Source organism: Lactuca saligna, chromosome 4 (assembly GCF_052625555.1).
Source record: "Lactuca saligna cultivar CGN05327 chromosome 4, ASM5262555v1, whole genome shotgun sequence".
NCBI classification, from domain to species: domain Eukaryota; kingdom Viridiplantae; phylum Streptophyta; class Magnoliopsida; order Asterales; family Asteraceae; genus Lactuca; species Lactuca saligna.
This window is the reverse complement of record NC_136420.1, coordinates 334076712-334148800: the sequence shown is the minus strand read 5'-3', so window position 1 is coordinate 334148800 and position 72089 is coordinate 334076712. Positions and strand designations below refer to the sequence as shown.

The 72089-nt window shown below is 38.9% G+C and overlaps 4 protein-coding genes and 1 long non-coding RNA gene across 6 annotated transcripts; 2 read left to right on the top strand and 3 right to left on the bottom strand.

The window, feature by feature from the left end:
* Nucleotides 1-21500: 21500 nt before the first annotated feature.
* On the top strand, nt 21501-22217 carry LOC145040153 (uncharacterized). Its single transcript, XR_013679867.1, has 2 exons — nt 21501-21558; nt 21788-22217. It is a non-coding gene; the product is annotated as an uncharacterized LOC145040153 (long non-coding RNA).
* A 1307-nt stretch (nt 22218-23524) lies between these two features.
* On the top strand, nt 23525-26823 carry LOC145044166 (carbonic anhydrase-like). Its single transcript, XM_078993002.1, has 9 exons — nt 23525-23764; nt 24059-24120; nt 24432-24575; nt 24657-24705; nt 25462-25578; nt 25690-25743; nt 26119-26204; nt 26309-26414; nt 26508-26823. The coding sequence occupies exons 1-9, from the start codon at nt 23570-23572 to the stop codon at nt 26670-26672; spliced, it is 978 nt and encodes a 325-aa protein (XP_078849128.1). The 5' UTR covers nt 23525-23569; the 3' UTR covers nt 26673-26823.
* Nucleotides 26824-28257: 1434 nt separating this feature from the next.
* LOC145044165 (protease Do-like 1, chloroplastic) lies at nt 28258-31275 on the bottom strand. Its single transcript, XM_078993001.1, has 8 exons — nt 30819-31275; nt 30410-30532; nt 29789-29960; nt 29469-29506; nt 29198-29396; nt 28948-29100; nt 28607-28741; nt 28258-28524 (listed from the first exon to the last, which is right to left on the bottom strand). Exons 1-8 carry the CDS (start codon nt 31226-31228, stop codon nt 28447-28449), a joined length of 1308 nt encoding a protein of 435 aa, XP_078849127.1. The 5' UTR covers nt 31229-31275; the 3' UTR covers nt 28258-28446.
* A 1961-nt stretch (nt 31276-33236) lies between these two features.
* Nucleotides 33237-37705, bottom strand: LOC145044164 (beta-galactosidase). The gene is made up of 13 exons (XM_078993000.1): nt 37455-37705; nt 36528-36672; nt 36310-36377; nt 36132-36185; nt 35960-36043; nt 35799-35884; nt 35621-35701; nt 35378-35508; nt 35009-35050; nt 34486-34562; nt 34319-34400; nt 34165-34246; nt 33237-33686 (listed from the first exon to the last, which is right to left on the bottom strand). Exons 1-13 carry the CDS (start codon nt 37547-37549, stop codon nt 33445-33447), a joined length of 1269 nt encoding a protein of 422 aa, XP_078849126.1. The 5' UTR covers nt 37550-37705; the 3' UTR covers nt 33237-33444.
* A 6405-nt stretch (nt 37706-44110) lies between these two features.
* Nucleotides 44111-47598, bottom strand: LOC145044163 (protein KINESIN LIGHT CHAIN-RELATED 2-like). 2 transcript variants are annotated; one of them, XM_078992998.1, is made up of 3 exons: nt 47205-47598; nt 44683-46520; nt 44111-44583 (listed from the first exon to the last, which is right to left on the bottom strand). In XM_078992998.1, exons 2-3 carry the CDS (start codon nt 46503-46505, stop codon nt 44409-44411), a joined length of 1998 nt encoding a protein of 665 aa, XP_078849124.1. In that variant the 5' UTR covers nt 46506-46520; nt 47205-47598; the 3' UTR covers nt 44111-44408. The 2 variants fall into 2 exon arrangements, with proteins under 2 accessions (XP_078849124.1, XP_078849125.1); XM_078992999.1 differs by lacking the exon at nt 47205-47598 and adding an exon at nt 46614-46712.
* Nucleotides 47599-72089: the final 24491 nt, after the last annotated feature.

Here is a 72089-nt window from a genome sequence, read left to right as displayed (position 1 = left end):
CACATATTTTCCCACACACCGCTCCTCCTCAATTCCTATAATCAACATGTGATTCACTTGTCATAATCCCAATAAATATCCTCAAAGTCAATCCTGGTCCACCCTGGTCAAAGTCAAGGTCAACAGTCCATGTTTACCTTAACTCGCCGAGTTCATCCAAGAACTCATTGAGTTCCTCCCGAGTTCATTCCACTGAATCCCGACTAACTCGCCGAATCACCTTTGTGACTCGCCGAGTTCATCAAATTTCCAGGAAGCCTAAAGTTCATTTAGACCAAAACCCTAATCCTTCACTACACTCAATCAGAAACTTAAAGCGGGCAAACCCCGCCCCGACTCGTCAAGTCAACCAAGGGTCTCAATGAGTTCCTTCACTCCCTTTCATGTTCATCCCTTTCCATTGGGATCTAAGGTCCCAAACTTCCAATCCAACCTTCTTTAGTGCAGATACCACGTAAAGTTGCCAACTTTACATGCATGTAAGGCCCTCCAAGGCTATATCATCAAAACTAAGCTTCCTACAAGGTTTTGGTGCATAGAAATGGGCTAAGCTAGATAAAGTGAACAACTTTATGTCATTGGGTACCTAGAGAGGTCCAGGCCTGGAACCATACCCTTGTGATAAGTCCAGATCTGAGTTTGACTCCAACTTACACCAAAAATGGCCAGTTACTTCCAAGAAAAGGGATTTAAGCAACTAGAGATCAAGGTCAAAACTTTATACCTTAAGATGATGGCTAATATGAAGTAGATGTTGGATCTACTGTTCCTCTCCTTGGTCCTTCCTCTTCAATCTCTAAAATCCATCACAAAGGCACAAGTTTCACTCTCTAAGGCTCACACACTCTCAAGGAAGCTCAACTATGAAGCTAGGGTTTCTTTATGGGTTGCACAGACGATGAAGGAGGCTACAAATGAGCCATAAGCCCTTTAAATAGGGTGGCAACTCCTAAAAATTAGGCTTTCTTTCTACAGCACCTACTCGACGAGTCGGGCCTTCCGACTCGTCGAGTAGCATCCAAGTTTCGTGTCCTTATAATAGTCTCTACGCGAAAAATTAGAGCACCCAACTCGCCGAGTCCATGCACAAAAGCCAAAAAAATTAGATAAATTGATTAATACCTAGAAAAAGTGTTACAGTACAGCAACCCCCATAGAAGTAATGTCTCCAAATCTTGAGAGCGAATACCACCGCCCCATCCTCTTTGCATAAGGACCGCTACCAATCCGGTGATTTATGCATCACAAAGCACCACAAATCCTCAGCTCCCTCGGGGAGTGTCAACATTGGTGCCTCAAAAAGTCACTGTCTCAGCATCTCGAATGTTTTCTGTTGCTTAGGGCTCTATCAGAAACCACCCCTTCCTCGTTAGATGAGTGAGAGGTAACTCAATCTTGGAGAAATCATGTATGAATCCCTAGTAGTACCCTGCCAAACCCAAAAATCTCCTGATATCCGAGGGAGATTTCGAAACCCCCCAATGCATAACTGCCTCGATCTTGGCTGGATCGACCAAAATCCCTTCCTGGTTAATGAGATGCCCAAGGAACGGAACCTCTCGTAACAAAAAATTACACTTCGAGAAATTGGCATACATCCGCTCTCGTCTCAGAACTCCTAATAACTCACGGAGATACTCCTCGTGCTGCTCTTTGGGTTTAGAATACACCAAGATATCATCTATGAACACAATGACCGAGCGATTGAGCATCAGACTGCAGACCCGACTCATCAGGTCCATAAATATAGTTGGTGCGTTGGTGAGCCCAAACGGCATCACCATGAACTCATAATGTCCATAACAAGTCCAGAACGAAGTCTTCTACACGTCCTCCTCCCGTACCCTGACCTGATGGTACCCGGACCTAAGGTCTATCTTGGAAAACAAAGATGCTCCCTGTAACTGATCAAAAATATCATCAATCCTCGGGAGTGGATAACGGCTCTTCACCATCAACTTGTTCAACTCCTACTAGTCAATACACATCTGGTATGAACCAACCTTCTTCTTCATGAAGAGAATCGATGCTCCCCACAGAAAACTGCTCGGACGGATGAACTGCTTACCCAGCAGTTCCTGCAGCTATGATGACAACTCCTACATCTCTCGTGGTGCCAATTGGTACGTAGCCTTAGTGATAGGGGCCGCACCTGGTACTAAGTCGATCCTAAACTCGAGCTGCCTCTCCGGATCCACTCTAGATAACTCCTCCGGAAACACATCAACGAACTCTTTGACAACCAGTACGTCCAAAACCGAAACTTGATCCCTGACTCGTGTATCCACCACATACACTAAATAACCTGCACAACCGTGCCGAATGTACTGCCAAGCCCTGGCAGCTGAGCACAACCCTGATCCCAATCTGGAGCCCTCACTATAGATAGTCAGTTCTCCGCCACTTGGGGTTCGAACTACCACCCGCTGACCCTCGTATTCGATCATGGCACCGAAGCAACTAAGCCAGTCCATACTCACAATCACGCACACATTCCCCATAAGAATCAGAATCAAGTCTGTCAGGAAAGATACCCTAAAGATCTGCAATACGCAGCCCCGATAGACTGACGAAGAAGAAATCCTGTGTTCATCGACGACAAAGACTCGCAATGGACACTCTAGCTCTCCTACTGGCAAACCAATCTCCCTACTGAATGATCGAGAGACAAACGACCAATTCACCGCCGTGTCAAATAATACCAAAGCAAGTAAGGATTTCACTAAAAACGTACCTAATAATAGGTACAACACACATATAAGCATAAAACAAATATAATCAACAAGATAAGGGATAAAAACATACCAGCAACCATATCTGGTGTTATCCTGGCCTCCTTGACTGTAAGCTGAAAGGAGCATACCCGGGCCTTTGGAGGCTCTGATCTATCCTAACTACCATCAATAATCCTCAATGTAGTCGGTGCTGGAGCCTGCACCGGCCTGACAACAAGCTGTGGACAGTTGGTCTTCACGTGACCAACCTGATCGTAGTGATAGCAGATCCTCATATCCTGAACCGGGGATGGCTGGTGATAATCCCTCGCGAAGTGTCCCTTCTTGCAGCATTTATGGCACACATTACTCTATCTACAAACTCCCGAATGGCCCTTCGCGCACTTCCCACAAGTGCAGACACACTATCCCCCAGACCTAGAATCAACGGTCTTGGGCCGCTTCGGCGCAGGATGTGACTGTGTCGGGGTCTGCCTCTACTCCCGCAACTGTAACTCAATCTCCAGCTCACGCCGCCTAATGGCCTTCTGTAACTCCAACAATATATCACAACACTGGGTAGCAACAAACTAATGGATGTCAGTCTTGAGCATACTCAGATAACGTGTCATCTGAGCCTACTCAGAAGCAAACTTTGGGCAAAACATCCCCTTCTCAGTGAACATACGGGTGATCTCCGTCACTGTCTCCATACCCTGCCTCAAATCCAGAAACTCTTGTGCCAGTCGCTCACGCTCAACCTGTGGAATGTACCAAGCGTCGAACATGTCCCTGAACTGCTCCCAAGTAACTGCAGCTCTCTGATCATCAATAAACGACCCTTTCATCAACCTCCACCAGTCCTTGGCCTCGGACCTCAGCAGTACTTGACCTTCTGGTCAGCAGGACATAAGCATGTGAAGAAACATCCCTCAACATCATATAGCCCCCTCATGGCTATGATCGTGTCCTGAACCCCATTAAAAGTCGGGGGCTTCGTGTTATCGAATTCTCGGTACTGAACAGCCCGACTGGTCCCACTACCAGCAACTGCTATAGCTGCGGAGGCTGTAGCGGCGACCGTCTTAGTAAGAGTTGCATAGCGCTAATCAAAGTACTCCACCATCACGTTCTTGATAGACCTAAACATCTCCGGCAACTATACCTAGAACAGAGTAGCAACCTCGTCATGCAAGATCTCTCGAATCCTGGCGTTGACCTCATCCGACCAATGACCTCGAGCGCTACTGGTCCCTCCTGACCGCCATCTTCTTATCCTGATCTGGATCCAGTCACAAATCGTCTACTAACCACCATGTTGAAAATATACCAGGAAAATATCAGATATTCTATGTAGTAATCCGGGAACCAACTCCCAACAAAGCCCTAGGGGTTGTGACTTCCTTGCTATGCATATGGGTCATGTGCTTTCAGTGGTATGGGCCCATACTACCTTCCACACCTACCTATATTTGTCTCAAGTATCATCACAACACCCTAACAATATATGTAAGCATGACGTGCGCTCAATCCTCACTCTTATAGGAAGGCTAAATATCTCATAACTGGCTAACTAACCTTGCATAACTCATCCAAGAAACATCCACCAACCCGGAAACTATACCTAGAACAGAGTAGCAACTCATCATGCAGGATCTCTCGAATTCTGGCGTCGACCTCATCCGACCAATGACCTCGAGCGCTACTGGTCCCTCCTCACCGCCATCTCCTGATCCTGATCTGGATCCAGTCACAAATCGTTTACTAACCACCATGTTGAAAATATACCAGGAAAATATCAGATATTCTATGTAGTAATCTAGGAACCAACTCCCAACAAAGCCCTAGGGGTTGTGACTTCCTTGCTATGCATATGGGTCATGTGATTTCAGTATTATGGGCCCATACTACCTTCCACACCTACCTATATTTGTCTCAAGTATCATCACAACACCCTAACAATATATGTAAGCATGACGTGCGCTCAATCCTCACTCCTATAGGAAGGCTAAATATCTCATAACTGGCTAACTAACCCTGCACAACTCACCCAAGAAACTTCCACCAACCCTGCAACACTCGTGTATGCTAGTCATATATATGTTAGTCCCTATAGACATTCGAATATCTGATCCTACCCTAAGCCCTTAATTAGATAAGAACAGGAAATAAGGCCAAACCAAACATTCTCAGGCTATAAGATCTTAATTACGTACAACTATGATGAATACATTAACAAACTACAGTAATGATGTCAATTTCATATAAGGAAAAAGCCTAGGCAATCAGGCAACATATAATCACGAAATTCTATCATGAAATTCCTGAAGATCCCTAGCCTAGAACTAGCATGATGTTCTAACATATCATAATATAAAATATATGTATGGTATTTTGGGGTCTACTTACTGGCTACGACTGATCGTAAACTCTGCGTCCTCCTTTACTATTTCGAATATCATTTGAAAATCATTTTCAAAACCTTTTCCTAAGTTTCAGACTGGATTCACATGAGTGTTCCTTCAATTCACTCAAACTAAGGCTCTGATACCAACTTGTAACATCCATAAATTTTAAGCCAATTTAAAACTTTTCAGACATTAAAAAACCATTATTTATTACAAAATGTTTTCAAAATAGTTTCATGTTAGAGTGCCCTAGAAATCAAATCATAAAAATGGGAGGAGGTGCACGATCACACCTTTGCCTTCCCGCGATCATCTGAAGTACCTGAAAAAAAATCCAAAACTGTAAGCCCAAAGCTTAGTGAGTTCCCCCAAAATACCAACATCATACAATCATAATCATATCATAGCAAATAAACAACATGCATATAGAGTCTACAGAATGATTGGATTTCCCTTTTTGGGCCTGCATTCTATCTGGTCCACTCTCAGAACCTTTAGAATGTCTTGTCCAGCAACCTGGGCCTTCAGTCTTTCTGGATCGTTCTTCGGGCCTTCAGCCTGACTTATGTGCCCTATCGAGCCTGCAGTCTATCCGGGCGGCCCAGGGTATGTTGGCCTACAGCACAAAGTAGGTCCGCCTCAACCCACCCCCAAACACAATCAACACATAGAAAACAATGCTAGCATATACAAAAGTAAAACCGATCTAACACATCACTAATCATAGCATCATCCTATATATCGGGATACCGACCTAACATGTCACTAACATAGCATCATCCTATATACCAGGATACCGACCTAACAGGTCACTAAGCATATCATCATGAAATAAACCCGGATACAAATCCGAAAAGGACCGGTATTGGTGCCTTCAACCCTGTTAGTATAGTGATGACAACTCACCTCACATTGTCGATCAGAACTGAAATATCAAACTCCTGAAACATGACTCCAAATACCAACACCTACACCCACCAATGATCCACTTCCATAAATACCCAAATTATCATAGTACCCTTAAAAGTTAAATTGGTCAACCCTTGGTCAAAGTTAAAGTTAACGGTCAACGTCAACAGTCCATGTTGGCCTAACTCGTCGAGTGCAGTCTACAGACTCACCGACGTAAAGTTGCAAACTTTACGTGCATGCAAGGCCTTAAATGCCAAAACCAAGCTAAGGAAGAGGTTTAAGCCAAAGAGAAAGGACAAAGCATGATAAATTTGATAACTTTATGACTATGAGGGCTTAGAGGAGTCCAAATCTGTTGTTACAACTTCAGATCATGCTCAATACCAGAAATGACCCACAAATATACTAAAAATGGCCTTAAACCCTTGAATGAGGAGATCTAACACTAGAATGATCAAGGTAACAACTTGTTACCTTCAAATAGAAGCCAAGACCAAGTAGGTACTGGATATACAAGCTTCTCCTTGATCCAAGCTCTTGAGTCTTCAAGTTTCTTTCACTAAAACCACCATCTAAGCTTTTACACACACACAAAAATAAGGAATAATAGACGATTAGGGTTTTCTGAGGTTGAGGGGGATGATAAGAGAGGTAGAGGGTGGCTAATGAGCCTTTAAATCGGGTCCAAAACCCTGGAAATTAGGGTTTCATATTCCAGCTCCAACTCGTCGAGTAGGTTCTAGAATCCATGCGACTTTAACCTTCTCTACATGACGAGTTAGGGCATCCAACTCGTCGAATTGGTTTAAAAAAATAAATATAAAACTTTAAAATTTATACCTTGGAGTCAGGGTGTTACACAAAGTCTTTTTTCATCCCATGTGGTTGCATGCTCATTTCCCAGTTCGTGTACTTTCAACCTATGTGCATGCAAATTAAACATAAAATTAGACATATTCACTTCTTTATTTATGTGCAAGTAAACATATCACTTAACAGTGATTCATCATTGTTCTTATAAGTGCTTTTACTACCTATCACCTCTTATTTACCTTTATGATCAGCTGAAAGGTAATATCTAGAATGTAATCGATATCCATTTCATTTGCAGTTCATTCATGCGTATTATACCTATTATGTTCAATATGTCCATAGATTATATCCCAATTTTGACTACAGTAGCCTAGAAAATCCATATAACAACATAATACATCATAATTATAAGCCTATTAGATAATGGCATGCTTAGAACACAATAATAAAACGTTATTACCTAACACCCTCAATTTGAGCATGAAGTTTTTGCCATTTTTTTAATAAAAATAAAATGTTTTCGGTTGCACATGTCGAACGTCATTAATGTGACAGGTTCGATTTACCCATTTGGAGGCACGACTATCGACATCAACCTCCCCCATCACATGCCAATGAGATTCTTGGGCTCTGTTGTTGTTGTATGGAATGAGAATTAGTAATTCCATAACTGCAATGTAAAACCTACACTCACTTGGAATGGATTACGAGTTTGAAATATGTATTTTCACTACTAGAAAAACAGCCTTTTACGAGGCTCATTGCGCGTCGTAAATGGCTTAGACGACGCGCAAATGCGCGTCAAGGAAGGCCTTGTCATAAAGAGAGACGACGTGCATTTACGACGCTCGTTAACAGCACGCAATGCGTATCAAGGAAGACCCTATCATAAAGGAAGACGACACGCATTCGCGTGTCGTAACCTTACGACGCGCATGTTAATGACACACATTGCGTATCAAGAAAGCCCCTGTCAAGAAAGGCCATGTCATAAATGAAGACGACACACATTTTTGCGTATCGTAATTTTAAATGTTTAAAAAAAATATTATTTATAGATTTACTTATTTTCAAATTAAATATGTATTTAATGTTTCATAATAGAAAATAAAATATCAAATACAAAAAAATAGAATCCATTGCATAAATTTAATGTCATACAAATAATCGTTCAATGGAAAGATAAAACAAATCAATAGAAGTTGTAACAAAAAATTAATTTACAAACGAATTAGATACAAAAAATACAACCCATTGCCCCTTTGCTTATTCAAGATCAACCTGCAAGTAACTAACTAATCTGTACAAATTCACTCTTGTTTCTAATCATTTTCTTACATACTTTACCAACATAATTCATCCATAGTACCTGAACTATAGTTGCAGCCTTGTTTCTTCTTCTTCTGAACTCATCTCTTGCAACCATTGCTCTAAGCCTAGTCTGAATAAATACAACAGCTCCTTGTCAATTATGTGAAAAAGAGAATTGGTTTGTAGAGGAAAGGGATGCATGATTAACAGCAACACATAAAGGTCTAGGAGCATAGATTAAAAAAAAAGAGGCAACAATCTCTCCAAAAGTGCCTTTAACAGATGAAGAAGTGAGTTCTAATATTTTGTCAACAACAAATGAACATTATGCATCCTAATTACAATATTCTTTGACAGTAATCCGGGTGAATAATCTTATAATCAAAATCATGCAAATCATATTTATATAATATATTTCATCATTTTCATGAAAAATTTATAAAAATGTATGTTAGACTAAGTTACATTAAAACCTGAAGAATTATCAGTCAAAACCTTATAAAAATCAGATTTACTTTCCTGGCACATAAGCACTGGTTGAAAATGAAAATCTTTTTGTCCAACACATTCGTACGCATTGATTATTAGTCATTGGATACTTGTTGATAAGAATAAGAGGGTAAAAGTTTTACTTGCCTCTTCACATGCATACTGATCTGCCCAAGAGGTAGAGGAAGGGCCTGCATTATATTGATGTTGATATTCATTTGCCCAGTCCCCACCTGCAGGCCTGACCTGGTTATCCTCAATAGTCAATTCCCCATGACTCATCTTTGAAACAAACTGAAGGAACTTGCAGTTCTACATATTATTTGCCAAACCAAATAAATAATATACTGATTATAAAATAAAATAAAATAAACATTTTAATTCAAAGTAAGTAAAGTAACCTGAAACTTTGGATTGGTGTTCTGAGCTAAAGTGTGTGCTAGCATTCGGGTCTGCTCCATAGCAGCCAAAGATGGAATGTTTGCACCTGCCATTTGGTCCATAGACATCATCTGCATTTGCTCCTGAAATCAATAACATCATAATTAATAGTAAGTCAACATTTAACTATTATTTTAATTATTGATGTGAAAGAGCTCACTGACATGCTTAAATTTAAAAGCCCAACCCACAGTACCATTTTGTCACTCAAAGGATAAAGCCCAAGCATTCGGGTCCCCACCGTGTTTTTGGGAAAAAATCAACCCAGCAATACTGATCCAACTCTGCGTATCTACCATGCATGTGCTCCCTAACCAACCCCCCATGATTATCGATCTATAAAGAAGATAACAGAGCATTCACCTGAACAAGTATTAATGTATGTATTCAGTTCATCTATCAAGATTGTATCTTAGGTAGGTCAATAGAGTAGCTGTAGCTACTCTAATTTTCATGGTTTATAGAACACGTTGTAATTTCATCTTTAATAGTCCTGCCAAATATCTTGATTTGAATACTTAATTACCAAGCGACCTTTCACATTACAGAAAATGATAAGAACACGAAGCATGGCCATGTCACTAAATGAGGCCTTAGCTTATTACAATAGAATTGGTTGTTGTTGTTGGAAAGAAGAATATTTTATTTTTAGCTAACTTTCCTAATTCCTAGTTTAATTCTCTTGTTTATATGTAAAATCTTCATCAACTTCTTTCTGCTCACATTTCTTACATCAGATCTGATTCCCTTGACCTTGAGCAGAATATCCAACTTCATCCCTTATCAATGAGACAATTGTAGTAGCTACAAGTTTTAAAATTTTATCAAATACTTTTATCCCTTTATCTATTCATTTCTTCATGTACCAAAACTTGATTCTAATTATAAAGACTACAAGGACATTTATGATGAAGAAAACACATACCTGACACAAGATAAACCTTCGACAGAACAAGCCTTTTTTAAATAAGCTAATTCATTTGGGGCATGCAATTGGTTCTATTCATATTAAGTAATAAGATTTAAGAAACAAATAAACGATAGACTAGGGCATCCTACTTTTGCTTATCTAATAAGGTCGTTCCCTCCCTGAATCATAACATGGAACGTAAAAATTAGGTTACTCCTCTTCAATATAGTTAATGGGTAAAGCACTTAATCTACACAACTTTATGGGGCTGTTTCTTTTTCATGTTTCTACCATCAAAATTAGGTTACTCCTCTTCAATTCAATTAGTTTCTTATAGGCAAAAAGAATGGTATTAATTTGTTTGTTTAGTTTTAATAGCAAAAGGTGAAATATGGAAGAGTTTGGGAGGTTGAAAAGGGATTATTTGATAAAGGGTCCCCTGAACAAAATTCATGGCAGGCATTTCCTGAGGAGAATCCCATAAACAGCTCCAAATATGTTAGAACAAGAAACAATGGGCACTAGAACAAGAAAGCGGATGAAGGCAGCACCACCAGTTGGGGTTTTGGAGCGAAAAGCTTCACAACGGTTCTTACCTCTGCTAACTCTCACTCTCAGGCAAACACAACACCTAATATACCACCAAATTACAATAATATCCTTCAAACTTCAAACTATAAAGTAGGAAGCAATATTATAATGTGTTGAACCTGGCACCTAATTAATTAAATAATCACAAAAATAGTAACTACTAAATAATTCTAATCTATACATGTTTATATAATATATAATATATAATTAATTACCTGAAAGTTAATAACAATGAAGAATTCTGGGATACCATCAGCTGCATATTTGTGGACAATGCTCCCAGGGCAAATAGCCAGATGATCTTCATGCTTGTCACATTTAAGCCAGTCAGCACCAACAGTTTTTAGCAATGTACATTCCACTGTAATCCGGTAAAATATAGACAATGATTTTTACTGTTTTATAAATGGTAAACAAAAATCATTTTTTTTACGTTCTTCCACAAAAGTTTCTCCACGGTCTAGAAATAAAAAGGTTTTGGTGACGACCAACTGTGGGCCAGATTACCAGTTTGATCTTCTGGAAGAGTGATTATGTAGTCACATTCCGATTCATCATCAAAATCAAAAAATTCATCTGAATAATGATCATCCATTTCTACAAGGTCTGAATCATTTGAAGCTTCATTATGATGCTGCATCAAACTGTTTTTCTTCAATTCTTGTGGACGGAACTCGGTGAATAAGTAATGTGATAAGTTTGTTTTAACAAGTTCTCTTAATGCTACATATACATAGACTGATTCGGTGTAAAATAAAATTTTTAAAAAATAATAATAAATAAATAAAGTGTGAAGAAGCAACCTGCAAGTCTCCCAAGCATTTGAATTGTGACACATTGGCCTAAAGATTTTTACAAATAAGATCTTCAGAATTTCCAATCAATGGAAAGCATGTGTCTTACAACTAATTGTTTATATTGAATTCGTCACTGCCTCCACCTTTAAAATGAAAAAGTTGGGACAAATTACAATAATATCCTTCAAACTTCAAACTATAACTACCACCGATTCTGGGCGTTCTGGTTATAGGGAGGAGTTAAAAAACAAAGAAAGTAAGTCGTCTTCCTGACCTGCTAGATGGGTTGGTTTCTAGTCTTGCTGATGTTATTATTATATAATCACGTGTTAAAAAGATACTTGTCGACATTTTAAGAAAACTGGTTGGACTTGGGGTATTATATTAATATCAGGGGTCAAGAACATCTGAAACAAATGATTGCTGATTTGTTGGGCATGAGCTACTTTTTTCTCTTTTGGATTACAGATTCCAACTCCATTCCATGCATCTTATTAATTAATTAATTGTTGACTATCAGCTTACCTTTTGTTGTGTTATACCTATACATATTACTCTGTTAAAAATCTAATAAAAATCAAATAACACATATGATAAGAAAGAAGGAGCCATTGGATCATTGATCATTCAGTTTAAGGTGGCTTCATCATGTCATACCGTTATGGTTTCTAAATACCAAAGGATGTCAACACCAACTTCGTACACATCATCGTTTTTTAGTAATCTAGTTAGGATATATTTAAGAAATGGTAGTTAAGGTTATAATAAGGTAATGAGCTATTTGAAATGCTTAGTATCTATCATCTTACCATAACATAAAAATTCAGTTTTTTTTAGAATAATGTTTTCCATAATGGAACCAAAATGTAACATCCGGACTTTTGCCAGGTATCATGTAAATTGAATTTTGTTAAATTGTGAGGGGGACTCGGCGAGTTAAAGCTCAGACTCGCCGAGTAGAGACGCGGATTGGACGATGGATCGCGCCCGGACTCGGCGAGTCCAGGATATGGACTCGGCGAGTCTGCGCTGTGTAGTGAAACCTTAAATTTCCGGGTTTGAGACCTATTTAAAGGGCCTTATGGCCGTCATTTGTGCTCACCCAACCCTTAGAGAGAAACCCTTGAGTGCTTGGACGATTTGAGAGAGAAAGGAGCATATCTTGACCTTGTGGGTGCCATTTAGCAAAGAAGGAGGTGATCCTAGGCAGGAGGAAGCAAAGGAGGTTGCTATTTCGTGGATTTGGAGCCTAGATCATCAATCTAGAGGTATGATTTCGGTTTATATTCTGTTTGGTGAAGTATTATGCGATTTAGGGCTTATTATGGACATTTATGGGATGATTTGATGCCCAATGGTTCCCTCCTTGTGCTGAGGTTTTGGATCTGGATCCATAGAGGTCCAGAGAGCCTCACTCATCAAGCTTTTTGTATGGCAATGGAGTTCATGACCTTGTGTTGTAGTATTTGAGTCAAAAACATCATATATGGTCATATAGAGGTTGTATGTGCATCAAGATTGTAACTTTACGTGCTAAATGAGCTTGGAAGGACTGGATCTATGGGTTAATGGACTGGATCTGACCTTATGAGCAAGTTTGAGTCATTGCATGGCACGGACTCGCCGAGTCCGAAGAATAGACTCGGCGAGTAGCATGAATGTTGCCCGACCACACAGTGAGTGGTCTTGCCGAGTTGGGAAGGGTGGACTCAGCGAGTCAGGGGGGAGTCAGAGTGGACAGGTGGACTGAGTCAAACTGGACTCGCCGAGTTGTTCTTGAGACTCGGCGAGTTGAGTCGTGGTGGCCCCACAACTCATGCCAGGTGGAACTCGTCGAGTTGGGAGAATGCTCGACGTGTCAAGGGAGGATCCCAGGGAAATTGGTGTATACGCTCAGACTCGCCGAGTCGCTATAGCGTACTCGCCGAGTCCGGTCAAAGTTGACCATTGACCGTTGACCAGCGTTGACCTAAGTTGACTTGTTATAGTATGGTCAACCCTAGTTGGGAAAGTGTTAATTAGAGATGTATTGTGCTATAGGAGGACTATAGCTCGGCAGATCGAGTGATTAGCGATTTCAGATTTACGACTTACCGAGACACACGAGGTGAGTCTTCTCATTATACTTTACCTTGAGTAGGTAACCAGAGTTATGTGATAGAGTATTGGTATGCTATGTATGTTACGTGTTGTACTGCATTATTTCTATGTGATTTATGTGGTGCATATTTATCAGAGCTAGAACCTGAGGGTTCACAGAGTTTGGGTGCACGGACCCACAGAGTTATAGCCTCGAGTGGCTAATATGTGTTATATGTGGTATTTTGGGGAACTCACTAAGCCTTGTGCTTACAGTGTTTGATGTTATTGTTTCAGGTACTAGTGACGATCGCGAGAAGGCGCCAGCTTGATCCGTACACACACACGCTCGGAGTTTGATATTATGATCTTGGGATTTTGTACTGTCTTGTTTGGATAATTAAATGGTTGTTTTTATGAATATCGATGGAATTATGTTTTATAAAAATTGAAAATTTTGTTTTGAAATTTACGGTGTTACACAAAACCTCTGGAAAAAAACAAACAATCTTTTTAAGTTTTATGAACAATAACAGACCTGATTTGGCAAGAGGGGGACAACGGAAAAAAGACAAACTTACCCATGAACAAACTTTCTGCCAGGCTTTGAAAGTTCTGAACAAATTGACCCAAGCACTTTAATGTTTGATAGAGGAATAGAATGTGAAAAGTGAGTGTACATTCACATAAATGGAAAGTTTGACTTATAAGTTAAAAATTATAAAATAAAGTTGAGTGGTCAGGAAAAATTAGCATTAATTTTTTTTTATCATTTTTTAGCTTAGTAAGCTTATTTATAGTTTAATGAATAGATTGAAAATGAATTTGTTACTTTCTTTCATATTGATCAAAAACTACCTCAATAGATCTGAAATTAAATTACTTTGCAATAGAGGAATTTGACTAATGCCTTCTTTCATATTCATTAGCTAGGCAGGTAAAAAGCTGAAAAAGAGTAAGTTTTTAGTGAGGGCTCATGAATTCACGGTCATGTGTACATCAGGTGATGTTATAAGGCATGATTTAGGTGAGATAGCTCTTTCAAGCATTTTGTCAAATAGTTGGAGTGCATAGCTCCTCTCCTTCCTTTTGTGATCTACTTATTGGAATTATCACCACTTTGAGAGCATACAACTCCATAGTTGGTTCTTGATTTTAAGAAGTTATTCTTATAACCTAGTTGTATATATTAATAATTGGATACCTGTTACATGTGCTTGACAGATAGCTTCCCAAACAGCAGCTAGTTCTATGCCAATAGCTACAAGCTGAAATGTGAAATAAACTTGTTTTCAAAGATGAGAAGTAGATGCAGAAAAAAAATCAGAGGCATAAAGGAGAAATCGATAATACTAAATGAAATCGCACATGAAGGGAAAACTCATAAGCCTTTTTCTTGATTGAGAAGATGAAGTCGAGATATGAATGAGAAATTGCGTGCCCCCTTATTTGGTTACCGACTGAAGAAATAGGGCAGGGTACAAGCGTCCTTTTCATACCTTAGTGCAATCAGACCTTGGGCTTGTAAACCTGAGGAGTCTTAGTAGATGCGGTAGGGTAGGGAAGAGGTGGAACGGTGAGCCTGAGGAGTTGATATCTTGTGTACCAATGGTGATATATTACTTGTCATTCTTCTATGTCGAGTATGAGAGAGAATGATTGATAGGTGTGTAGTTGCCGATGTTGTAGCCTGAGGAGTCGTAGTTGCTGAACGACGTTGCAAACGAGAGTGAAGCGAATAGGGCGTAAGTCTCCGATAAAAAAAATCCCTAGCTTACGTTGTGTAGGCTTGAAGAGTCGGTGTGGTTTGGAGGTAGTGGAGGTGGGTGACGGGCGGAGATGAAGGAGAGGAGATGTTACAGAACAGATTGATACGAATATAGGAGAAGAAAGCGGGGTTTAAAATTTTTTGGGATTTCATTTTCCCTCTAAGAAGAGAAACGCAGGTTCTTAAAAAAAATATATAAAATGACATTCACAGAGGATGCAAGTGCCCTCCATGTTTTTGATTTTTTTTTACATGAGACACTAATTTAAGGGCACGCAATAATGCGTGACCTAGATCCTTAAATTTTTTGAATAGATGACACTTTTTCAATGTCTCTCTCTTTTGAGTAACATAAATTAATAAGTGTCATGGTTTGCGTGTCGTAAAAGGGTCTTTTTCTTGTAGTGTTTAAATAGTCTATATGATCATTCGATGAAATGTAGTTGATTATTTGGATCACACATGGATAAGTTTGCAAAAAAGTATTCATAACCTCCTATATGGAGTTGTGTGACTTAATGTAACATCCCAAAAATCAAGGTAAAATTATTTAAAACCATAAGTGGTTACAAAACATAGTTTCCAAAAGTCATAAACATGAATCAGAGTATCTCAAAACGATAATCTCATAAAATTCAGGATGATGTGCACAATCAAGCATTCGCCTTGCCATTTTCCTCTGAAATACCTGAAACCACAAGTTCAAAATGTAAGTCAAAGCTTAGTGAGCCCCCCCCCCCCCCCTTCGGAAGTACCAGACACAACTAAAAAGATAACAACATGCATATATGATCCAACATGAGTGGACCACCTCGCAGGGCCTCAGCCAATTTGGACCACTCTTCGAGCCTTCGATCTGACTGAACTGCTTCGTAGGGCCTATATTCTATCTATACCACCCCATACATCTTGGTCTCCAGCACACAAAGCAGAATAGCCTCAACCCAAAAAACCATAACATGTCGACATATACAATAACACTCAATAACCAACAAGTACAAGTAATCATACAGATCTACCAGTCTAACACATAACCAATAAAAAACATGTAATTATACATATCTACTAGTCTATCATATAACCCACATAACATCATCAAATATATTAGGATACATAATCAAGTGGGTTGACATTGGTGCCTTTGACCCATAAGTACAGTGAAGAAAACTCACCTCAATGTCAGAAAGATAGCAGAACTGAATGATGCTCCAACTACTGGCTTTACGGGTCGCCTATACAACATCCAGGGACCAAGCCTCAATCTACTACTCAATATATCCCAAATGACCTAAAGTCAAACTTGGTCAAAGTCAAAGGTTAATGGTCAAAGTCAAAAATCAAAAGTTACTCCAATAGGGTGCCATGTCGTGGCTGCTAAATGACAAAGCAGATGGGTCCTTACCAAGTCGCCACGGTGTGGCAACCTAAGGTCATGTCGTGGGGACTGGTATGGACAACTTAATCATTATGTCATTTTTCCCACAACTTTAAGAGCTCCAAAACTTATATATGGTCCTCCTTATGGTCTTGATGGATAAATTTTACAACTTTATCCATTAAGACTCCTCAACAAGTGTAACATCCCGACTCCCAGGTATAATATTGAATTAATTTTTATTCATATTGTCATATCAACTCGACAAGTTGGATGCCCCAACTCGTCGAGTAGAGGATTTAATGGCCGCATGATTTTTAGAGTCTACTCGACGAGTTGGAGGACCCCAACTCGACGAGTAGGATCTGAGTGTGAAAACACTAATTTTTAGGGTTTGTGTCCTATTTAAGGAACCTTAAGCCTTCATTTTTGCCTCATTTTTCACCTTAACACCATGAGAGAAACCCTAAACGAGTTGGTATCATTTATGAAAGAAAGAGGCGCTAAAAGTGTGAGATTTGGTGCATTCTTGGAAGGAGATAGAAGAGCATAAGGCCTTGAACGAGAAGAAGCCTCTGGATCCAGTGTTCTTTCAGTGCAAGATACTTATTGGAGGTAAAAGGCTATAATTTTGATCATTGTTTGGTTAGATCTCATCTTTAAGAGTTAGTGGCCATTTCCAACCTCCTTTTTATCCTTTGAGTCATTTGAGAATGATATAGAGTTGAAACTCCAGATCTAGACAGTGTAAGATCCCTTAAGCATAAAGATCCAAGCTTTACCAAGCTATTGGCCAAGCTCCAAACACTAAACCTTCTGTAGAGCTTTGTTTTGGCATTTTGAGCCCTAGATGTCATGCGTAGACATAAAGCTTGCAGTTTTACATGGTATACAGCCTTGGGAGGCTACATCTAGAGTTTGGGGTCTCATTTCTGCTTAGAATCGTCTGAATGAGAATTGGTCTAGAGGGACTCGACGAGTGCATGAGCCAACTCGACGAGTCGGCTAGGGTTTTCCCTGATAGTCTGGACGCGCTACAACTCGGCGAGTTGATGAGACAACTCGACGAGTTGAGTTGGTTTTTCCAGATACTTCAGAGAAAACGAAGGAACTCGACGAGTCGCATAGATGCACTCGACTAGTTGGGTTAACATGGACTATTGACTTGGGTGTTGACTTCCGTTTACTTTTAGGGTTTGGTCAAGACATGAGTGAGGAGACCATGGAGGGGTAAAATAGTCTTTCACCCTTTCCGAGAGTAAGGAAAGAGGTTAGCCTAACTTTGTAAGAGTTGTGATTATAAATTGTTAATCAGAGATGATTATATTATGTAGACAGAGTCTACACTATTTGTGGGGTACTAGATCTACTTGCTTACTTACGAGGTGAGTCTTCTCACTATACTTATCTGAGCAGTAATATTGTGTGAACGGAGGGTCTTATTTGAGTTCTTGACCTGAAGGTCCTATGTGCTTATATTGATTTATGTTATATTATGCATTTTGTCTTTGTGATATATGCTATATTTTTGTGCCTTACTGAGTTAGGACCAGAGGGTCCAAACCGAGTTGTGAGACCGGAGGGTCTTCACTAAGATACATAACTGGAGGGTCCAACCCAAGCTGTGAGACCAGAGGGTCTTCCCTGAGACACATGACCAGAGGGTCTAAACTGAGCCATGAGACCGGAGGGTCCTCATCAGGACGCATGACCGGAGGGTCCATGCCGAGCTATAGCCATGAGAGGCTTATTATTTATGTATGTGTTATTTTGGGGAACTCACTAAGCTTTGTGCTTACCGTGTTGTGTGATATGTGTTTTAGGTACCTTTCAGGATCTTGATTGTACACACATGTTCGAGATTATGTTTGAGGATTCCGGGATATTATCAGTTATTTTGTTGATTTGTGTTTTGACAATTGACACATTGTGGTTTTTGAGAAAATGTGATATTGAGTTTTATGTGGATTAAAAATAAAAATTTTGTTTCAAAATTTAGAGTGTTACAACAAGTCAAGATCCAAACCCCTAATTCCTTAAGATTAACCAAAAGCATAAAGACACCTATTAAGCATCAAATCTCTAGAGTTGCACATCTAAAGTTTCCAGAATTATTCCATACTCTAAATGAGCTCTAAAAATCATAGCTTTATGGACATGCATGTCCCTTCCATTTTAGGTAATAAAACATGACAATAAAGGCTTAAATTTGAGCATGGGACCAAAAATTACATAGATCCTCACATCTGGAACATATAGCACTAGAATGATCACATAGATCCCTAAAGTTGCTAACTCTATGAGATTTAACCATCCAAATTCTCACACCAAGAAGATTTAGGGAAAAAGGGCGAGATCTAAAGGTAAATAACATAAAGGTTGGATCTTGGGGACTTATAATGGTCCAGAAACATGCTCAAGGTTGGTGAGACGATTTTCTTGTTGGAACCAAGCTCAAAGATGCCTTCTTCTTCAAAATACCACCAAGACACACAAGAACTCAAAGATTAGCAATGGAGGCTAGGGTTTCCTTTTGGAGGCTGCGGGAGAGTGACTGAGGCTAAGGGTGGTCAACCCTAGCCCTCCCATTCCTTAAATAATGGCCACGTCATGGCGATATATGCCACATCGTGGCGCCAACTTAAGGGCTACGAAAACTCTTGCTTTGGCCATGTCGTGGCCACCATAAATTTAACTTCAATTTATTAAATTTACTTAAAAAGGAACACCCAAAACTTGGAATTACACTTAAGAACTTTGGAATGGTTTTAATGGACTTAATAAGTTAAGTGAGGAGGTTTATACGATTCAAAATTTAATATATGCATGTTAAAAGTTGACAAAAGTTGGGACAAATTGATTTATGAGACAAATAAGATGTATAGAATGGATAGGAGAAAGAGTTGGAACTCTACCAACATGATACAACAAGTTCCACCATAATGTCACGATAGGGCTATAGTAAACCCTCCATTAATACGATAATGTCATCTGCCATTACAATGAAACTTTTTCCAAAAATCATCGTTTTTCAGTCGAATGTTTTGAACCTTCTCGAAACCTATTAAAGATATACTTTCATCATATTAAAGCATAGAAGTTAGGAACCTTTTTAAGGGTTTTTGGTCATTTAGTAACATTTAGTTGTTAACTATAGGTGGTGTTTGAAGAGCTTTCACTTGAAGATGGTGTCGTTTCATTGCTAAGGTCTTGAGGCGAGTTTACCATGAGTACACGTCCCTACATTATTTTATTTCCATGGTTTTCTTCATATGATATTATATGTAAACTTACTTGAAATGTGGATTATGTGTGCTTTCATGAAATCATATTTTATGAAATGCTTTTTTTAACATAAAGCTAAATGCTATATTTTGAAAAAAAAAAAAAAAATTAAACACCCTACTTGTCGCATCCATGCATTCATGCTAGGATGGTGGTGACCAAGAGATTCAGGTAGCCAACTCACACGAGGAATTTCACATAATCCGGTATGAGGTATTCCTAAGCAATTGGGTTTTAGATATTCTCCACAACGGGTACACATGTGGGCTAGCTACCCCTTGTGTGGCTTAGGGTGGCTTATGAGTGCCTAATATGAAGAATACTACTTAGGGTCTGTTATAATACGACACTACCCAAGAGTCGTATGCCATTTACCTTGTGAGTTGGATGTTGAGATTGACAAAACTGTTGTGAATAGAAACATGCATTACATACCATTTTAATGAATTGTTCACTGCTTACCCAGGTAAGCCAGAGTTTGATCAAGTCCAAAGTCTAATCCAACTCTGGTGTCATGAAGGACCGCGAGACGCCTTTCTTTGCCCGACATACTCTCCTGTCAATGAAGACGTGAGTAAGGGGGCTTTGCTAGCTTGCTAGCTAGCGAGTTAGTATGCCTGTTGGCTTAAAGCTCTTAGCATGTTTCGAATGCTAGATCGGGTTGGTAATGGAAAGTGAAAGTTCTTTCGTTTAGTACGAGATCGCTTCACACCTCGCGCTGCTTACACCTCTCGCCTATCGAAGTTCTGTTCAAAAACCTCGTTCGAGAACTTGTATAGAGAAGGATTTCCTGTGGTGCAACAGTTCTTCCATACCAACTTAGCTGCTTTTTGTTATGTTGAGCTAGTTTAGATATTTTGCAAACTAATGTTTAGCCTATGAGAACGTTTGATACTTCGGTCATATAGTACCCTATTCTGTTCTGGGTTATTAAAAGTCCAACATGTTTGAAGTGTTTAAATAATTTTTTAGAGGTTTGATTCGAATAAGATAAATTATTATGTTCTTACTCTTAATAAATTAACATCGGATATGCTCACTAGACAATTTAATGCCTACTTGAATTTGATGTGTACTCACATTAAAGGTTTTAGTGACTTTACAAGAAGTAGAGGATACATTTTAGAAGACTGATTATATATATCACTTGATCATTGTTATGATAAATATTACCACCCTTTTACAACTTTTTGAGATGTTTTGTTGACTTTGACACCGTTAACTTTCCACAACTTAAAAAAATAACTAAACTTAGTTTCTGAGATGTTTCTTAAGTGTATTTTTACAAACTACCCTAACGAGGGATGTAATCAAGAGTTTCGGGATTTTTGCAAACCTCCATATTCATGCATCAAAATTTATACCTTATGGCCCAGTGTCATCATATTTCTATCCCACTAGCATATGCTCAAATTATTTAATTTAGAATAGAAACATCAATATTGTCTCTATTAGTATATAATGATTAAATAAAAAAAATAAAATAATGAAACGAACAGAAGAAATTTTGTAAGCATGACAAAAGAATGTCGACATGTTACAATTTCAAACGGCACACAACACACGTTATAAGGGCTTTTTCAATGCATGTTAACACATTACCCACATGAACTTGCATCCGATCTATACCAAAATATGTAGATGCACTTTGGGTACAACTTTGATGTAAGATTTTTGATACAATAACTACATTTTTTTCAAAATTTATTATCGATTGTACCACTTTTTTCTTTGAAATGTTTTTTTTACTGTTGAAAGTTTCCATTTTACATTAGAAATATATTTTATCGTACAAAAGTACAAAAGTACACTTTGATACACTACGTTTTGTCACAAGGATCATAGCTCTTTAAATTTATGTATTGTAGTTGATATTTTTTGCATTTGTTTCAAGGAATCATCATAGGAGAGGCAAATCATGAAACACCAACACGAACTCAATGTGTAATGATGTGGGAATTCATGCCTATTCTTGTCAATGTTGCTATCATGCGATTTATCAACCACCACCACTATCTCTATAACGATCACCACCGCCTCCAATGCTACTATCTCCAATAGTACTATCATTGGAAAATTAGACAGTCATGGAGACGGTGCTAATTGTTATGAAGATAGTGGCAGTGACAAGTGTGACTGCAGTAGCTGAAAAGAACGAAACAATCAATGAGTGATATTAGACTTCGCAACACGCGCTTCGACATACCAACTATGCTAGTTTATGTAAGTTGTTACTCAATTAAAATTCCAACTTCAATTGTTGAAATTGTAATTTTAAAAAAAAAAAAAAAAATCGATCTTAGCTCTTTAGTTCAATTGAAAAATCATATAGTTCAATGTATATTTAATTATTTATGTATTTATCTCAAATTATCATAAAAAGATAATGCTAGAAATGAAGGTGATCCATAGATTTTGGAATAGAAACACAGGTATATCCAATTAGATAGCACCACACCACCACCTCCATCGCCATCCACCATATGCTATAGATAACACCTTATCCCCCTTTGTTATCACTCGTTCCATTCCCAACTATATTTTAATGAACATTTATAATATTATATACAAACTATGATACGTATTGATCGTTACATCATGACAAATTAACTAAAACGTTGTTGAATTTTTACGTATTATGCTTATAATCGTACTAGAATTTTGATTTGTCATAATATGACTGCATCGATTGTCGTGGACCCCATGATATAAAACTGATTGTTTATTATTATTATTATTATTATTATTATTATTATTATTATTATTATTATTATTTTGTGTATAATCCTAATTAGCTTCTTTAAACAAGTTAAACGAATTTAATTAAACCTTATTGGGTTTTCATTTAGAAATCGCGGGACACAATAGCATAGATAATATTTTCAAAATAATTTAGAGACATTAAATCTAATGCTTTTAAATTATTTTAAGAATGTACATGTTTGCAAATCCAATATGATTTTATTGATATCAAAGATATTGCATTTGAAGAAACAAGTAACATGTTTCAATAAAACTGAATTATGAAAAATGAAAAATTACTATAATTATCTTTAATATATTATTTTATGGAAGCTTAATTCACATACAATAATTTTTTGTCAGATAAAACAAAGACATTTTTTTGCATATTGTACTATTGAGCACGAATTAACTTTCTTATTTTATGGGTTAATCATAAAAATACCGAAAATGGATGTCATGTTAGAAAATAACCATATTTTAAATATTTATCACAAAAATACCATTCATTTTGCAAACTGTCTTTGCTTCACAAAATTTTGCTTTATAAACATCCACCACAAAAATCTCTTTTTTTACAAGAAAAAAAGGCGACTTTTGTTTGTGAGATGATATCATTTTTTTAAAAGTATAATGTCATTTCAGACTTTTCTCAATGTCCACTTAGTGAAATGGATTATTTTGTTAAATAAGTATTAGAAATTTATCATTTAATGACATATGTCCTTTTTTTTAATCATTCTAATGATTACCCTTATTTTATACAAAACTAAAAAAATATGCATGGAGGGGTGACACGTGGAGTTTTGTGGTACGTCCAAACCTGATCCCTCATATTATCCATGCAAAAACCGGAGAGATGGAATTAGTATAAAACCCCAATGAAAACTCCGACGACTGATCACATCAACCTCTTCCACCGTTGTGGTGATCAATGTCTGCAACAGCCGCCGCATTTACACCCAATTTCAACACTCCATCTCTCAAGAAACCCTCCGCCACCGTTCCCACTTGTATTGCAAGGCTGAGCAACACCTCATCATCCTCCACACCTCCTCCTTCTACTCCAAGCCTCATCCGTAATCAGCCCGTTTTTGCTGCCCCAACTCCGATCATCACCCCCACTTGGGTATATATATTTTATAGAGACTACTTAACTACTTTAAAGTTTATGATTTTTTTTTTCTTTTAACATTTTTCTGTTTCGCTACATTTATGGGAGTTAGCTTTAGCCAATCAATTTTAATTTTAATGAGACACGAAAAAGCACACAAGAGACGTATAGCATTAAAAAGAGCCATAAAGACAATGTCGAAACTGATGAAATCTCGTTAATAAATAAATGACGATTTTTTTTTTTTTGTGAATTTTGAAAGATGATATTTATATAGAGAATGGAATTCTGAAATGTGATATATTGCAGAGAGGAGACATGGGAAACGAATCGTATGAGGAGGCCATTGCTGCACTTAAAAAACTTCTAAGGTAAAGATATATTAATAGATTTTACTTTATGTGCGTAATGGGTCTTTTTTATTTTGATATAGATTTACATAATAAACCAATAAATATTGAGTGTTTTAAAGTTGGTATATAATCTAAATTATAAATTGTTTTGAAAGTCGTTTTACGTACACCCTTGTCAAAACCACATGTTCTTCTTATAAGTCTAAAAGGCTAAATAATTCCCAATTTCACTTAATTAAAGGTAACAGTTTTCCAACGTCCCACAACTTTTTTATTATTTGATTAAATAAATTATGAATATTATAAATAATTTAATGATGGTTTTGCAGTGAGAAGGGAGAGTTGGCACCTGTGGCTGCAGCAAAAATTGATGCAATCACAGCTGAGCTTCAAACACCAAACTCCAAACCAGCATTTGACCCTGTTGAGAGGATCAAAACTGGATTTGCGAAATTCAAGACTGAAAAATATATGTAAGATTTTTATGATAAATATATATTTTTTTATAAAGATTTGTTGTTTACTAAATGCTCGTGTGGTGGAGTTATATGCAGAACTAATCCAGCTTTGTATGATGAACTTTCAAAAGGCCAGAGCCCAAAGGTAGTGTACTTTTAAAAAAAATTCTTAGAGTAAAACTATGTTTGGCATGCTATCTTATTTTTTGAGCTTTTTAAGGTTGTCATGTTTGGCAAACCAAAACGCAGCTTGTAGCCTTTAATTAAAAAAAAAAATCTCAATCTTCTACATGCCCTTTTTTATCATTTTACATATTCAACTAGCTTATCGGTTAGTTTTACCAAACATCAATTTTTATTTACTAACAGTTAGCTTTTCAGCTAATCTACCAAACATAGCTAATTTTGCAATCTATATCTAAGAGTAGCTAATTTTTGCAATTGGCCCCAAAAGTTTTCTTTTGCAATTTTGGTCCTTATTTAAGACTCTTGTAACGTCTTTGGTCCCTGTTCCAAGTAAAATGACTACTTTTGGTCCTTAAGTATATAGTTGATTTTTGCAATTTTGGTCCCAAAAGTAGTCATTTGGGGACGGACCAAAAACGTTACACAACCTCAAATAAGGACTCAAACTGCAAGAGAAAACATTTTGGGACCAAAACTGAAAAAGCAAGCTATACTCAGGTACCAAAAATGTAATTTACTCTTTTTCTTATGAAGACATTGTACTTTAGAAAATCTACTTTCACTCTTTTTTTTTTCCTATTAGGACATTATTATATGTTTTAAAATCCCATCCAATCATTTTCTAATTTTTTAAAAGTAGAATGCTATAACATGAAGAAATGAAAGTAGGATGCTATTAACATTTAACATGTGCCAATGATATATATGTGTGCAGTTTATGGTGTTTGCATGCTCAGACTCCCGGGTTTGCCCATCACACGTGTTGGATTTCCAGCCTGGCGAGGCATTTGTTGTCCGTAATGTAGCCAACATGGTTCCTCCATTTGACAAGGTTCGATCACAGTTTTAATTGTTTATCATCATCATAAATCATAATAATAATAATCATTATCTAAAGAATTACAACTTAATTATTGGTTTTCTTGATTACTTGCAAAAATAGGTTAAATATGCTGGAGTAGGAGCTGCTGTTGAGTATGCAGTTCTGCATCTCAAGGTAATTTCGACCCATGTACTTGAAAATGGGTCGGGTCGGATCGGGTCGGACTGTAGTTATTAATAATGGGTCAAATGGTAACACTAACAGATTTATCACCTCCTAACTTGCTTATTCAAAAAGATTAGATCATTATTTTACTACGAGTTTTTGTAATCTTATCAATATATTAACTAGATAAGAAAGGGTTGACAGGTGAGCCAAACATATTTTGACTATTCCTAATAATGACAAACATAGTCCTAACCTTTTTCACAAATATTATTTTTAAACATCATTTATCCAAACAAAAAGTTAATGGGAAAAAAAAACACTACCTAATTCGTGCATGAGACATTTTTAAAAGTTATTGATTTGAATGATATGATCATGCAGGTGGAGCAAATAGTTGTAATTGGACATAGCCGTTGTGGTGGGATCAAGGGTCTAATGACCTTCCCAGACGAAGGACCTCACGTTACGTAAGTTTTATTCACCTTTCTATATGCAAAAAAAAGTTATGACCTGATGAAAATGACTGTTTTACCCTTGTTTTATCTTCAATTCCTTCACGTTGATATGGCAGTGATTTCATCGAGGACTGGGTCAAAGTTGCTCTCCCTGCAAAGTCAAAGGTGAAAGCAGAGCATACCAGTTCAACTCTTGATGATCAATGTGTAACCTGTGAAAAGGTAAATAATAGTAATTAATCTTCAATGAGGTTAATAGTCAGATTTTTTTTTTTTTTTTTTTAAGAACTAATAATCTATGTGTTGACTTTGCAGGAGGCAGTCAATTTGTCTCTTGCAAACCTGTTGACTTACCCATTTGTAAGAGATGGACTAGTGAAGAAAACACTGGCACTTAAGGGTGGACACTATGACTTTGTTAATGGGACATTTGAGCTGTGGGGACTTGATTTTGGACTTTCTCCTACTACTTCTGCTTGATTGATATTCACACTTGTATTTTATATAATTCCATCTTTACCCTTCACTCTTTTGTTCCACTTGAATTTCACCTACCATCTCTACTTGTAATAATTCTGGTCTTTCAAGTTTGAACCTCTTCTGATATAATAAATCAAGTCTTTGATATGTATGCATATGCTTAATCTATCATTTCTTATATTAATTATATTTCGGAATGATTTTTCTATGCATAATAGGACACTGCTAATTTAGGCGAGATTAACCAAAATTTAGAAATTATGCCTAACTAACTAAAATCTCCTACCTAAAGATAGCATGTGGAAATATCTCATTTCATGCTATTTACATTACAAATTAAATAAAGGGTTAAATATCATAAAAAAACAACCTTATATTTTGGGTTTTTCCGGATTAAACCTCAACTTTAACTTTTTCTTAAAATAGACCTTGCATTTTTTCATTTTTTCCGATTTGACCCTTTTAGTAGGTTTACTAGTAATCTTCTGGTTTTACACATTTTTTTCCAGAAAAATCCTCAAAAAAAAAAAAATTTCCGAAAACCCTCTCAGATTTTTACTTTTTCTCCAAAAAAATCCATCAATTTGTTTCTCGAAAATTGTCAAATATGAGGGGGTTTTTTAGAAAAAAAAAAAAAAAAAAAAAAAAAAAAAAAAAAAAAATCTAAGGGAGATTTTGGGAAAAAAAATGATGGGTTTTTTCGGAATTTTTTTTTGTCTAAAATCGGATGATTACAAATAAACCTACTAAAAGGGCGAAATCGGGAAAAAAAAATGCAAGGTCTTTTTTAGAAAAATAATATAAAATTGAGGTTTAATCTGGAAAACCTCCAAAAATATAAGATATTTTTATTGATATTAACCCTTAAATAAGAGAAATTATTAAAACCACTGAATTTGGGGAGAATCAAAATTTGAGCCTTGTACAATGGAATTTGGGCTTGGATATCTCGGGTTCTGAAACTGCTTGTTTAAAAGTTGCAAATATTTGAATTTTGCATGTTTTTCCACATGTTTGTGCTACACCTCATATATTCTAGTAAGGGCAGTTATGGAAATTCAATAAAATGATTATGGGTCTTTGATAGTAGAAGCGTAATTTAGGCAATTTAGGTTTTATTTCTGTTAGAGCAGTAATTAGCTAGTAGTGGCCTAGTGGAAGAGGAGAATTCTGAATATCATCTTTTTGGTGAAATCATGTCTTGTGCCTTGGGAGAGGCTAGGCTCTCGAATCTCTAGCAAAATCTTCAGGGTTTTGTATTGTTCATTTTGGGTGTTATCAATTTAGTGAAGCTTTTGGGTATCGTTTCTTGTATTGATTCTATTTTGAAAAGTCAGTCTATAAATGTGACTATAGTTGGAGTTTGTTGCAATAACGTTACACAAAACATCAAAGGAAATCAAAATATAAAACGCCAAACTCATATAGGTCAAACAATTTTGTTGATGAATTTCCTCAATGGAAGGTAGAAGTCCATTTTCTATGAATAAATTGGAACCATGTAACCTCATTCATAGTTCTTCTAAATAAATGAAGAAAGATATAGAAATACTTGGTAGCTACATATTCATGAACATGACAAGAGTAAAGTAAGTATAATGACATTCTGAAAGGATTACAAGTATATATAGTTTGAAGTTAATACATGATTGTGGTGGTAGACTATTTACATGACCCACTATTAGGAAACAATACGTCAAATAATACAGTGCGAGATATTTCTCATAATAAATAGTAAATACAAATTCACAACCTGACCTCACATTTTGAGGAATCATGATTCATCAGCTTTTGGCTCAAGTATCACAGGGATCTTCTCTACATGGTCACCACGAAGCACCTCAACAGACACCTGATCATTACAAAACAACTTGAATATCAAAAGAAGATGAATTTTCAGAAATAATAACTTCAATAGTTAACAAAGAACTTACTGTTTCGCCAACTTTACATTGGTCAAGAATTCTGTATAAATCACTTCCATTAGAGACTTTTTTTCCATTTACAGATGTGATAATGTCACCCAATATGAGCCTTCCATACGTGTCACGTTTCGTTGACAGAAGACCCTGTAGGTCCAGGTTAATTGGTGTATGTAAAATAAATAAATGATAGAAAATTACAATGCTGACATGGCAGTCCGTTGAACTGTATTAAAGTTTAAAGGGTTGCGCGGGTTAAAAAGGTAAAGTCATATAGAAAGTGTGATGATGACGTGGCAATCGATTAAACATGATAGAGATAAAAGGTAAAGTTGTATAGAAAGTGGAATTACTGCTTTTCCAGCTGGACCATTTGGAGGGGCATCTAAGACAAGTACTCCACTGACTCCAAGTTGTTCCACAGACTGATCAGGTGCAAACTTAATTCCTAAAATAGGTCTTGTAACTTTCCCAAATTGCACCAACTGGTCAACAATTCCACCAACCTAAACATATGATTCAATAAAAAGAAAATTATTTAGGAGGCCCCACAACCCTAGATAAGAATTTAGGAGAAAACGAGGTTAGAGTAATGTAACTTACAGTGTCAACTGGAATGGAAAATCCAACACCAGATGATGCACCAGATGGAGAGTATATGGCTGTATTAATCCCAATAAGGTTTCCTGAGCTATCTAGAAGTGGGCCCCCACTATTACCAGGGTTAATAGCAGCATCTGTCTGGATAACATCTTGGATCGGACGCCCAGTTGCAGCTGAGCTTATTTCTCTCCTTAACCCACTACAAATAAGGAAACCAATACATTAACAAATGTTTTACTTTTACATGTATTTTACTATGCATAATTCATACCTAATGACACCGGTTGTTAGTGTGTGATCAAGCCCAAACTGCAAAAAAAAAATATATATATATATATATATATATATATATATATATATATATATATATATATATATATATATATATATATATATATATGAACTTTAACATTAGTCATCAGAGCCCTGTGATGCTAGAAATTTAATTGAAAATGACAAATAAGGATTAACAAGGAGAGCTACTGCATGAAATATTGATTTGAAGCAGCAACTTAGCAGAACATATATGTATGAAGTATATAATAATATACTATGCTTGTATTTTTACGTGTGTAAACTATGCACACTCACAGGGTTTCCTATAGCAAACACTTTTTGTCCAACAAGCAAGTCAGCAGACACACCAACTGGTATTGGTCTCAATTTATCTTTTGGTGCATCGATACGCAGTACTGCAACATCCTTATCTTGGTCAAAGCCAACTACTTTTGCATCATATGTGGTCTGATCAGCAAGAGTTACCCTGTTTATACATAAATCAACTCATTACCAGCAAAGAGAAGAACAATAAGATACCATATGCACTTCTAACATATCCAAATGATGAAGGCTGATAATGCAACTACAGCTGCCAAACTGAATTATGCATTGTACAAGGTGTACAAGGAATACAAATACTAAGATCATCGAAGATATTGGAAACATATACCTACTCTATTAGGTTAAACTTAAACCATGTGGTTTTTAGAAGGTTGAGAGATCCTCTCAGACATGATAGATCAGCAAACTATATCTCCTATTACTACCACCGGTTGCATTTGGTGCTTCCATGATTTTGAGTGTCTTTATAGTTTATAACATGGATTATTTCAGTATTCTTAGTGTGACCTTTTTTATCGCAAGTCTTAAATGAAAAAGCAATATTCACTCTGCATATTCCATGACATGAGAGAAGAGGCAAACTTGACCAACCTGAGATCAGACGCACCTCGAATAACATGATAATTTGTGACGATGTGACCTTTTTTATCCCAAACAAAGCCTGATCCAGACCCCTGAGGCACCTCCAATACATCCAAAGTAAATGCATCCTGCCTAGACAACATAACTTCACTCAGAAAACGAATGAATTAACAAAGTTCCAGTATCTCCATTGAGCTCATGAGATCAAAAATGCCTGACGTTAGCATCATATCCTTTATCAGCCATTTCTATATGTTTATCCGATGATCCGTGATAGAAAGCATCAGATGAGAATCGAAATCAACTAGATCATCAGAATTTTGCCTTTAGTTGGACCACATAATTCCGTTCCAGATTCAACAAACACAATGACAGCCACAAAAACAGATGTTTACTTAAATTGTAGTAATAGAAGTACCTGGCAGCTAAATTAGTGATGTAGACAACGGAAGGAGTATTATCCTGGAAAAGACGAACGGTAGCTAGCTCATCGGTTTGCAACTTCCGAGAGGGAGTAACAACAAAGGCAGCGGCCGAATCAACATCGGTAACAAAAATAGAGACGGAAAGTGCTGCAGAAGTGATTAATACGACTAATGAATCTAGGAATTTGTTGAAGGTAGAACAATTGGTGGACTCCGGCGCCGGCGAGTGGTTACTGTGAGCAGTTTGGCGAAGAGAGGCAACGATGCAAGTGCTACGGAGACTGCGATGCGAGAAGTCTCTAGAAAGAGGAAGCGTGGAGTTTGGGAGACGATTAGGAGAAGGAAGTCGACGAGGAAGAGTCGGAGAAGAGAAGTATGTGGAGAGGAATGAATATGCAGCCATTCCTGTTCTGCGATTCCTGCTGCGTAAGCATAGAGTGATGACTTGTTTTTATGCACATTGGGCAATTTCAATCAATATTAGTTTAATTTGGATCTTTTCTTATTGTTTCAGATTAATTCAACTGCTACTCATTTAACAGCTAAAAATAAAAATAAAAATAAAAATAAAAATAAAAATAAAAACAAAATATAATAACATTAATGAAAAGTTATCATCTAACCCCTCCTTGATCAAAGAAAGAAATCTTTGATATATTTATTTAATGGTTTCAATCTTTTAATGCTTATAAAGAAGATATGGTTCCGTAATTGTTAGGAGGTTTTTAATTTACTCTTTGGTTATATAAAAGCTATATATTTTAGCTACAACTTACGGTTTGCCAAACATACCCGGAATAGCAACTCAATTGAGATACAAATTGGATGGCTTTCTTTCTGTATCACACACAAATGACTTTAAAAATAAAACAAATTATCTTGTGGTTAAGCAAATTCTCCATGGATGAGCATCTTAGCATCTACATTGTTTGTTTGGCAAGGCAATTGTTGGCGGGTGTGTGCGTGGGGAATTGAATAGTATGGATGGTGTATTGGTGTTTCAAACACGATATAATTATTATATTTTGTCAAAAATATAATGATTGTAATATATCATTTTTTTTTTTTATATGTAATAGTGTGTATGTCGTGTCAAACATATAATAGTAATTGTGTAGTGTGCATAAAATGTACTCAATAATGCATAATAACATCAAATACATGTCCTAGATGTAATAATGTAAAATTAAGTATATGTCTAACATAGGTAATTGACGAACAATAGTTGTCATAGATAATAAAACTTACCCCATTGATAACCAAATGTTTGGTCGATTGCCACATTTTGATTAAAATAAATTATAAATTGACTTAAAACCCACGAGGGGTTTGCTCCACCAAACAGACATTGCCCTTTTCTTTTTATTTTCTTTTATTTATTTGTTTATAATTCTTTTTTAGTTAAACATTATTTTGTAATTATTTTCATTTTACTTCTATTTAAAAAAAATAAACAAAATATACTAAAACACGTAAAATAGTTTTATCTATGAACAAAGACCAATATTTATATATTTTAAGATTTTTTTTACGAATATTTTATATTGTCTATAGAATCTTAAAAATAAAAGAAAATGGTTATAAATTGAATAAAAGTTTGTATAATATAATAAAAATTAATCATAAATAAGTAAAAAAAATGTTTAGTTTAGATTGGGTTGCTAATGGATGTAAAAGTTGAAAAGTTTTGTATATGTGGAAAATAGAAGTTACTTTTTTAATAAATAGTTGAATTGGTTTTGATTATGAATAAGGATAAGTGTAAAGATCGTTGATCCTATGAAATAAAATAAAACGAAAAATTTATGAAATGATTTTACTCTTAATTTTGTCTGTTGAAGTTTTTAACTTCTTAATAGTAGCAGATCACCTACCATAAAAATAACATGACAAGCAGACGAATACCATACGATTCAAAGATCACGACCAAATACTCTCTTATTTATCATTTTTTAATTTAATACTCTATAATTCATATTTTAAAAATTATTGTATTTTGAGAATTGTGTGTGTGTGGGCTTGATAGTATGAATGGCTACATGGTTTGTTTGACAAGACTAAGATTATTTATAAAACTTCTTTAGTTACAGGAGGGAGACACTTCAACTCGATTGAACAAATTGACTCCTATCAAGTGGAATGTGTTGGTATGAACAAAATATCCACTAAAGATACTTTGGGCAAACAAGATATTGAAGTAGATTAGGATTTATGCACGTCTTACAATAATTGTATCAATAAATCTTATTTTCTTGTCCACTTAGCTATTCATATTTGGGGTCTAATTAGATATCCTCCGGAGTACGTTAATTCTCAACTTAGGGGAATATTAATACCATGCTTCGGTTTCTTTTTCTCCAAAAATCATTTCAGATTTGGTGGCCGTGCTTATAATACATAAAAAAAAAAAATAAAAAAAAAATTAAATCGACTTAAAAGAGATTTAACATGCCCAACTAACCAATTAAGAATGAAACAAGAAAAATGTTAAACAAAAAGATAACAATAGCAAACAAAACACTTTGATGAGCTACTTGAGAAAAAGTCGAATTATTTAAAGAAAAAAGAAAAAGTGAAGGAAATAAGTATAGAGTATAGAGGGTTGAAGAAAAAAGAAGATCAAAACATTCTACCATAGGGTCTGAGTTCCCTGGGGAGGCTATCAAAGTTGCCTGAACTGACATCGGATTGCAACATGGGTCTCATCCCGGATTTCCACTGGATTCCATCCGCTAAATGTTCTTTATTGGGTGTCAGCATTACATAATTCGGATCCGCTCTTTGGTAACTTGCTTCTCTTACATTATCCACACGAAGACCAACTCCAAAACATGTCTTTCCTATTGCACGATCTCGCGTAGCTGCCATGTCATCATATTACTTTTTTATTTACTTTTTTACTTACCTAACTTTTTGGATAATATTAAAACATACTCCAAATGAGAACTCGATCACAGCCCTTGGATCAAATTCATCGGTGGGCCCCTATAAATCACGGTCGTCTGACGAATTTGATCCAAGGATTTTTTTAACGTCACAAGATTAAAATTTTGAATATTATTACATATTTCTTATATGATCCTCCTTTAGTAATTATTACGACAATAAAATATTAACTTTTTAAATAACTAATTATAAACTATAAATATAAATCATAAATTCTTACATCTTTGATTAATTAATCTTCAAATATGTGAAATATTCGATCTTTGATTGGGGTGTTTGGGATCAAAAATATAAAACATCAATTGGAAGTTTTTCTTAATAACGGAAATCATGTTATTTAAAACTCAATCGTTCTTCAAAAGTCTATATATAATTTATAGCTAGTAAAGTTACCTGTGACATTGAAACTGAATGCAGGTTTCCACCATGACTTAAAAGCTAAAGACAGAGATGAACAAAGAGGGCCCACTTTTCCCTGGAAGATATATTGGTGAATTGATAGTATAAATTAAACAATAATTAGTATATGAAATTAAATAAAAGGTACCTTGAGCAAAATGTTTTTATTGGCTTGCCAAGATGCAGCAATATTAAAGGTGGAATTGTTTGATGACTTTTGATCATCCACCCTGTGTTTGTTAACAAATATAAGGACTTCTTTAAGTCACAAAGAGTATTATTGTTTATGTGGATAGATTTCACATCTAAATTTACCTTGTTTGCAACTCGAATCCAAAGTCTATGTAATTAGTGATTCCGATTACTTCATTCTCTTCAAGTGGATTCTTCACCTACATAATTGAACATTAATTCAAATTTCAGACTTCTTGATTTTATATATTACTTCCTTGATTCCGAAATTGGAACATAGTAAAATCAATGTTCTTCAACTGACAAATCTCTCTATCAAACTGGGGTTTTTCAGGTTATTGGCCTATAGTAGGTTGTATATTTCTGACATCTGCCCTTATAACTAATATACTTTGCAAATGGTGTAGCACTATTAAATTAAATTAAGTTGTTGATGAAATGACTCAAAAAATCAAACTGCTTTTAACTAAATGGGACACTTTTACAAATTACAAACACTAGGTATGTAGGAATGCTTATGTACCAAATTATTCTATGTAATTCCTGCTCTATTAATGTAAAACAGAAGATTCACGTGTGTGTGTGTGTGTGTGTATATATATATATATATATATATATATATAGAGAGAGAGAGAGAAGAGCATACCCTTCGTTGGACCACCACATGCTGATAGAAAGAGGCTATGAACTGCAATTAAAGTGTTTATAAATAAACATAACTGCTTAAGTTTCCATGTACTCAACTTAACAATGTTTTCAGTATTTTCTGTATAACATTGAATAAAAAGTTAAAAAAGAAATGTTAAATAAACTCGTAAAATTGTAAAAATGTGTATATATTTCTGGTCACAGATCAGAAATATTATAAGAGAGGCATTCAAGTAGAACACTAAAAATAAATTTTGACGTATGAAGAAACGGAAATAAAATTGAATCTGAAAAATGAAAATAGAAATAGTATAAAGTTAAAAAAAAAATGAAAATGAAAATGCAAGAATCATAAACACAGAAAAACCTGGGAATTTTGAGCATATTCAAGACCAAAATTGAATGAAGGACTCAATGGGCTGCCTGATCCAAGTCCATATCCTATTGCACAATTCCAATTCTTCAAATTTTTATACTTTGCACCATCCTTCTTTTCAACTATTCAAACACAATAACCATGACAAACAACATCTCAATTTATAATTTTGCATAAAAAGAATACAATAAAAAATATATATATTTATGGTTAAGACTTAAGAAAGAATCTTACATTGAGGATCATATTGCACCCCAGCAGTTAATCTCCCTATCTTGCTCACCAGCCATGCAGATTTCGGGACATCATCTCCCACTACATTCAAGAAATAGTTTTTTTTTTTTTTTTTTTTTTTAACTCAAAAATAAATAAAAAATTTATTTTTTATTTTTTGTTAATGCATGTAACATACATGAATATGGCAAAAGTGTGGCTCCAAATGATAACCTTGATGAGCCATATCTCAAACCCATTGTTCCATAGTCTTCTGGAGATACTCTGTATGCAAATTGAGCTTTATGAGTGAATAGAAATCATAATGGAATTAAAATAATAAAAACAAGATGAATAAACCTCTGTTTTTTAAGCACTGGAAAAATGCCAAATGCTCCAAAACCATATTTCGGGTAGTATGCACATGCTCTCATGAGTAAAATCCTGAAAGATACAGCAGACATGTAAGAACATAAGAGGAGGATAGGATAGTAAATTAGCAATAAAAATAAAACTCACTCTAGATACTTACGGATCAGAACTTGATACATATAGATCTGTGAATGTGTGAGGATCATCAACATCACTATAAGAATACAAAGAATTTCCTTTAGAAAGAAAGCCAAAAGAAGAAAATGTAAATTAGAAAAAAAAAAAAAAAAAAAAAAAAAAAAAAAAAAAAAGTGAGGATAAATAACTCTTTACAATACCTTTGCCAACGAAATAGTGCATTACCAACAATTGGATCATCAGGCTTGTTATCAAGAGGACCTGAAACCTGAATGAGGGTTAAGGAACTTTTCATTCACATTTGGCATAAAAGTTGACTCAAACTCCAAATGAAAGATAAAAGACGATATATAAATAAATAAATGGATTAGAAGAATGTTTGGAAAGATTGTAAGTAATTAACAGTTTTGATGGATACAGTTGCTACTAAATCAACATGACGATCATCAACTGGCTTCAACATAAATATAGTACTAAAATGATTTGCTGCATCAAAGTAATCTTCAAAGAGGCTTTTTAAGGCGAGCTTTCCAAATAGCAGATTATATGATGGCTCCAACATCCTGCATCACTTCAAAATGAATGGATTATAATCAAAACCAAATATCTCCTAGTAGAAAAACAAGCTTCTTGGCTAGATTGTGATCCATGAAAGAGGTGCAATATCAAACAATCAACAAATTTTTAGCAACCAAATACAAAGATCAATACTTCCATCTTCCAAAGATGAACTTCTTGATAGTTGATGCAGAATATATTTAAATCAATAGGCCAATTCATAGATGAAACAGTGGGAATGAGAAAAGCATGCCACTTCAAAAGGCCATAACATTTCATCACATGGAGCTATGGGTACAAGAAAGCCTTTGGCCCTCCATTGGCTCAAAAATCAAAATCCATCCTTAGGTGCCCTAATTTCAAATTTCCCTAATGTGGATAACATGAAACACTGGTGTTCCTCCAATCACATATTATTTTAAAGCACGAATTTCAATATTTTATACATGATTAGGATATTTAGACTTCGATGTTTGGCAGAAGATTCCAAAAAATTGTAGTGTGCTTGATTAAGAACCATATAAGGTATTGATAAAATATATCATTTTTCCTCAGAAAATGTGATTTTCTAGGGTTTGTTACGAAGTATCTGACGTGCCAACCTCCCACGCCGGTTCCAGATTCTTTAAACAACGAGTATAAGTTACATAACATAATGCAGTATTCAAATCACTAACCCTGATTACAACGAAATCATGCTTTAAATTTTCGAAATTTTCAACACACCAAAAAATCATGAATCTATACTGTAATTGAACCAATTGAAGGGAGAAAACATAGAGAAGACCTGGTACGAGCAGCGAGCGGAGGGAAATCGAAGAGCGGCGGAACCAACACCATAGGCGGTGGAGGCCCTTTGGTCAGCGACAATAAACCACCCATTTTTTAGTTTCTCACAAATTAATTTCGCTTTCTCTCTTCAGAAATTAGTATAGGGTTTCTGATAAACATTTCTTTCTGAACAGGTTGATCGATCAGACAAAGTAAGGAGTTCGTTGGGAAGCCATGAACTTCTGAACCCTCCCCGCGCATTTCTGATTTAACTGAACGACTCTTTCTGTCAGTGACGTGGCACGTTTTGGATGAGAGCCTTGGGCCTCGTTGGCAAAATAAATTGGGCTCAAACTGGGAAAGATAGTTTTTTTTTTTTTTTTTTGAAAGATAGAAAATTAGAAATTAGTTGGGTGTTTTGGATTCAAGCCCAAATTTATTATGTAATGTGTTTTTTTTAGAAATATAGAAAATTAGAAATTAGTTGGGTGTTTTGGATTCAAGCCCAAATTTATTATGTAATGTGTTTTTTTTAGAAATATAGAAAATTAGAAATTAGTTGGGTGTTTTGGATTCAAGCCCAAATTTATTATGTAATGTGTAAAAGGTCCTTTAGTTTCTTGCTTGTGTGATTTATAAAATATTCAAGTTGTTCAGAAAAAATCCATCCTAGTTCTAATGCCATGATTTATAACACTGTCTTTTTATGTTTTTTTATTTTTTAGAATAATGTTCAAGCAAAAGGGGTTGTTGTTCATGCTAGCACCTTCCTTTGGGGGAGATGAACATCCATCCATCTATATATAACATCCCAAGTTCTTGTTGTCACTTTCATGTAGAACTAAGATGAATTAGTATATAGTGGAAATATAATAAAGTACAAGTAAAGGTGGATTGTGAGGGTACCATCTAACAATTAGAAGCATTTGATTCAGTTCTAAACATAACCCCTGTTGACTCAATCCGATCTTGAGTCGATCAGATTTGATTTGGTCCTAGACCATCAAATAACCCATTATTTCGATTCTTAAGTTCCTAGTATTCTAGTTCATTTTCCTTTCAATACCACGATCTTATGAACTTGTGTTACCAAAATCCCTCCAATAAGGGAATGTTTGATAAAACCGAACCATTTAATGTTGAATGATTCAAATCTCTTGATGGTTAGGAGAAGATAGTGTTCCTTAACCATTCATAGGTCATTCAAAAGATTTTGATCCGTTCAGAAGTTGTATCAAACATCTTGAATGTTGGGCTATTCAAATATGACCATTTGAATAGTTCCATTTAAATATAATCAAACAACCTCCAACTACTCAAAATTCTCAATTAGAACATCATAATGTACCCCCCCCCCCCCACCCACCCACACACACAGAGTCTAAGCCAACATTTAAACAAAAGTCTATCATGGCTACTTAAACATCATATATTGCATTATCCTCATCAACAATGAAGTCACTATCCTCATTATCGTCACTTTTCATCACTACCGTCACTATTTTCATCTATTACATATATGTCCTCCATTATTTTGTCGAGATTCATCTCCTAATAAATCGTACGATTCTCAAAGTCATCTACTTAGTGGCAAATCCAAAAAAAATCTTCGTCGGAAACCTAGTGATTAGTTATATGCATGTAAAGTTTAGTGAAATTGGGTGATTATGCCAAAATTTTCTAAAATCCACATGAAATCTAAAGCAACAAGAAATTTCACATTATGACGTTGAGATTATTAACCTATTGTCCGACTTTTACTTCACATCAATATTAAAATCATACTTAACGTAACAAAGTGTATGTTTTCCATGTTAATTGTTTAACTGTTTTTGATGTTATCTTAATCAATTGTTTTCATGTTTTTTTAATAAATTTCGAGAATCTTTTTTTATCTTCCAGCATCATACACCATTTGATAATGTCCTAAAATTTCATGTTAGAGTACAATACTCAAGGAGAAACAAATTACTTGATAAAGTTCGAGGACCACGACCAAACCACAATGCATACAAGCACATTATTACGCCAATTTGACATATTTTTTTGGTTTCATTCGTACTAAAAAATATTTTCCAATAACGTATAACATTTCGAAACATAGTTCTTATACATTAAATTAAAGATATAATAATATATTTGATGCTTTTTTTCCTTTTACTTTAAAAGCACAAACAATATATTAAACGTCATTTCCATTAGCAAAAGCTTAGCATGTCGAATTTAAAAAGATAGTTCGAAATTAAACGGGATAAACAATTTAATATTTTCTTATACTCAAACATTGGAGTAATCTATACTCATGTTTAATGAATAAGAGCACGCATATCGGCCCTTTCAAGGTCCTTTTAAATGTATTTGTCTCTTGCAAACATAACAAAATATTTATTGTTCTTTATTTTGATAACAAATTTGATAAATCTTGATTTTCATAGCATTTTCAGGTTATCTTGTTCTAATGATGGGAGGGAGAAATGGTGTTGTTTGCTGTCCAAGGATGTGAGGTATATAGTTGAGGATGTGTAGATGTTCAAAAAAACGTGTTATTCTTACGACTATCAGTTATGGTCTATTTTGGATCCTTTGAAAGACTAGAAATGACAGGATTTTCAATAAACATTTCAAACTTGTTTCTCTGGTCACGGATGAAATCATTTCGACTGTTTTCCTTTGGTTGAAGCATAAGGGTAATTTGGGGAATTGTATTTGGGATATATGGCATAGTTCTCCTTTTGACTGTCTATAGATCGTTTTTGTTCTTGTTTCTTATAATTTTTTCCCATCTAGTTGCTTGCTAGGCACAGGTTGTTTTCTTTTTCTTATTTATATATTGGTCGTTTCAAAAAAAAAACCACTTATTATATAAAGTAAAGGTCATTAATTTATATTTTATTAAATTTTCAACTAAATTTTATATTTTAAATGAGTTGATATAAATATAATTATGTAAGTTTGGCATATTTTTAAATGTACATATATTAAAAATCAGTAAAAAAATAAAGGAAAAACTATAATAAAGTCATTATATATTGGCATCATAATCGATTTACTTATAATAATAATAATAATAATAATAATAATAATTAAAAATAAATAGATTTATTTAATATAAATAGTTTTTTTAAGTTCATGTGGTATTGTGCAATTTCCTAAAGTCAATTTCAAAGAGATATTTCAACTTTGGGGTAGGATTTGTTATTAGACCCAACTGTAGGGACCGAATCGGTCAAAGTTGAAAATCTTGTTGTCTTCTTTCTTCAGAAGTGTAACTTCCCAAAAATCAAAATAACAATTTTCATTTTTAAATCAAGAGAAATCATTGTTTTCGAACAAACCCCAAATCAAAACCAGACGTCTACAGAACATTGTTCTCAAAAGTAGAAATCATATATCAGAGTGTCCCAAATCAGTATCATCAAAACCAAGAGGATGTGTATGATCATGCGTTTGCTTTCCCACAGTCATCTGAAGTACCTGAAACATAAAACTAAAACTATAAATCAAGGCTTAGTGAGTTCCCCCAAAGTACCACCACACAACATATAACAACATGTATATTGGTTCTATAACTAATAGACCGGATTACCCCTGAGTCCACAATATGAATTTCGCTTACCTTCTGGCCCACAATTCAGGTATGGCTTACTCCTAAGCCCACAACATAAGTCTAGATTACCTCATGTGCCCACATCTTATGTCTGGCTTGTTCCACGGTATGTTGGCTTCCGCACGAAGCAAAATTGCCTCAACCCAACCATACAATGTCAATATATATAGGTCAAATAACATATATCCACTAATCATAAAAATAAAGTAGATATACAGATCTCTACAACATAGCAACACCCTATATACCATAATACATAATCTAGTGGACCGATATTGGTGTCTTCGACCCAACAAGTACAGTGAGGAAAACCCACCTCTCAGTCTGAACAGATAGTTTAATATGACACTGCTCCGAATATCATCTCTATAAGTCGCCTATACATCGGATGGTAACCAAACTCAAACATAACTCAAAATACACCTAGGTCAAACTTGATCAAAATATGGTCAAGGTCAAAAGTCAAAAAGTCTGTCGAGTTACTCAGCTGAGTAGGGCCAGCGTACTCAGCTTGTACGCTTGGCGTACTCAAGATCCAGAATCGGGGCTTCCATCACATACGCGTGGTGTACGCCCATGTATGCCCGGCGTACGCTGGATGAATGCTTTCCTTCTTTTTAAGGGATTATTGCATTAAGTCTCTTCGACCAAAAACAAATTTAGTCCCAAAATAATATCTTAAGTCATAAAGTTTCCAACTTTATAACTTTGCATGGCTAGGAAGTGCTCAAAACCAAATCCCTAACTTCTTAACTTATTAAGACATTATAACCCATGCATAAAAGGAAACTAATTAATGACCAAGATTACATTTTTATGAATTTAGACACTCGACAACGTCTAAAATGACAACCCATTTGGGTCTAGAGCATGTCATACTCAAGAACACCATAGCTTGGGGACAAAAAGCACATAATAACATCATACATGCTAGTTATAACAAAATAAGCATCAAGGTATAAACTTTCTACCTTTTGGAGATGAAGAAGAGTGCAAAACTTCCAAATCCAAGGTTGCTCCAAGCTTCCAAGATGTTATCCTTTCCTTCTCCTTACTCTATGAACACCAAAACACACATTAATTGCTCAAGGATGCTCAAAAATGGATTATGGTTAGCAAGGGTTGAATATGTGGTTGGAGGCTGATGAATGAATGGAGCCTTGAGAGTTAAGAATGTATAAATAGTGCACAAACCCTAAATATTAGGGTTTTGGTCCAGACTACGTACGCCCAACGTGCGCTTGGCTACTCCCGGTGTATGCAAGCAAGCCACATTTTCTCATTAAAGTGCCATGTGACTATTTTTGCAAACATTTCTCACATCAATGGTTAAATGTGTAAATACGTGATTATCCGGATGTTACAAGAAGAAAGCATACACAACTCCTTGTTTTTTTCACCAACCCTAAATAATACCCAAAACCTCATACTCTCTCTCTCTCTCTCATCGGTTCATTTGTGTCGAGTTGCCGAGCCAAGCTCGGGCCGGTGTTCGCCGATAGATCCTTGTCGAGACCACTCCGAGAAGCCTAAGATTCAAAGTATCCAAAATCCTTCTTATTACCTCATTCCACGAGCAGTGATAACGTTCTCAATGCCCTTGTTCTAAACGTCCCCAGATAATCATCAATTTATAGGACTCTAAATGATCAGTAATTATGATGTTCCCGGAAAAACTATGAATTTAATCATTTTATTCAAATAATAATCAAGAAAAACAAACCTATAAAAGGATAACAACACTTACAATCTTCAAATTCAATGCATCATCTTTATCAATTTGTTTCCCAAAAACCCAACTTTTCCAAATTCACTTTACATTCTAATCTAAGTTACCACAAAAGAGGAAACAAAAAACATGAGCATTACAAAACTAAATTAGACCTATATTAATTCATGTAATTTTAGTCTAACCTACTCCACCTCAGAATATGAGAACCTAATAAGTTTGGTGTCATCCTTTATTGAGTAAGTAACGACAACAGAAACAATACATCATCAAATAGAGATTTTGTTTTGTAATCCAGATCATATTAAAAACTCCTAATTAGACAAGAGAAAGGAGATTAGAGAATAAAGATGACACTACATAGATGAGATAGATCAAATTCAAACCCTAATTAGACAAGAGAAGGCAAAATAAGATAACAAAGACGACAACATAGAGGGCAAGTTTTTTTTTTTTTTTTTGATAATATTGTTTTTTAATCGTTTTTATGGTGTAATGCTAGGGCTCGAAGCCTAGAAAAGTTATCAATTGGCCCGGGTGGCTTCAAAACCCAAAACTAGCTATTATGCATGTGAGTCTTTGTTTTGTTGCCTAGCTTCTTGCTAGCTTTTTTATAATATCTGTGATTTGAAAAAAAAAAAAAAAAAAAAAAAAAAAAAAAAAAAAAAGGCGACAATACGGAGACGAGATAATACATGAGCATCGTCGATGGGAGGTGGAGGGGTAACCGACGTGAATGACAGAGTAAGGATGAACAATTAATATCAAATATCCATCTCATGTTGATATCATACCGGAATCGGTACCGAATTTAAACATATGAGACGATACTCGGTACTCTAAAATCATGAAATTCGGATTCGATGTTGTTAGTACCGGCGCTAGTACAAAAAACTGGTATCATTCCCGTTACCAGTACTACTAGTAATGTTAATTTGGTTCGGTACTTAGAATTGACTTTTGATCAAATTTGATTTTTAAGAAATTGAAAACAACATTTGTTCCGTATCACACTCATCCCTATTAAAAAAGAGGTGTCTGTTATGAATTGCAACCGAGGAGCGCCGAGGGCGCAGTCCATGGTAGGGAGGTATAAAAACGAGAGGCATGAAAAAGAAATAGGGCAAAAAGGTGTCAAAAGACCATTTTATATATCGTTTTCTAAAAAGAAAAAAAAAACAAAAAACAGCTAAATGAAACTCTCATCGGAGATATTGCAAACTAATATGATATATTTAAAAGACAAGTGTCATTAAGTTGATTCGAGATATTGCAAAAGTAATATGATATACTGAAAAGACAAGTCTCATTAAGTTGATATGAATGACCTTACATATAAAATCAAAAAAATAATAAAATATAAGATTCAAGATAACCCCCACAAATACAATCCATATGATCCGTACCATCGTAAGATGTTACTTAATGCATCCAGCCTATCTATTTGCAATTCACACATAGCCATTCAATTAATGGAACTTCTATAAATTATGCATTATAAGTTGTACATCACCTTAGATTCAAAGGAAATATAATAGAAAAAAAATACAATCTACATGACTTTACAAGTATACACGTTTCCAATTACTACTACAAATGCATAAATAAAATAAAGAAAAAGCCAAAGCCATTGGTCAACCATCAAGAAGAAATCCCAATGACCGAGACCCCTTCCTCCTGTTCCTCCCGGATTCCTTCAACAACTCCGCCAGCCACCGCTTCTCGTTGTCAACCTCCGGATCCGCCGTCCCAAGCTTCTCCTCTCTCATCCCAACAACATATTCCAATATATCAATTGCATCATCCCACCTATGTATAATATTGTTATAAACTTATAATAGTAATACAAAATGTTTCAAAATAATATTTTTCACGTTTAATAAAATAAAATAAAAAAAACTAAAATACCTTCCAATTGCATCATAAGTCCCAGCAAGATTACTATAAACCCCAAGCGTAACAATATGCTGAGGTCCATACTCCCTCTCCAAAATCCCTCTCGCTTCTTCAAAATATTCAGCCGCTTCTTCAAACGACTGAATCTGTACAGATGCAAGTCCCATTTGATTCAACACAAAACCAAAAAGACCTGATTTCTTCTCCCCTGCATTTCGATACTTCTGAATCGCAATCTTGAAATAATGATACGACTCCTCATAACTCCCCATCATATAACACAAAACCCCAATCTGTGCTTCGACCCCAGCCACAATACTCAGCTGACCCGGACCTGACCCGTATACTTTCAATGCTTTTTTGAGCAACTCCAAAGCCCGGTCAAGCTCGTTCATTGACTCGTAAATCCCCGATACTTCAATAAGCCCGTTCGCGATTTCTTCATTTCGGTTCTTTTTCTTAATCGGTTTATAAATACGTAACGCGTGTTCACAGTACGTTTTCGACTCCCGGAATTTCCCGATTTTGTTGTAGAGATCCGCCAACCGGACGTAAACCGAACCTACCGAAGGGTTTTTCTCGCCTTTTGTCACCTTAAAAGCATTCAACGCTGTCTGATAGGAAAATATTGCGTCGTCGTAACGCGCTAACGATAAATACGCATCGCCAATGCAGACATCGATGGTTGCCACATCAGCGTCGTGTCCGTCTGCTGACATGGACATACGGGCCAGAACGTAGTGTTCAAGGGCGATTTCGTAATCGCCCTTCGAATCACAGATCAGGCCCATCAATCTGCGGTCGGCTGCTTCTTGTAAAGAAGTAGCCGTCCCGTTTCTTCCGTGTATTTGTAAAGCCATTTCACATAGCTTTTTGGCTTCGTCGAATTGTAAAGCTTGGATATGGGCTTCTGCCACGTACCTACATGTTTCCCCAAATCTGGCATCGTGTCCCCCCAAAACGTGTTTTTGAATCTCTAAACCTGCTGTGTAACAGAGAATCGAGGTGTCCATTTTTCCTTGCATCGCGTATGTATCTCCTAATTGCATACACCCTGCAAATTTTGCTAATGAATGCTTTTGGCCTTCGTTCATGTTTGTCATCTCGATTGATCGTTCGACAATCGGAATCGCTTCATCGAATTCCCCTAAAATAGAGTATAACGCTGCTACGATGTGTAAACACATGACGAGTTCTAGATCTGGTTTTTCCGATTGGATGCTTTCAAACGTTTTCATCGCACGTACAGCGAAATCGAGCGCCTTTCTTGGATCATCACCGGTGGACATTGATTCACGAGCTTGTTTCAGTAAATAAGGCGCGAGGTATTTCGGTTCTTCGTTTTTCTTCATACTCGATTTCAACCCTAGTTTCTTACTAGAAGTATTAGATTTCGTTTTCGAAATCGGTTTCGGAATTTTCGCCGGAGATGAAGGTTTAACAACCGGAGATTGATTCGGCTGATTCGTTTTCTTGTTATCATCATCTGTTACGGATTCCGATTGTTCTTTCTCCTCAGTTTTTACTCCGATGTTTGAAAAATCACCTCGAGCAAGGAACCGTAGTTCGGAATCAATTCGTGATTCCTGACTGTAAGATATGTAACTCGAAGAAGATTGATCGGAGCTTTCCATTTCACATATGTTTTTATAGAGTTGCTCCATAGAGTTTCCGGCGATTTCAATGCTTAAATCGATTGAATCAGTGTCGGGAGTGTGTGTGCTTAACGGGCTTCTTGGTGAGATACGCGCGAACTGTTCTTTGTGTGGTACGTAGTGTGCGTTTTCATTGCTCGAACTTGGGTCTGGTTTCTTCATTGCAAGTTTCTTCGGCATTTTCGTTTCTTGAACCTATAAAAGCAAGAAAAAAACAGAAAACTAAACTTAGAATGTAATCATGTTGTTTAGAATATTTTGGAAAAAGTGTTTTAAATTGATTTCTACATTTTCAAGAATAAGAATCAGATAATCATCATATGACTAATGTGTAATTTATCTCGATGTTCAATCGTGCATGTGTGGTTTAAAAGTGATATGTGATAGTTGCCAAATCATATGTTGCAACAAAATTATATCACAGAATTTAAAGAGGAAAAAACCCAACATATCACATCATTCGAAGAAATCAAAACCAAAATATGATAAAAGGTAAATAACAAAATTTATTGCTTTATATATTTTATAAAACATAAAATTTATGAACAATCGCTAATCAACGAACGAAACTCAAGAGCATTCACCAATCAAAAGCCCAGAAATATTAACGCTTAATTTGTCAAAATGCAAGACCAGTTACCACTCATCCCAAATTTTCCAAAACAAGGTTCAACTGCTGATAATATATTGAAAAATCAAGCACGTTGGTCAATGAACGACATCAAAATTCAAAAACTCAGAAATTATTAACACGTAATTCATCAAAATGTAACAATTAACGAAAAAAAAAAACAGAGGATGAAACGCATGAAGAAAACACAAGTTAGATTCAAATTCATAACATAACAGAATACAAAGGGAATTCAATTGGTGACATACCGTAATAATTCAAGTAAATGAAGAATCTAATCTCTTGTGTAGGTAAGTTTCCTGGGGACAAACCAATGAAAACGGAAGAATAATGGCGGGATTTGTGAAGAACCAGAATCCTTTTAGATGTTGTGAATAAATTTAGGACGAGAGATGAGAATATATTTGAAATTGAAGAAGTAGAAGAAGAAGAAGAAGAAGATGGTGATTACATAAATGGTGGTTGAAGAAGGAATGCATAAATTAAATGAAGTTTTGAATAAGGTTGATGTATGTATGAATTAAAACCGAAGATAGGAACAGATTGAACAGATACGAGTCAATGTCAACGAAAATGGGGCAGGAGAGAGAGAGAGAGAGAGGGCGGTGGAATGTTAGAAGCCAGAAGAAGGGCGCTTGTTTATCTCCCTCTCGGCAACCGCAGCTTGAGGCCGTTTTATTTTATTTAAGAGTAAATCACACTAAGTTACAAAAATAGTCCCTTTAGTTTGTCAGAATAATATGTTTAGTACAATCTTTGAAAAGTTGATAGAAAAATCCTGTAGTTTTGATAAATTACATTGCTGGTCCCTGTGTGAAAGGTTATACACCCTAAGTCTGTTACATTACATCGTGTGCCCCTCAGTGGAAGGGAATTTCATTTTTTTTTTCCCTTTCTTTATTTTCTACCAATGACTTTAAAAGACTCTAGGTTGTATTTATTTTGATAATATTTCTTCCCTAAACATACCTAAATTAGGTAAAACTCATCCTTTTGATTGATTTCTTCCTTAACTAATAAAATGGTATTTTGTAAATGTACAAAATCAACCATCATAGTCACTTACAGCATGCGATGAGCATTGGTTTGAATGATGACAGTAGTTTTAGTGATTAGATAGTTGTTTATAAACTTGTAATAGATAAAATGTAATTGACATTTGATGATTAAATAAATGAGTTTTATTGTAACGATCTAAAATTTTCAAATAATTTTTTCCGTTATTAACAAACCAAACAATCCCATAAAATGTGAAGTAACATTAACTACTGTTTTCAAAATTCATGACATTAACATTTTATTCAAAATATCAGAGTGTTCCATCAAAACAAATGTCGAAGAGTGCACGTCGCGCCATTAAGCCTTGCCATTTCCCTTAGGCTCAGATGTACCTGAAACAAATCAACAAATTGTAAGCTAATGCTGAGTGAGTTCCCCAGAACCTACCCCACACACAATCAACATAAACACATGTCATATTAGCTATGAAAGCTACATATACCACATAAGTCATGCATACAAACATATAAAGATGTCGTGAGTTCCTCCTAAGGCCTTACTCCATGATGTCATGCGCTCCCCTACATGGTCTTACACCTAAGTGGCATGGGCTCCTCCCATGGTCTTTAGCTAGAAAGTGATGGGATCCTCCACATGGTCTTACATCCAAGTGACATGGGCTCCTCCCATGGTCTTTACTTGAAAATCCATGGGCTCCCCCACATGGTCTTACATCCAAGTGTCACGAGCTCCTCCCATGGTCTTCCATACAAGTATCACATATATATCTAGCATAACACTAAGCATAACTAACTATCATACCACATATCTCTACCACATATCACAAAATGGGGCGACCTTGGTGCCCTAGACCCATTGGTATGGTGAGGAGACTCACCTCTATCTCATGAATCCAAAAGATGCTCTTTTTACAGTCTGTGATCTCCCGTGCTAAACAGTAATACCATTAACCCAGGTTAAGGTCGAACATAATCTAAATTAAAGGACCAAAACCCCAATTCCTTTCATAATGGCCCAAAAAGTTTTCCTTTGCTAATGGGACCAAAATCCATGTCCAAAATCATTAATGGGCCTCATGGCCCAATAAAGCTCAACCATAGTATCCATGGCCAAAAATAGATAAGTTGGCCTACTAACTCCAAAAACGTGACCAAGCCTAATGACTAATTAAGGCCCAAAAGCTTACAAGCCCAAACAAGTCTGTGTCCATCTGATGTGCGTACGCCTTGCGTACTACCCTGGTACGCACAGCGTACTGAGTCCCTGATCCGTACGCGTTGCGTACTCTAAGTTACACCCAACTTACAAATAGATTGAGCACATTTTCCATTAAGTACTTAATACTCGATCTTCTAACGTCCAAACTTTAGATTTGATTTCATTAAGACGTCCTAAGTCATAAAGTTGGCAACTTTATGCCTTTGCAAGTCCCATGTGTTCCCAACAACCCACTAAGACCTTTCCAAGAGTCTTATTCCATGCATGAGGTCAAAACACCCATCAAGACTCTATTTTTATGCTATGAGTGGACCAAAGGACTTCAGATCTATCCTCCCTAAGCTCTAGAGTTGCTCAAACTCTCAAGAGGTGGTTCAAGAACACAAAAAGGGACTAAGGAGAAAACCCTAGCTCTAGAAATGGAAGTGATAACCAAGGTGAAAGCTTTTTACCTCCTTAAGCTTCCTAGACTGCTTAAAATGTAAGATCCAGAAGCTTCTCTTCGTTTAAGCTTGTTTCCTCTTCTTCTTTGTAGCTAACACACAAGAAGGATAGTGTTTAAACACTCAAAAGCTCAAGAACACACTCTCTAATGATTTTAGGGTTTTTAGGGATGTTTGAAGGTGAAGGAGGTTGGCTAGGGTGAAGCTCAAATGAGATAAGGATGCTTATATAGGTCTAAAGTCCGAAAATTAGGGTTTGAACATCCATCATGTAGGCCCAACATACGTGCTGCCCCTCCACGTTCATTCATACATGGTACGCTAAGCGTACCCATGAAGTACACCCAACGTACTTAAAGGACTTATAATGCAATATTTAAAATTTCAAGGGCTTCAAAGGTAATGCCTGATTTGGAGTGTTACATTTGTTTATGAGTAAAGTTTACTATCTTGTGTCAACTGTTTACTATTGTTTCACTTTTTCATATTTTACTTATAGAATAATAAGATTGTTCAAATTATCTATAGTCAATTATACATTGGGAATAAGTTATGAGGTTAGACTATCATGAATTGCTTTGTATATTTTCTAAGTGTTTAGACATAGCAAAAGTTTCGTGCAACGTTCATGAATGCTCTTGAAATAAGATTTGAGTATTGGATTAAACCCACGCTCATTTGAATCACTTCATGGAATTTATCACGAGTGATTATGAGACGATAATATCATATAAACTTTCAACCGAGATATATGAGTTGTTGTTTACAAGTTGGTTGTGCATTGATAATGCGTAAATGAATCAGTAACTTGATGTTGTACAACGTGTTGTTGTGTACAATTTAATGAGTAAATGGTACAAGCATGTAAGTTAAAGTTTATCTGTTCCTTATATCTTAAGAGGGTAAAAGCGATATCTTGGGCCCATCGATGATTTTGTGTTGACTTGTGTGTCGGGCCCGGTCAGGACTGAATTGATGTGTTCAATTAAGTTCTATGTCAAACAAATTAGAAGTCGGGAAACAAACTGATGGACATTGAGAATGATTATGTTCCATGTCCTTGTCCACACGATATCTTGCAGAATGGAGGGTTATATGATCCCTTATCTAAAGGACGCATCTTTGACTAGGTCAGAGATCGACAATGGCTTTTGAGAGCTACGATTGCTAATCAGATTTTGAAGTTGTACTTGCATTTATAGTTATTAGACTTATCCATGTGAGAGACTGTTGGATTAGGTGTCTAAGCCTATAACTATAATTGGGTATGTACTTGACCCGATAGTAGCATCGTTCTTTTGGGTTTCATTCACCATAGCAATTTGATGGGATGAATTATGGAGAAAGAGTTTAATTATGATTTATTAATATATTATAAAAATAATATATTAATTGAGGAATCATATTATTTAATTAGTATTGATCAGAAATTAATTTGGTGATCAAAAGAGACTGATTAAATTACGGAGACTGATATTGCAATTATATGATAGTTACAAGTTGGGCTTATGGATCCCTAAGAAGGGATGGATGAAATTCTATGTGTAGCCCATATATATTTCGTCCAAAGGGGGCTTCTGGAAGGATCTAATGGGTTGCTAAAGGCTTAAGCAGAGAATTAGAGTTTCAAACAGAAACCCTAGCAGCTCAACTATATACGGAACCCCTAGGATCCCTAAAATCGGCCACTGCATCCTAAGAGGAAACCCTAGCCGATTTTAGAGCCTTCTCACCTCTCTCATATTCTTCCAATTGCTACTAGGTGTTTATGACTCACTAGAGGTGCAACAATTGAGGCACTAAGCTCTTGAAGGTCAATATCTACAAGCTATAAGGAAAATGTATTCTTCCAACTATGTTTTATGTTGTAAATCTCGAAAATTGTATGCTAGTTAGGGTTATGCTTTGGATGATTATAATTGCATGTATAACTTGAGAAAAACCTAGATCCACAACATTAGGGTTTCATGTACACCATAGGAATGATGTTTTGATTAAAACCCATCAATTCTAATTCTACTGGAACATCTATAAGGTAATGAATAGTCAATTGGTTCAACTAGAATTTCTTCCTCAGGTTGAGCCATAGCATTTTCAGTGGATCCTTCATCGTTTGATTCTTGAATTTCTTCAATATCAATTGTACTCTCATTGTCCTCTTGGCATATAAGCTCTCTCTCTCACGAAAGTCTCCCCTTCGTGCTACAAAAACCACATTGTCACTAGGTCTGTAGAACAAATATCCAAAGGACTTGTGTGGGTAGCCGATGAAAATACATCTCTCACTTTGAGGTTTAAGCTTGTTGTGAGTCTCTCATCTAACAAAAGCTTTACAACCCCAAAACTTGATATGTGCTAACGAGGGAACCTTCCTTATCGACATCTCGTTAGGTGTTTTGACAACCTTCTTTGTAGGGACAATATTAAGAATGTGGTCGACAGTCTCTAAATCATGCCCGCAAAATGAGATTAGAAGTTAATATCGACTCATCATGGAACGAACCATGTCTAACAAGGTTCAATTACGTCTCGCAGCTACACCATTAAGTTGTGGTGTCCTAGGAGGTGTCAGTTATGAAACTATTCAACATTCCTTGAGGTAGTAATGGAATTCGATACTAAGGTACTCACCACATCTATCAGATCTGAGCGTCTTGATCTTCCTACCCAATTGATTCTCGACTTCTTTTTTGATCTCTTTGAACTTTTTAAAGGTTCCTGATTTATGCTTGATTAAGTAGACATAGCCATATCTACTATAATTATCAGTAAAAGTCACATAGAATCGATTTTCATCCCTTGTGCACACATCTGTGTGTATGAGATCCAACAATCCTTCACCTCTTTCACAAGAACCAGTGAATGGTGATTTTTTCATCTTTCCAAGTAAAAAAGACTCGCACGTATCATCCAACCTGTAGCACCTGGTTTCCGGTATGTGAATTTTATTTAAGCATTGCCCTATTTTAGCCTTGGACTCGGCGAGTCATAAGGTCCTACTCGCCGAGTAGGGACGAGACTCAGGACACGTTTAAGTGGGCGACTCGGCGAGTCCATATCTTGGACTCGGCGAGTCACCGCTGCTGGATGAAACCCTAAGTTTCAAGGGTTTGCACCCTATTTAAACCCTCATTCCGCCCCAACTCGTCCCCATTCACCCCCAGAACTCCCCCAACATCGTTTTCCCTTATTTCCTTGAGAGGTTGAAGTGTTCTTGGTGTGTTCTTGAAGGTTTTGAGGAGAAAGAGGAGTAGATCAAGAAGAGGAGAAGGAGATCAGTCATCCTTGTGTCATTTCAACATTTTCCTTGAGGTATATCTCGTTTTCCCCTATTTCTATGCTTAGGATTTCATTTGGGACACTCTTGAGCAATTCTTCAAGCTTGTTTGTGCTTAATGTTTCGTAATAAGCGGATTAACCTTTAGATCTAGGCAAGATTGAGCTCCAGGAGCTCAGATCTGTGAGCTTTATTGCCCCATGTGGCTTGTTCATCCTAGATCTACCCTTTTGAGGCATTTTGCACCCTAAAATCCACATTAGTGAATATCCACACGTAAAGTTGGAAACTTTACGTGTGATTTGGGTCCTAGAAGTCCAGATCTATGAATGGCATGGACTGAAATCGAGTAAATATGTGTTTTTGGTGGATGCATGGCGACGACTCGGCGAGTCGTATAGGTGACTCGGCGAGTCTGGTCGCGAGTCACCGATTTGGTCCCTTCATGATGTGTCGAGTTGAGCCGTGAGTCACAGGGGGTGACTCGGTGAGTTGGGAGCTGAACTCACCCATGTTAGGACTCGGCGAGTCAATGCCCTGACTCGGCGAGTCCAAGGCAATCTTCATAGATCAAGAACAGACTCGGCGAGTTGTTCATACAACTCGGCGAGTCTTAGCATAAAGTGTTCTTCGGATGAAGATGAACTCGACGAGTTGTTCATACAACTCGGCGAGTAGGATGAAGGAGTTGAATGACAGTTAGAAGGTGAACTCGTCGAGTTGCTGTGTTTCCACTGCAACCAGAGGGGCCACAAGAAGGCCAATTGCCCCATGTTGACAGTTTCGGCGCTAGTGAAGGCGCCAGCTCCAGCGACCCTGCGGATCACGGATGGCCGTCAGGGCAAGGCAGAGGCTCCGGTGGTGAGGAGTCGGGCATTTCAGTTGACTGCCGAGGAGGCACGCGCCGCGCCCGATGTGGTGACGGGTATGATTCCTTCCTTCTATCTTTTATTTTACGTTGTTATGATATTGATATGTGCTTCGTGTGTATACATGTGTATTAGGATCGTTCCATGTGAACGACATCCCAGTTCAGGTATTGTTCGACTCGGGTGCATCCCGATCGTTCGTTTCTCTTGCCCTTAGCAAGAGATTTCATGAGACTTCAGGCGAGCTAGATTGCCCGTTAGAGGTAGAGATTGCTGACGATCGATCGGTGCGAGCATCGATGGTGTTTCGAGATTGTGTTCTGCGACTGTTTGAGGAGCGTTACCTGGTAGACTTGGTTCCCATTCCATTGCGTGGGAACAAGGTGATTATTGGTATGGATTGGTTGAGCCCTAATGGGGCAGTGATAGATTGCGTACAGCAGCTAGTGCGAGTCAGGACCCCAAGCGGGGGAGAGTTAGTGATTCATGGAGAGCGGCCGCAGTGTGGACCCACTGTATGTTCAGCAGCGAGGGCTAGGCTACCTTCAGTAGGGATGCGTGGGTTATGTCGCGTATGTGATGGATACCCGGGAGGCGGGTAAGGCGACCGTGAGCGAGGTCCCGGTGGTTCGAGATTTTGCTGATGTTTTCTCGGAGGAACTACCTGGGATACCTCCGGAGCGACAGGTGGAGTTCAGGATTGACCTCATTCCCGGTGCGGCTCCGATAGCTAAAGCACCATATCGGCTGGCTCCTACCAAGATGCAGGAGTTGTCTACGCAGCTGCAGGAGCTGCTGGACAAAGGATTTATTCGGCCGAGTAGTTCACCCTGGGGAGCACCGATTCTGTTTGTAAGAAAGAAGGACGGGTCGCATCGGATGTGTATAGATTATCGGGAGCTGAACAAGGTAACGGTGAAGAACCGATACCCGCTTCCAAGGATTGACAACCTATTTGACCAGCTTCAGGGAGCATCTTGGTTCTCAAAGATTGACTTGCGTTCGGGGTATCATCAGATGAGGGTCAGGGAGGAGGATATGCAGAAGACTGCGTTTCGGGCGCGCTATGGTCATTACGAGTTCGTGGTGATGCCGTTTGGGCTCACCAATGCTCCTGCCGTGTTCATGGACCTCATGAACCGCGTGTGTAGACCGATGCTGGATCGGTCTGTGATAGTCTTTATCGATGATATCTTGGTCTATTCCAAGACTCGGGAGGAACACGAGGAGCATCTGAGGGAGGTATTGGAGACCCTGAGGAGGGAGAGCTTGTATGCCAAGTTCTCCAAGTGTGAGTTTTGGTTGCGCGAGGTGCAATTTCTTGGACACCTCGTCAACCAGAACGGGATTCTGGTTGATCCAGCCAAGGTCGAGGCCGTGATGAGATGGGAGGTCCCGAAGTCTCCATCCGAGATTCGGAGCTTCCTGGGATTGGCAGGCTACTATCGGAGATTTATCCAGGATTTCTCCAAGATAGCCGTACCCGTGACACGACTGACGAAGAAAGCCGTGGTCTTTCGGTGGGGACCCGAGCAGCAGGCTGCGTTTGAGATGCTGAGACAGAAATTGTGTGAGGCACCGATCCTAGCCCTGCCTGAGGGCGTAGAGGATTTTGTGGTTTACTGCGATGCGTCCATTTCAGGGTTGGGCGCAGTTCTGATGCAGAGGGGGCATGTCATTGCCTACGCTTCGCGGCAGCTCAAGCCTCACGAGGCAAATTACCCGACGCACGATTTGGAGTTGGGGGCGGTGGTCTTTGCCCTCAAGATTTGGCGGCATTACCTCTATGGGGTTCGGTGTACCATCTACACGGACCACAAGAGTTTGAGGTACCTCATGGACCAGCCGAATCTGAATATGAGGCAGCGGCGGTGGTTGGACGTGGTGAAGGATTATGATTGCGAGATCCTTTACCACCCGGGGAAGGCCAATGTGGTGGCCGATGCGCTTAGCCGCAAGACGGTGCCGATCAGGGATGTCTGTTTGAGGATGACTGTGGTGACTCCCTTGTTGGAGCAGATTCGGGAGGCTCAACAGGAGGCTATCAAGGAAGAGCATCGGAAGAGCGAGCGTGTGGTGGGTCAGGTTTCCTCCTTTGATTATGATGGCAGAGGACTTTTGACATTACACCGTAGGGTGTGGGTGCCGTATCACGGTGGCGTGCGTCAGACTTTGATGGAGGAGGCGCACAAGTCCCGATTTTCTATTCATCCCGGGGCGACGAAGATGTATAGGGATCTTCGTCCGGATTATTGGTGGCCTTGCATGAAGCGGGATGTGGCATGGTACGTCGAGCGGTGTTTGACCTGCAGGAAGGTCAAGGCCGAACATCAGAGGCCGCATGGCAAGATGCAGCCGTTGGACATTCCACTGTGGAAATGGGAAGATATCACGATGGATTTTATCACAAAGCTTCCCAGGACCGCATGGGGAGTGGATTCGATTTGGGTCATCGTGGATAGATTGACCAAGAGTGCTCACTTTATTCCGATTCAGGAGAGCATATCGGCCGAAAAATTGGCCGACATCTATATCAGGGAGATTGTGGCACGACATGGGGTGCCAGTATCGGTAATCTCGGACAGGGATGTGCGTTTTACTTCCAGATTCTGGAAGAAATTTCATGACGAGTTGGGCACTCGTCTGCATTTCAGCACCGCCTTTCACCCGCAGACAGATGGTCAGAGTGAGCGGACCATCCAGACTTTGGAGGACATGTTGCGGGCGTGTGTACTGGATTTCGGTGGTAGCTGGGATATCTATCTTCCTTTGGCTGAGTTCTCCTACAACAACAGCTATCACGCGAGTATTGACCGACCCCCGTTCGAGATGTTGTATGGGCGGAAGTGCAGAACCCCGATATGTTGGGGGGAGGTTGGCCAGAGAGTCATGGGAAGCACCGAGGTGGTGCTAGAGACGACCGAGAGGATCCAGCAGGTTCGGAGCAGACTTCAGACTGCTCAGAGTCGGCAGAAAAGCTACGCCGATAGACGTCGATCCGACTTGGAGTTCCAAGTCGGGGATATGGTCCTCCTGAAAGTCTCACCTTGGAAAGGTGTCATTCCATTCAGGAAGCGGGGCAAGTTGGGCCCAAGATTCATCGGGCCGTTCAGGGTTGCAGCCCGGGTGGGCAAGGTGGCGTATAGGCTGGATCTGCCAGCCAAGCTCAGTCAGATCCACAGCACCTTCCATGTTTCGCAGCTGCGGAAGTGCCTGGTGGACGATTCAGCAGTAGTACCGTTGGAGGATATTCAGGTTGATGACAGCTTGAATTACATTGAGCGCCCAGTCGCAATACTTGACAGAAAGACCAGGACGTTGAGAAACAAGAGGGTAGAGCTAGTAAAGGTGCAATGGCAGCACCGCAAGGGTTCGGAATGGACTTGGGAACCGATGGACGAGATGATGGAGCATTACCCCGAGCTGTTTCAGGACCGGGCAGCAGACTTCGAGGACGAAGTCTAAAATAAGTGGGGGAGATTTGTAGCACCTGGTTTCCGGTATGTGAATTATATTTAAGCATTGCCCTATTTTAGCCTTGGACTCGGCGAGTCATAAGGTCCGACTCGCCGAGTAGGGACGAGACTCAGGACACGTTTAAGTGGGCGACTCGGCGAGTCCATATCCTGGACTCGGCGAGTCACCGCTGCTGGATGAAACCCTAAGTTTCAAGGGTTTGCACCCTGTTTAAACCCTCATTCCGCCCCAACTCGTCCCCATTCACCCCCAGAACTCCCCCAACATCGTTTTCCCTTATTTCCTTGAGAGGTTGAAGTGTTCTTGGTGTGTTCTTGAAGGTTTTGAGGAGAAAGAGGAGTAGATCAAGAAGAGGAGAAGGAGATCAGTCATCCTTGTGTCATTTCAACATTTTCCTTGAGGTATATCTCGTTTTTCCCCTGTTTCTATGCTTAGGATTTCATTTGGGACACTCTTGAGCAATTCTTCAAGCTTGTTTGTGCTTAATGTTTCGTAATAAGCGGATTAACCTTTAGATCTAGGCAAGATTGAGCTCCAGGAGCTCAGATCTGTGAGCTTTATGGCCCCATGTGGCTTGTTCATCCTAGATCTACCCTTTTGAGGCATTTTGCACCCTAAAATCCACATTAGTGAATATCCACACGTAAAGTTGGAAACTTTACGTGTGATTTGGGTCCTAGAAGTCCAGATCTATGAATGGCATGGACTGAAATCGAGTAAATCTGTGTTTTTGGTGGATGCATGGCGACGACTCGGCGAGTCGTATAGGTGACTCGGCGAGTCTGGTCGCGAGTCACCGATTTGGTCCCTTCATGATGTGTCGAGTTGAGCCGTGAGTCACAGGGGGTGACTCGGTGAGTTGGGAGCTGAACTCACCCATGTTAGGACTCGGCGAGTCAATGCCCTGACTCGGTGAGTCCAAGGCAATCTTCATAGATCAAGAACAGACTCGGCGAGTTGTTCATACAACTCGGCGAGTCTTAGCATAAAGTGTTCTTCGGATGAAGATGAACTTGACGAGTTGTTCATACAACTCGGCGAGTAGGATGAAGGAGTTGAATGACAGTTAGAAGGTGAACTCGTCGAGTCATAGCCCGACTCGACGAGTAGAACCAGGGACCCAGGACAATGGTTTGCTAGGGACTCGGCGAGTGGTGATCCACTCGGCGAGTCGGGTCAACTGAAAGTTGACCCTAGCATTGGCTTAGAGCTAGACCAGGGGTAAAATGGTCATTTTACCTAAAGGACAGTTAGCAGTGTTTGATTGAGTATGTTGTGGGAATTGCAGCCAGAGGGCTCCCGGAGCAGCAGCAGTCAGTTAGTCCCCGATCAGTTCGGCAGCTACTTTGAGGTGAGTTACCTTCCAGTAGTAGTGGGTCTAAGGCCACACGGCCGGCCCACCAGTAGGAGATGTATGATAGATGATTGTCTTTGTGATATCATCTAGGTTTGCTATTACCTGTTATGTTGCATGCTATCATAATACGTTATATGCAATAGTAGTAGAGTTCGGTTGTTAGGACCGCTGGGTAGTCAGACACCCCAGAATTATCTGACTGTATGTGATGGTATGCTTGTATGTTGGTCTATTATGTTATGCGATAGAGGTAGCGGAAGGGGACCAGTCCCCGAGGATCGGTTGTTAGGACCGATGGGTAGTCAGCACCCCAGAATGGCTTGACATGGGTAGTCAGCACCCCAGAATGGCTTGACACGGGTAAGACGGCACCCCAGAATGGCCGTATGGGTAGGTCGGCACCCCAGAATGGCCGTACCGGGTAGTCAGGCACCCCAGAATAGTCTGGCAGTGCGTATGTTATGTGATTGTATGGTATGTGGTACGTTGGGGGAACTCACTAAGCTTTGTGCTTACGTTTACAGTTTTGTTTTCAGGTACCTCTGCATCGAAGGGGAAGGAGCCAGCGCGGTAGCGGCACGTCATACACACACTCTTCGGTTTCCGCATTTACGAGATTTACTGGGATTGTACTCTGATATTTTGATGGGATGTATGGTTTGACCTTTTAGAACATGGTTACGATGTGTTATGGTGTGATCAAACAATGTTTTTATTTATTAATGTTTTCTAAAGTAATATTTTAAAATGAAATTTTCGGACGTAAAAATTGGGTCGTTACAAGTTGGTATCAGAGCCCTGGTTTGAGGGATTCGGACACGCCTTCGGGAGTGTTTGGACTCAAATCGAGGGATTGAAAGATTTTCCAAAAGAAATTGTTCTTTAAAACCCAGAAAAGAGTCATAAGAAAGAGCAAAGTGTGTGACGTGCGCAACCGGCCGAGCTCAAGTAAGTATTCCCCATAGTACCCATACAAGTTTATGTTATGTTTATCAGCTTACGTAGAACTGCATGCTAGAATAGGCTAAGGATCTAGGAGTGATGCCTTATGTGCCTGCTTATGTGTTACAGCTTTATGAATATTGCATGCTAGAATTGAGTAGACAGCAGTAGGATAGCCTGTTTAGGTTGTGCCTGAAAGTATGAGCTTAGCATCCTATGTTAAGTGTCGTTTCTTGTTATAAGAATAGTTTTGGCTTGAGTCTGTTTTTCCCTTATCCGAATGCTGCTTGCTTCGTGCTTGGTGGGATTCTGAGTAATGGGAGTTAGCCACTAGGTAAACACGTCACACCACATGTAATCAGGGTTGAATAATCCCAAAGTATTGGAACTGGCCCTATTGCGCAGCTCTTGTTTGAGTCCAACCGTTGTAGGGACGGATCTTTTACTTGAAGGATTATCTAATCCTCATCACATGTGATGGTGTTTAGGTGGTGGCTAACTGGCATTATGAGGAGACCTACAGCAGCTGAGGACCAGTCGTGTTGAACTTGAGTTTTCCCTAGGGCAAGCCTAGGATGAGAATAACAGAGAGTAGCAGTAGTAAAGGGGAGCTGGTGGAGTCGAGGAATTCCTCGAGAAGGTACGGATAGATGTGGAAGGTAGTATGGGCCCGTACTACTGAAAGCAGAGGATCCGTACCCGAGCCGAGGAAGGCCAAGACGAGACCAAGGAACCTGTAAGTAGTTGAGATCCCTCAGAAAGTAGCAGTACCACTAATGATATTTATGATGTTTTGCAGAATGGTGGTACTTCGACCGAGACCGACAGATGGCGGGTCAGGAGAGGGGTTAGGTTCGGGATCAGGCACCGAGCCGATTGATGAGAGACTGCATGAGTTCATCACGTCGGAGATCACTAGGGGCATCCTTGAGTCGACCCCCATCATCTTTGGGTCGATCAAGGAAGGGATCGTGGAGTTGATGGAGGATCGCCTACGGGCATTCAGGAGCGACTTGGCCTCTAGCCAGTCGGGATCTCGCACACTGTCCTTCAAGGACTTCAGGGGCAGTGGTGCGCCGGATTTCCATGGGGTGAAGGACCCCATTGTCGCCAGGCGATGGATTGCGGATATTGAGTCCGCCCAGTTGACCAGCTTCTGCCCTGAGGGGTCGAAGGTGAGGTACGCAGCAGGGTGTTTACGGGACCGAGCCCGGGATTGGTGGGAGTCAGTGAGTGACTCGTTGGGAGCCTCGGCTATTGAGGCAATGACCTGGTCGGACTTTGTGGCTAGGTTCAGGGCGGAGTTTGCACCAGCGGTCGAGCTTCAGCAGCTGGCCAGGGAGTTTCTAGACATGAGACAGATGACAGAGACCGTGGCGGAGATCACCGCCAAGTTTCGGGAGAGGGCTTTATTGGTGCCCCAGTATGCAGGTGACGAGGATATGAGGAGGACTCGTTACCATGATATGCTACGAGCTGACATTCGGGAGCATGTTAGCTTTTCGGCTTGCCCTACCCTGGACTCCATGATTGCCAGGGCTAGGGAGAGAGAGATAGATTTGGAGCACATCCGGAAACGGAAACTTGAGGACGGTCAGGCAGCAGGGGCTTCGGGGAAGAAGCCCAAGGGATCAGATGGGAGGCCGAAAGGCCAGTCGGGACCGAGCCGCTGCAGGAGGTGCGGCAGGCCGCACGAGGGGGCGTGCAGGATGGGATCGTCAGGCTGCTACAAGTGCGGCAAGTTTGGGCATATCAGCAGGGATTGCACTGCTCCTGCGACAGTTATTCAGACATCGGAGTTGCTGTGTTTCCACTGCAACCAGAGGGGCCACAAGAAGGCCAATTGCCCCATGTTGACAGTTTCGGCACCAGTGAAGGCGCCAGCTCCAGCGACCCTGCGGATCACGGATGGCCGTCAGGGCAAGGCAGAGGCTCCAGTGGTGAGGAGTCGGGCATTTCAGTTGACTGCCGAGGAGGCACGCGCCGCGCCCGATGTGGTGACGGGTATGATTCCTTCCTTCTATCTTTTATTTTACGTTGTTATGATATTGATATGTGCTCCGTGTGTATACATGTGTATTAGGATCGTTCCATGTGAACGACATCCCAGTTCAGGTATTGTTCGACTCGGGTGCATCTCGATCGTTCGTTTCTCTTGCCCTTAGCAAGAGATTTCATGAGACTTCAGGCGAGCTAGATTGCCCGTTAGAGGTAGAGATTACTGACGATCGATCGGTGCGAGCATCGATGGTGTTTCGAGATTGTGTTCTGCGACTGTTTGAGGAGCGTTACCTGGTAGACTTGGTTCCCATTCCATTGCGTGGGAACAAGGTGATTATTGGTATGGATTGGTTGAGCCCTAATGGGGCAGTGATAGATTGCGCACAGCAGCTAGTGCGAGTCAGGACCCCAAGCGGGGGAGAGTTAGTGATTCATGGAGAGTGGCCGCAGTGTGGACCCACTGTATGTTCAGCAGCGAGGGCTAGGCTACCATCAGCAGGGATGCGTGGGTTATGTCGCGTATGTGATGGATACCCGGGAGGCGGGTAAGGCGACCGTGAGCGAGGTCCCGGTGGTTTGAGATTTTGCTGATGTTTTCTCGGAGGAACTACCTGGGATACCTCCGGAGCGACAGGTGGAGTTCAGGATTGACCTCATTCCCGGTGCGGCTCCGATAGCTAAAGCACCATATCGGTTGGCTCCTCCCGAGATGCAGGAGTTGTCTACGCAGCTGCAGGAGCTGCTGGACAAAGGATTTATTCGGCCGAGCAGTTCACCCTGGGGAGCACCGATTCTGTTTGTAAGAAAGAAGGACGGGTCGCATCGGATGTGTATAGATTATCGGGAGCTGAACAAGGTAACGGTGAAGAACCGATACCCGCTTCCAAGGATTGACAACCTATTTGACCAGCTTCAGGGAGCATCTTGGTTCTCCAAGATTGACTTGCGTTCGGGGTATCATCAGATGAGGGTCAGGGAGGAGGATATGCAGAAGACTGCGTTTCGGACGCGCTATGGTCATTACGAGTTCGTGGTGATGCCGTTTGGGCTCACCAATGCTCCTGCCGCGTTCATGGACCTCATGAACCGCGTGTGTAGACCGATGCTGGATCGGTCTGTGATAGTCTTTATCGATGATATCTTGGTCTATTCCAAGACTCGGGAGGAACACGAGGAGCATCTGAGGGAGGTATTGGAGACCCTGAGGAGGGAGAGCTTGTATGCCAAGTTCTCCAAGTGTGAGTTTTGGTTGCGCGAGGTGCAATTTCTTGGACACCTCGTCAACCAGAACGGGATTCTGGTTGATCCAGCCAAGGTCGAGGCCGTGATGAGATGGGAGGTCCCGAAGTCTCCATCCGAGATTCGGAGCTTCCTGGGATTGGCAGGCTACTATCGGAGATTTATCCAGGATTTCTCCAAGATAGCTGTACCCCTAACACGACTGACGAAGAAAGCCGTGGTCTTTCGGTGGGGACCCGAGCAGCAGGCTGCGTTTGAGATGCTGAGACAGAAATTGTGTGAGGCACCGATCCTAGCCCTGCCTGAGGGCGTAGAGGATTTTGTGGTTTACTGCGATGCGTCCATTTCAGGGTTGGGCGCAGTTCTGATGCAGAGGGGGCATGTCATTGCCTACGCTTCGCGGCAGCTTAAGCCTCACGAGGCAAATTACCCGACGCACGATTTGGAGTTGGGGGCGGTGGTCTTTGCCCTCAAGATTTGGCGGCATTACCTCTATGGGGTTCGGTGTACCATCTACACGGACCACAAGAGTTTGAGGTACCTCATGGACCAGCCGAATCTGAATATGAGGCAGCGGCGGTGGTTGGACGTGGTGAAGGATTATGATTGCGAGATCCTTTACCACCCGGGGAAGGCCAATGTGGTGGCCGATGCGCTTAGCCGCAAGACGGTGCCGATCAGGGATGTCTGTTTGAGGATGACTGTGGTGACTCCCTTGTTGGAGCAGATTCGGGAGGCTCAACAGGAGGCTATCAAGGAAGAGCATCGGAAGAGCGAGCGTGTGGTGGGTCAGGTTTCCTCCTTTGATTATGATGGCAGAGGACTTTTGACATTACACCGTAGGGTGTGGGTGCCGTATCACGGTGGCGTGCGTCAGACTTTGATGGAGGAGGCGCACAAGTCCCGATTTTCTATTCATCCCGGGGCGACGAAGATGTATAGGGATCTTCGTCCGGATTATTGGTGGCCTTGCATGAAGCGGGATGTGGCATGGTACGTCGAGCGGTGTTTGACCTGCAGGAAGGTCAAGGCCGAACATCAGAGGCCGCATGGCAAGATGCAGCCGTTGGACATTCCACTGTGGAAATGGGAAGATATCACGATGGATTTTATCACAAAGCTTCCCAGGACCGCATGGGGAGTGGATTCAATTTGGGTCATCGTGGATAGATTGACCAAGAGTGCTCACTTTATTCCGATTCAGGAGAGCATATCAGCCGAAAAATTGGCCGACATCTATATCAGGGAGATTGTGGCACGGCATGGGGTGCCAGTATCGGTAATCTCGGACAGGGATGTGCGTTTTACTTCCAGATTCTGGAAGAAATTTCATGACGAGTTGGGCACTCGTCTGCATTTCAGCACCGCCTTTCACCCGCAGACAGATGGTCAGAGTGAGCGGACCATCCAGACTTTGGAGGACATGTTGCGGGCGTGTGTACTGGATTTCGGTGGTAGCTGGGATACCTATCTTCCTTTGGTTGAGTTCTCCTACAACAACAGCTATCACGCGAGTATTGACCGACCCCCGTTCGAGATGTTGTATGGGCGGAAGTGCAGAACCCCGATATGTTGGGGGGAGGTTGGCCAGAGAGTCATGGGAAGCACCGAGGTGGTGCTAGAGACGACCGAGAGGATCCAGCAGGTTCGGAGCAGACTTCAGACTGCTCAGAGTCGGCAGAAAAGCTACGCCGATAGACGTCGATCCGACTTGGAGTTCCAAGTCGGGGATATGGTCCTCCTGAAAGTCTCACCTTGGAAAGGTGTCATTCGATTCAGGAAGCGGGGCAAGTTGGGCCCAAGATTCATCGGGCCGTTCAGGGTTGCAGCCCGGGTGGGCAAGGTGGCGTATAGGCTGGATTTGCCAGCCAAGCTCAGTCAGATCCACAGCACCTTCCATGTTTCGCAGCTGCGGAAGTGCCTGGTGGACGATTCAGCAGTAGTACCGTTGGAGGATATTCAGGTTGATGACAGCTTGAATTACATTGAGCGCCCAGTCGCAATACTTGACAGAAAGACCAGGACGTTGAGAAACAAGAGGGTAGAGCTAGTAAAGGTGCAATGGCAGCACCGCAAGGGTTCGGAATGGACTTGGGAACCGATGGACGAGATGATGGAGCATTACCCCGAGCTGTTTCAGGACCGGGCAGCAGACTTCGAGGACGAAGTCTAAAATAAGTGGGGGAGATTTGTAGCACCTGGTTTCCGGTATGTGAATTATATTTAAGCATTGCCCTATTTTAGCCTTGGACTCGGCGAGTCATAAGGTCCGACTCGCCGAGTAGGGACGAGACTCAGGACACGTTTAAGTGGGCGACTCGGCGAGTCCATATCCTGGACTCGGCGAGTCACCGCTGCTGGATGAAACCCTAAGTTTCAAGGGTTTGCACCCTGTTTAAACCCTCATTCCGCCCCAACTCGTCCCCATTCACCCCCAGAACTCCCCCAACATCGTTTTCCCTTATTTCCTTGAGAGGTTGAAGTGTTCTTGGTGTGTTCTTGAGGGTTTTGAGGAGAAAGAGGAGTAGATCAAGAAGAGGAGAAGGAGATCAGTCATCCTTGTGTCATTTCAACATTTTCCTTGAGGTATATCTCGTTTTTCCCCTGTTTCTATGCTTAGGATTTCATTTGGGACACTCTTGAGCAATTCTTCAAGCTTGTTTGTGCTTAATGTTTCGTAATAAGCGGATTAACCTTTAGATCTAGGCAAGATTGAGCTCCAGGAGCTCAGATCTGTGAGCTTTATGGCCCCATGTGGCTTGTTCATCCTAGATCTACCCTTTTGAGGCATTTTGCACCCTAAAATCCACATTAGTGAATATCCACACGTAAAGTTGGAAACTTTACGTGTGATTTGGGTCCTAGAAGTCCAGATCTATGAATGGCATGGACTGAAATCGAGTAAATCTGTGTTTTTGGTGGATGCATGGCGACGACTCGGCGAGTCGTATAGGTGACTCGGCGAGTCTGGTCGCGAGTCACCGATTTGGTCCCTTCATGATGTGTCGAGTTGAGCCGTGAGTCACAGGGGGTGACTCGGTGAGTTGGGAGCTGAACTCACCCATGTTAGGACTCGGCGAGTCAATGCCCTGACTGGGCGAGTCCAAGGCAATCTTCATAGATCAAGAACAGACTCGGCGAGTTATTCATACAACTCGGCGAGTCTTAGCATAAAGTGTTCTTCGGATGAAGATGAACTCGACGAGTTGTTCATACAACTCGGCGAGTAGGATGAAGGAGTTGAATGACAGTTAGAAGGTGAACTCGTCGAGTCATAGCCCGACTCAACGAGTAGAACCAGGGACCCAGGACAATGGTTTGCTAGGGACTCGGCGAGTGGTGATCCACTCGGCGAGTCGGGTCAACTGAAAGTTGACCCTAGCATTGGCTTAGAGCTAGACCAGGGGTAAAATGGTCATTTTACCTAAAGGACAGTTAGCAGTGTTTGATTGAGTATGTTGTGGGAATTGCAGCCGGAGGACTCCCGGAGCAGCAGCAGTCAGTTAGTCCCCGATCAGTTCGGCAGCTACTTTGAGGTGAGTTACCTACCAGTAGTAGTGGGTCTAAGGCCACACGGCCGGCCCACCAGTAGGAGATGTATGATAGATGATTGTCTTTGTGATATCATCTAGGTTTGCTATTACCTGTTATGTTGCATGCTATCATAATACGTTATATGCAATAGTAGTAGAGTTCGGTTGTTAGGACCGCTGGGTAGTCAGACACCCCAGAATTATCTGACTGTATGTGATGGTATGCTTGTATGTTGGTCTATTATGTTATGCGATAGAGGTAGCGGAAGGGGACCAGTCCCCGAGGATCGGTTGTTAGGACCGATGGGTAGTCAGCACCCCAGAATGGCTTGACATGGGTAGTCAGCACCCCAGAATGGCTTGACACGGGTAAGACGGCACCCCAGAATGGCCGTATGGGTAGGTCGGCACCCCAGAATGGCCGTACCGGGTAGTCAGGCACCCAGAATAGCCTGGCAGTGCGTATGTTATGTGATTGTATGGTATGTGGTACGTTGGGGGAACTCACTAAGCTTTGTGCTTACGTTTACAGTTTTGTTTTCAGGTACCTCTGCATCGAAGGGGAAGGAGCCGGCGCTGTAGCGGCACGTCATACACACACTCTTCGGTTTCCGCACTTACGAGATTTACTCGGATTGTACTCTGATATTTTGATGGGATGTATGGTTTGACCTTTTAGAACATGGTTACGATGTGTTATGGTGTGATCAAACAATGTTTTTATTTATTAATGTTTTCTAAAGTAATATTTTAAAATGAAATTTTCGGACGTAAAAATTGGGTCATTACACAACCTTAAGTCAAATGATTCCAACACTCCATCCTTTTGGAGTTGGGCAATGCGTTTCTTGTTAACATGTCCAAGACGACAATGCCACAAGCATGCTTTGTCTACACCATTAGATGAATCAATTTGTAAAAGACTATTACCTAAATTGTCTACAACCATCACAGTTTCATACACACCATCACAAGGTAAAGCTTCAAAATAAAATACACCATTTTTAAAATCAGAAATAGATCCATTCTCATTATCAAAAGAATATCTAAAACCTTGTTTATATAAAGCATGAAATAAAATGATGTTTCTTGTCATCTTTGAAGAGTAGCAACAATTATTCAAATATAAACACAACCCACTACTTAGCACTAAGTTATAAACTCCAATCTTGGTAACAGGTGAAGATCTCTTATTTCCCATGATTAAGTTCATCCTTCCATGCTCCACGTCCTCACTTTTTCTTATTCCTTACAAATCATAACAAATGTGAAAACCACATACTATATCAAGGACCCAAGAACAAGAATATGATGAGTTTTTAGATAAGATAGTGTAAATACCTGCCAAGGTTGGCTTCACCTTGCCATCCGTTATGTTGTGACAACCCGAAATTTCTATCCTGTACAACATTCAATTCAATCAAATTCAGACTTATTTATGCTATCTTTTAGCGTTGTTTAGGGTCTGTTTGATTGTTATAATCCTAGTACAATCCAGGTTTGGGTTTAGGGATGAGTTATCTTAAGTCATAAGTGTTGCATTCGGGCCAAACACTCCTTCAAGAAGAGTGAACGACCGTACACCCATCATGGCCGTGAGCTCATGCCCATATATAAGCCAACCCTTCTTTTTCCCTCACTTTTCACTTTTCCAACTCAAGAAAAGTCAATTCTGTCTCAACTATCATCAAGTGTGTTACCTTGATCTTCAAAATGTAAGTATTCCTTCCATTGATTAGTTAATACATTTCTTTATCTAGTGAAGATCTATGATTTCATCCATGAAATTACCTCTTTTGGCTAGATCTTCAAGAATCTCACCTTTCACCAAGAACACCAAGAACCCACACTAGTTCTTGGTGGCTGTGAACTCCATAGAGACCCTCAAAAGTGTAGCTATCCCTTCTATCTTCTAGTTAGGCTTGATAAACACTTGATTCATGGCCTTAAATCATCATCAAATGCTTGAACACCAAGGGTGTACGGCCGTACACTCCTTATATGGTCGTAAACCCTAGTTTATTCCATGATTTGGCCTCAAGCTCACTTTATGTCCCAACATAGGATCATGAACACTTAATTGATGCAAGATAAGACAATAATTCACGTCTTTTGCAAGTTCTTCCATGAGTGTACGGCCGTGCACTCCATGATCGTACACTCCATGGCCGAACACATATGGACCGTACACACCTTGTCCGTACACACCATTGTGTGGCTGTAAACCCCTTTAAAGCAATCATTTGTGATTGTAACACTTCAATTTAATTATTTCCTAGTCCCTAAGTCGGTTTCCTTGCATGATTAGTTGTATATACACTAATTATATACATATATGTGTCATTATATGCTTAATAGGATCCGTTTGTGCTCGAGACTTCACTTGACACTTAACATCCTATACCGATCTTACATTCGAATCACTCACTACAGGTGAGTTTATACCTCTGCAATCAACCTTTTAACTGTTTTAAATGCTTTTAGGGGGAATACAAGTTAAACACAATTGAATTTGTGTTAGTATAAACATTTATATACTTGTCAAATATCTCGTTTCAAACTCATTTTCAAACTACTTTTAAACATTGTTAGACTTTATTGTAAAACCCTTTATGAGCTACTTTTGAACTCTTTTTCAAACTATTTTACTTTCAAAACCATATTCATTTATGTATTAGTGTATAGGTACGCTTTAATGGACTTAGGACTATTGCTGATAACCTTGACTCATGTTGCTTGTTTGGTTGTGGGCTTAGCGTAGGATACACTAGTCGGACTGTCGATTAACTCATAGTTATACATGCTAAATACGTATAAGAATATAAAAATTTATCTTTAAAAGTTACTTAACTTAATTGTTCAAGCTGAGCAATTAAGTCTTTTCTACAAGTCAAGAACAAAACATATATACTAGTAAACTATAATAGGTATTGTTTAGAGAACATATGCAAGAACATAAAAGAACATATACATATCCTTATACAAGAACAGGAAAGAACATATACATATACTTATACAAGAACAGGAAAGAACATATACATATATATATATATATATATATATATACAAGAACAGGAAAGAACATATATATATATATATATATACATACAAGTACAGAAAGAACATGAAATTTAGAATGTGAAATACTACTTCATTATACAACAATACATTGTTGTATAACATTTGTAACCTGGGTCTCCTAAAGGGAGAGCGGGAATTGTGTGTATAGATCTATACGAGAGAAACACTCCCACACCCCGACTTCTAGCTACAGTCCCAGCCGGTAAGGCTAAGGGGTGACAAAATGTCACCTCACTATTTTTGACGCCGGAAGGTCGTTGTGTATTCAGCCGTCAATCAACATGGTTACAACTACAACACATTTTAAATATTTAATTAACCAAATCGGTTTTAAAGGAAATAAGACTCCCCAAAGCATATAGTACATTTAATACGACTATGAGTCTTCACTTTCCCATTTCATATTTCAGCAGTGGTACTATTGGGTTAAAACATTCTATTTTTCCTAATAAAAGATAGTAATAAATGGGAAAAACATACTTTTATAGAGATATAAAGTACTATTATATTTTTCCATACTATTTCAAGTATATATGCCAACATTACATTTTATACGAGAACAAACATGTAAACAGTCGAGCCTTGGGTAGAAGGCCACTTTTCATTATAAGCAGGAGATATAGAATTTTCTGGGAAAACTTTACAAACATTTCAAGGTTTTTAACACAAACATTTCGAGGTTTTTAATTACAATAAATGACACTAAACACTTATGAACTCAGAAACATTTATGCTGATACTCTCGTTCAAAATAACTTGTATTCTCAGGGAACCAGTAGACAGGTACACCCACGCAGCTTTTGAAGGACGGAGTGGACTCAACACCCGTCATTATTTTGATTATACATTTTTGGTGTCATTTAAACTTTACCAAAGAACACACATGTATTTAACTATTATATTAATGCAATGGATGTTGTTGCTTTTGTTACTATTATGCATTGTTATGATAATGTACATCACGTCCTCCACCCCCGAATGTTTCTGCCAATTCAGTTTGGGGGTGTGATAGATTGGTATTAGAGCATTGTTTATATTGAACTAAGTATATCAACCTATAAAATATGTACAACTATAAATACATTGGGATAAAAACACTCTGACCAGGAGTTATACTTTTAAAAATATATACAAGTATTTTTACTAAAAGTATACATACATGCATTCATACTAGGGTCAATATCATACTAGAACAGAACAAAAGTATTACGATTGTTGAAAAACACAAGTAGGCTTGGGGATGTATGGTCAGTTCTGGGAATGACATAGTTTGATCAACTATGTCGGTCCGAGAAGTGATTAGCATATGCCCAAGAATGGTTGTGATGTTACAACAAGTCTAAAAACTTACCAACTATCCACAAAGACTCAGTGAGAACATAAAACAAACTTAAAATACTATAGGAGTATTTTGTGCTACTATTAACTTATGTGAAAACTAAAAGACTCTTATTAGTAGGTCTATGAGTATGGAGTGCATACGCTAAAGTTATATATATAATTAAAGAATCTATAGACTTAGAATTTATGACTATCGCTTTACTTCCTGTTCCTTGTTTGGTTATGGACTTAGAGTTTGGTCATTTATTCGAAGGTCTATCTTATCTCAAAAATTATATATAGGTGGGATGCACTACTTACTTATAGAAATAACTAATAAGGATCACTCCCCTATAAGTATCATTAGATTAAGATGCCTATTAACTATCTTTTATCCATTTTCTCACGTAGATTCCATGGCTGGTTTCCATCTTCCGGGAGACCCGTACTTTTCCAATCAGGGAAATGCGGGATGGCTAGAGGATGAGCCTAAAGAAAACCATGAGATTCCCCTAGACGATGACTTCGCAGAACAATTCCTGAAGGGCCAATATATTTGGTTTCGGCTAGGCATTAATGCATGGATGGTTTAGGATTGTTATTAATGTGTTTTGGACATCTTTTGTGTTTGTTTGAGTTTTCGGTCTAGGTAGGTTTTCGGTCAGTCTTTGACCGAAAACCTGTTTTCGGTGTGATGTGTGTTACTATATATTGTTGTCAGGTTGTCAGAGGTAGAAGGTTGTTTTTTTTCCATCAGGTTTTCGGTCAATCCAAGTTGTATCCGACATTTCATAGTTGAATTGTATGCAAGCTTGGTTGTTTAATCTTCTTCTTCTTCATTTCTATTGCAGTTGATTGATTGTTACATGGATCCCACAGATTTGGGACCTAACAATTGGTACCAGAGCACTTCTAGTGTCGATCAATTATGTTTTCTGTTTTTGGTTCATCAACAATTTCGTGATCTTCATTTTCGGTTCTTTAGCAAGTTCGAATCTGCTCTAGTTTGAAGACTGGATCGTTGTTTGCTTTATCAAAATCAAGATATGCATCAGATTTAAGTTGGTGATGGAATTCTTATAGTTTTCGGTTGTATCTACACACATTGAAAACTCATTATCATTTTTGTTCTATTCAAATCTATGTATTTGGAAGCATTTTTGGAAGTTTTGGCTGTGCGAAAAATAGTAATCGGATCAAGAATCAACGTTTTCTCTGAAACAATCCTTAGTTTTCGGTTCATCTTCAAAAACCGAAAACTATTTTTTGTTCATTCTTTAGAAACCGAAAATCCAAGCATCTTCAGAAACCGAAAACCTTTCATCAACCTTAGGAAACCGAAAACTCACTTGATCC

Excerpts from the sequence above, each read along its gene's own strand:
- LOC145044166 (XM_078993002.1), top strand. The coding sequence starts at position 23,570 with ATGTCTGCAACAGCCGCCGCATTTACACCCAATTTCAACACTCCATCT. Across the intron at positions 25,579-25,689 it reads TGGTTCCTCCATTTGACAAG|GTTAAATATGCTGGAGTAGG; the intron begins GTTCGATCACAG and ends TTGCAAAAATAG. Across the intron at positions 26,205-26,308 it reads GACGAAGGACCTCACGTTAC|TGATTTCATCGAGGACTGGG; the intron begins GTAAGTTTTATT and ends TTGATATGGCAG.
- LOC145044163 (XM_078992998.1), bottom strand. The coding sequence starts at position 46,505 with ATGCCGAAGAAACTTGCAATGAAGAAACCAGACCCAAGTTCGAGCAAT. Across the intron at positions 44,584-44,682 it reads ACTTATGATGCAATTGGAAG|GTGGGATGATGCAATTGATA; the intron begins GTATTTTAGTTT and ends TATTATACATAG.
- LOC145044164 (XM_078993000.1), bottom strand. The coding sequence starts at position 37,549 with ATGGGTGGTTTATTGTCGCTGACCAAAGGGCCTCCACCGCCTATGGTG. Across the intron at positions 36,186-36,309 it reads GCACTATTTCGTTGGCAAAG|TGATGTTGATGATCCTCACA; the intron begins GTATTGTAAAGA and ends GTATTCTTATAG. Across the intron at positions 35,702-35,798 it reads CACACTTTTGCCATATTCAT|TGGGAGATGATGTCCCGAAA; the intron begins GTATGTTACATG and ends TCTTGAATGTAG.
- LOC145044165 (XM_078993001.1), bottom strand. The coding sequence starts at position 31,228 with ATGGCTGCATATTCATTCCTCTCCACATACTTCTCTTCTCCGACTCTT. Across the intron at positions 29,961-30,409 it reads CGAGGTGCGTCTGATCTCAG|GGTAACTCTTGCTGATCAGA; the intron begins GTTGGTCAAGTT and ends ATGTATAAACAG. Across the intron at positions 29,507-29,788 it reads TGTTTGCTATAGGAAACCCT|TTTGGGCTTGATCACACACT; the intron begins GTGAGTGTGCAT and ends TTTTTTTTGCAG.